This window comes from Phyllobates terribilis, unplaced genomic scaffold, assembly GCF_046119375.1.
Source record: "Phyllobates terribilis strain yellow unplaced genomic scaffold, ASM4611937v1 Scaffold_9__5_contigs__length_417890890, whole genome shotgun sequence".
NCBI classification, from domain to species: domain Eukaryota; kingdom Metazoa; phylum Chordata; class Amphibia; order Anura; family Dendrobatidae; genus Phyllobates; species Phyllobates terribilis.
In genome coordinates, this window is record NW_027362769.1 from 42,542,274 (window position 1) to 42,614,362 (window position 72,089).

Genomic DNA, 72,089 nt, shown 5'->3' on the forward strand with positions numbered 1-72,089 from the left:
TCTCCGAAATGACCACATCAGTCACAAGCTGAAAGCACTGCAGCACTGCCTCGGCCAAGCGGCAACAGGCTGTGCTGAAACTAATATGCTTAGGTGAAAAACCACACAATGCTGAAGAGTTGTGGACAGCTCTGAAAGAGCAGGCAGGTCTGTGGCTCACACCGCTGAACCTACAGCCAGGAATGGTCATGTGTGACAATGGCCGGAACCTGGTGGCGGCTCTGAGACGAGGCGAGCTCATACACGTACCATGCCTGGCCTATGTGCTTAACCTCGTGGTTCAGCGGTTTCTCAAATCCTACCCGGAGCTGCCGGATCTGCTTGTTAAAGTATGCCGCCTGTGAGCCCATTTTAGAAAGTCAGCTACAGCTTCCGCCGCCCTTGCAGTGTTTCAGCAGCGTTTGCAGCTTCCGGCTCACAGACTGTTGTGTGATGTCCCCACACATTGGAACTCTACACTGCAGATGTTGGGAAGGATTTGTGAGCAGAAGAGGGCAGTTGTTGAGTACCAGCATCAACAAGGCCATCGGTATTCAGTTCAGACTCCACACATAAGACCTCAGGAGTGGACATGGATGTCAGACATATGTACCATCCTCCAAAACTTTGAGGACTCCACCAAGATGGTGAGCGGCGATGACGCCATAATTAGCATCACCATCTTGCTTCTCTGTCTTCTGAAAAGCTCTCTGCTCACAATCAAAGAGGATGCATTGCAGGCAGAGCACGATGAGATGGAGCAAGGAACCATACCGGGTGATTACACACAGCCAAGCCTCATCTCATACCAGCGTGGATTGGGTGACAATGAGGAAGAGGAGGAGTAGGAGGAAGGACAGGAGCTAGTTTCATGCACTACAGACGGTACTACCTGCACAGCTGTCATACCGTCTGTTCAGCGTGGATGGCCAGAGGACAGAGAGGAGGAGGAGAGCATGGTCAATCATCCTCTTGGTGAGGACACGGAAGTCTTGCCTGTTAGTAGTCTGACCGAGTTTATGTTATGCTGCCTTTCCCATCACCCTCGCGTTCTCAAAATTTTGGGTGACAGTCATTACTGGTTGGTGACACTTCTAGACCCACGCTACAAGGAGAACTTTATATCTCTTATTCCTGAGGGGGACTGGTCTACAAAAATGGGGCTGTACCAGAAGGCCCTTGTTGCGGAACTATTAAAAAGATTCCCATCTGAAAACGCTGGCTTCAGAGGGCACACTTCGTTGGACAATCAAGGAGTACAGGCGAGAGAGACACAACTTCAATCTAGTAGAGGCAGAGGAACACTGTCAAAGTTCTGGGAGTGTTTTCTCAGACCCTCCCATCGGACAGGCCCTGAGGCGCGGGGTACTCTCACAAGTTTGGGAAGATGCTGAGGGAGTACCTTGCCGACCGTACCAATGTCCTCCCTAATTCTGCTGTGCCTTATAATTATTGGGTATTCAAGCTAGATACATGAAATGAACTGGCTCTCTATGCCTTGGAGGTCCTGGCCTGCCCTGCTGCCAGCGTTTTATCAGAGCGGGTTTTTAGTGCCGCTGGTGGAATAACAACTGATAAGCGCATCCGCCTGTCAACTGAAAATGCTGACAGGCTGACTCTTATAAAAATGAACAAGGGCTGGATTGGGCCAGACTTCTCAACACCACCGAATGATAGCAGCGTAAAATAAGCTCCAATCCAGTGTCTTTTCTGGGGAGATGTATTCCCATGCACCTTTTCACACCCACACATGGGTATACGCTTCCTGATTTTGGCTATTTGCTTTTGTCCTCCTCCTTCTCCTCATCCTCCACCACCATATCACCAGGGTGAGCGTGGTCCGTGATGCAACACCCACCTAATTTTTTTAAAGGGTGTTTATGATGCCCGGAAAAAATTTTTTTTATACAGTATGTTCATATATACCCCCAGGGGTAAATGTTTGTCAGCCCATACACTTAGTGCATGGGCATTACAAGTATAGGAGGCCCGCTCCTTTCTAATGGGAACATTTTTTTGTGAGGCCTTACTCCACGTCTCTTCCAAGGGGCATTGAAGTGCCTCCAAATTTTTGGCAGCCCTTGGATTCACGGCATAGGCCAACACTATGGGAGACTCTCTCCTTTCTATTGGGAATTTATCGGTACTATGGCCCTGCTCTGGGTGTCTTGAAATTCTTAGTGGGGTTTTTCCTAAAATTGTCAGCCGTTGGACTCACTGCATACCCTATAACTGTATAGCAGACCGTCTCCTTTCTAATGGGAACATGTCGTATCTTGTTACTGTGGCCTTGCTCTATGTGTCTTTAAATTCTTAGTGGGGTTTTTACTAAAATTGTCAGCCGTTGGACTCACTGCATACCATATAACTGTATAGCAGACTCTCTCCTTTCTAATGGGAACATGTCGTACCTTGTTACTGTGGCCCTGCTACATGTGTCTTTAAATTCTTAGTGGGATTTTCCCTAAAATTGTCAGTCGTTGGACTCACTTCATACCCTATGACTGTATAGAAGACTCTCTCCTTTCTAATGGGAACATGTCGTACTTGTTACTGTGGCCCTGCTCCATGTGTCTTTAAATTCTTATTGGGGTTTTTCCTAAAATTGTCAGTCGTTGGACTCACTGCATACCCTATAACTGTATAGCAGACCCTCTCCTTTCTAATGGGAACATGTTGTACCTTGTTACTGTGGCTCTGCTCTATGTGTCTTTAAATTCTTAGTGGGGTTTTTCCCAAATTTTGGCAGCCCTTGCAGTCACAGCATGGGCATTACCACTATAGGAGACCCGCTCCTTTATAATGGGAACATTTTTTTTTACTGAGACCCTCCTCTATGTCTCTTCAAAGGGGTATTGTGTTGCGTCAAAATTTTTGACAGCCCTTGCAGTCACTGGATACGCAATAACAGTATAGGAGACCCACTTGTTAATAATGGGAACAACAAAGCATAGCCGGCTGATGGCTCTCTAACAATAGCGAGGGCCGACTGCTGGCTTTTTAAGAATAGTAAGGGCTGTCTGATGGTCCTATAAAAAAAGGCTTTATGACTTTCAGAGACCCTCCATCATAAATAAAACAGGATGTGTCTGATGATTTGTCACACACCACATTGCCAGATAAGGTTGTAAAATGTTAAAATGACAATTCCCGGTGAATGCATTTGTCTTAAAAAATAAAGCAAAAAAACCCAAAACAATAGGATCTTTCTTTAGTATAAAAAACAGCTTCACCAATTTAACCTCAATGTAATCACATTGTTCAGCTCCTGCACCTCCTCCTCAATCTCCGAAATGACCACATCAGTCACAAGCTGACCGCACTGCAGTATTGCCTTGGCCAAGCGGCAACAGGCTGTGCTGAATATAATATGCTTAATTGACAAACTGCCCAGTGCTGCAGAGTTCTTGAAAGCTCTAACACAGCAGCCTGATCTGTGGCTCTCACAGCTGAACATACAGCCAGGCATGGTCGTGAATGACAATAGGCGGAACCTGGTGACGGAGAAATGACACTCAGAGTAGATACGGTTTCCCTCTCTGCCAGTCCTTTCACCAAGCTAAATACAACTCTCATCAAAAAAAGCTGTGGACTGGCTCCGTACCGTCCCTGGCCACATTCACCTGTCCACGTGTTTGTGGGTAGGCGGTCCTTCCCAGTAAGTGCACTGGATAGGGCACGGGTAATGTTGTGCGACCCGTGCTTGTGGAAGGCGGAGATGATACCGGGAAAAATAATGGCATCTGGGGACCAAGTATGGATACCCGGCCGCCGCTGGCATGAGGCTGTGAAAATCTTCTGCCTCCATGAGCCTAAAAGCCAACATTTGAAGTGAAAGCAGCTTTAGAGGACGTCCTGTGAGAAATGATGGCAGGGTAGATATGGTTTCCCAAGTCCTTTCACCAAGCTAAGGAATATGGCTGTGGTGAAATACAACTCAGCAAAAAAAGCTGTGGACTGGCTGCGTTCTGTCCCTGGCCACATTCACCTGTCCACGTCTTTGTGGTTAGCCAGTCCATCCCAGTAAGTGCACGGAGAGGGAGAGGATATGTAATGCAGCGGTTTGCTGCATGGCCAAAATGTCTAAGGGGGTGTGTTCTGGCTGACCACGTACTTCCCCTTCAGGTGACTGATCACATTACTGTAACATCATCACAGGTCCTGTGCGCACAGAAGAGATATATATCCGGGTGCTTTTGAAACACAGGGAGTTAAGAGACCTGATCCCTGTGCCTGGGACACCATTAGCCCTGGAAGGCACGAGGCCTGGAGACCACATCTGGTGAGCCTTAAACCACAGCTTTGACAGAACAGAGCTGATAGAAGCAGCTAGTCCTGGAAAAGGTAAAAGACGGTGCTTGATATGGACATTAATGTTGACACCTTGCTGAGGACTGTATCTGAAGTCAAGCGGGCATAGCTGCCACTGAAAGACTCTAGAATATTACATGTGTAACATTCCTGCAAGCCACTGACATGGACTATGTTATAAGTAGTGTTGAGCAACCCCCGTAGTGTTTGAGTTCGGTTCGGTTCGTCGAACACCCGTGTGTTCGCCGAACTGTTCGTCGAACTGTTCGTCGAACACTTTGAACACCGTTAAAAACACATAGAAAACACCTTCAAAGGTGTCCAAAAGCTGACAAACTGCTCAGAAGACATAACTAACACATGGAAAAGTGACAAGTACATATAGTCATGCGAAAAGAAAAGAGGTGGAGGAGTAAAAGGAGGGGGAGACACAGATATAGGCATGTCATGCCCTTCTAAACTCCAAAAAATGAGAAGCCGACACGGCAAGTCCGTTCCTGCCCGTGCCACCTCCGTGTCGCCGGGTTTGTGCCAGAGCCGCGGTGGACCCTGACGGCCAGCCCCCCTCTCCCAATACTGGTGCCTGTCCGCTGGTGGGTCGAGCGAGCCCCCCTGTGGTGGAGGCAGCTCTAAGCTTTTTAATTTAAATTGTCTCTCTAATTTGAATGAATACACTTTAAATCCTTTTACAAGGATCTATTGGAGGGCAAGTCTCATGCCAGCAGACGCGTAATTCCAGCTCCAGTAGCGTCCACTAAAGCTGCTGCAGTTAAAAAGCTTTTATAAGGATCGAGCTCGGCTGTCCACCGCAAGGTATCCTACCGCCAGTCCCAGCCCCTATGCCTTGGGGTGCCTCCTGATGCTCTTCACTGAGTATTCCGTGGTCCCGAAGCATTTCCTTTGAAAAAATTAAGTGTCCAAACTACAGGAGGTGTAGCTTGCTTAACAGCCGGGATAATCCACTGACTAGCAAACACTGCTACTAGGCACAATGTATTTCCTGGGCTAGATGCAGTTAAAAATTTGTAATTAGATACTCTCATTGGATGCTGAGAAAGCATTCCATAGAGTCTCCTGGAACGCCATATATTATTCTCTTAAAAAGCTTGGGGTAGGGGTCTAGGGGACCCTTTTATAGCCAAAATCACGGCCCTGTATCGCAATATGTCACCTAGGCTGAAGATAAATGGAACTGGAGCACCCTGAGGGCTCAGTTGCTACAGAGGTATTGCACCTCACGGAGAGGTGTGATATCTCACTCTCAGGTAAGGATGGAGTGTGGATCAGGACCCGACACCTGCATGCATTACACCACATTGCCATGGGGCAGGGCGACCAATATGCCCCTGAGATGGGCACGACAGTCCCTGTCCCTGGCTGGAGTGGGGGGAGGGAACACTGAGGAAGGGGAACCCTGTAGTGCAGGAGCAGGGATGAAGCAGTTCCTGGGTGCATTGAGAAGGGAGTGTAAAAGGTGGGCACCATCTTAGTTCAGTGCAGAGAAATCTGAGCAGAAGTGACAGGGAGCAGGGGCTCTGCATGAGCTCTGCTCCGGAGGTGGGCCTAGTAACAGAGGCCCAGGCCTGGAAGAGGGAGAAGGAAGGAAGAGGAGCGGTGAAGGCTCCAGGAACGAGGAACGAAGGGATCCCAGGGGTGCGGACGGGCGAGTCGCCACCGCACGCCTGAATCCACCTGCGTGGAGGGGTCAGGCCAAAGGGGGAGACAGGTCCCCGAAACTAGTGGAGGCGGGAAACGACTCTCAGCTAGAAACCGGAGGCTGTGACATTTTATGTGGCGCAGCCCCTCGCTACACCCGCTAGGAAGGCACCACATAGGGTCAGGGAAACTGGCGCCAAGTTTACCAAAAGGAGGCCCAAGGCAGCCGGACAGAAGGGTTGGTAAGAGACGCCAGACAAAGGACACACAAAGGGGGTCCTGTGAAGCGCTCCAAAGTTATCTGGGAGTTGTCTGAGCCCCTCACCTGGTGAGCACAGTACGACGTGGGCAGCCGTTACCTGCAGAAGTGGTCTGGATAATAAGAACTGTGAGTAAAGGCCCTGGACTGCATCACTGACTCCGTGTCGTTACTGCTGCTGCCCTGCACCATCACCCCCATCCTCCGCATACACTGCCCTGAGGCTATACTCCTCCCGTGGGGAGTTATGCTATGCTCTGCTGCACCCACAACACCAGTCTCAGCGGTCTGCCCTGCAGCAGCGGTTCACTCTGACAGCAATCCACGGGTGGCGTAGTCGGACGTTTAAACATCAAAACCAAATAAATAGTTCCGCCACTGGTTTGACCGCCCTGAGCCACGGAACCGGGTCGCCGCCACGGAGACTACAACCACCAGCATCCACCAAAAAGGGTCCGGCTCCGGGTGTCCCAAGGCCCAGGGCGCGCGTCAGAACATTTTCATCACCTTTCATAATCACCAATGGGATAAGGCAGGGATGTCCTCTGTCTCCTCTCTTATACATCCTAGTGACGGAGCACCTGCTCTCATCAATTCGCCATAACCCCAATATTAGGTAGATTGAGGTGGGAGGCACCGAGTACAAGTGCTCTCTATTTGCTGATGATGTCCTAGCATATATCACTCAATCACATATATCCATCCCTGCTGTTATGTCTGAAATAGATCACTTTGTTACATGGTCAAATTTTAAAATCAATGCAGCGAAGTCTGAGGCCCTCAATGTCTCCCTCCCCAAATCCATACAGGATTCCATCCAGTCCAACTTTCCCTTTGCCTGGCCCTCACAGGGTATCAAATACTTAGGAATTCCTATTCATAGAGTCCTCTCCCGTCTATGTTATCTTAATTTTGGGCCCTTTATTGAACAACTCCATACAGACCACGGTTGGCAAGTTAGAACTGTAAGATTCACTACGTGAACCACTGGTGTTTTGTGGAAAAGCACATGTACACTGTGTTCCAAATTATTATGCAAAAAGTGTTTAGGAGTGATAAGGGAAGAATTTGTTTGTTTGTCAGTTAAAATCATTGATGGTGATGTTTGTCAGGGCTCTTTATATCACTGTAAGCAATTGCAGACACCTGTGCTAATTAATTTGGCAGGTGTGTCCAATGAAAGGCAAGACTACTTAAGAAAGCTGTCCCACATTATTAAGCAGCCTACATTTTCTGCCAAAATGGGAAAGAAAAAGGATGTGTCGGCTGCTGAGAAGCAACAAATTGTGGAGTGTTCAGGTCAAGGCATGACTACAATCAACATTGTGCGATGATCAGGATGAAGTGTCTTGGCAATCAAGTATGTAGCTGATTCACAGTACACACGTGTGCGTGCTGATAAGGGCAAATTGAGGACTCTTTCCTACAGGCAATTACGTCAGGTTAAAAGAGCAGCGGCAAAAAAGCCTTGTCATAGCAGCAGGCAAGTTTTTGAAGCTGCTGGTGCCTCCAAGGTCCCCCGAACAACAAGATGCAGGGTCCTTCAGAGGTTTGCAGCTGTGCGTAAGCCATCCTGTCGACCTCCTCTATCCACTGCACACAAGCAGAAACGGCTGCAGTGGGCCAAACAATACATGAAGACTGATTTCAAAACTATTTTGTTCACGGATGAGTGCCATGCAACGCTCGATGGTCCAGATGGATGGAGTGGAGGATGGCTGGTTGATGGACACCCCACGCAAACACGGCTACAGCGCCAACAAGGAGGAGGTGGAGTAATGTTTTGGGCTGGAATCATGGGGAGAGAGATTGTCGGCCCCTTTAGGATCCCTGAAGGGGTAAAGATGAACTCCATAATGTATGTGGAGTTTCTCAAACAGCACTTCCTGTCATGGTTTAAATAGAAGAACCGTGTATTCCACAGCAAGATCATTTTCATGCATAATAATGCACCATCTCATGCTGCACATAACACATCTGCATCTCTGGCTGATATGGGCATAAAAGGGGACAAACTTAAGGTGTGACCCCCATGCTCCCCTGACCTCTACCCCATTCAGAACCTCTGGAGCATCATCAAAAGTGTCTATGATGGAGGGAAGCAGTTCACATCTAAGCAACAGCTCTGGGAGGGTATTCTGTCCTCATGCAAAACAAATGAAGCAGAAACCATCCAAAACCTGACAAATTCAATGGACGAGAGAGTTCAGAAGCTCCTTTCGAACAAGGGGTCTTATGTGCAAATGTAACATCACCTAGAATAAAGTTTTGAGTTGAAAACTGTTTGATTTCAGTTTCAAATAACCTGCTAATGCTTATAATTTCAAAAATGACCATTTTTTTGGTCTTTATTAAAATGAAAAGGTTGATCGAAGAGTGTGGGGGATCTAAGAGTGTGGCAACCCAGTAGTCAGGATTACTTCGAATTCTGACAATCTGAGGGTCATGTTGCAGGTAGTGCAGCAAGAAGGCACATATGTGTCCTGCGCATCTCGGAGCCCCAAAATTATTTTCCGGGCTAGATGCAGCTAAATATTATTATTAATTTTAAATCTAGTGGAGCTTAGTATAGATGGCCTAATAGAATCAGTACTGCACACTGCTACAAAGCCCAAATTATTTTCCAGCCAAGATACAGATAAACATGATTAGTAATTTTAAGTCTGGTGGAGCATAGTATAGATGGCCTAATAGAATCAGTGCTGCACACTGCTACAAAGCCCAAATTATTTTCCAGCCAAGATACAGATAAACATAATTACTAATTTTAAATCTGGTGGAGCTTAGTATAGATGGCCTATTAGAATCAGTACTGCACACTGCTACAAAGCCCAAATTATTTTCCAGCCAAGATACAGATAAACATGATTAGTAATTTGAAAGCTTAAAACGGTTGATGAGGTGATTTTAACCGATCATCAAGCTTTTACTCTCCCCAGGATGACACAGGGGTAGAAAAGTCATTTCTGATCCATGATTTGTTCATCTTTATGAACGTAAGTCTGTCTACATTATCAGTGGAGAGCCGCGTGCGCTTATCTGTCAGCACACCACCAGCAGAACTGAACACACGTTCAGACAGAACGCTGGCTGCGGGGCATGACAAGATCTCCAAGGCGTAAGTGGCTAGCTCCGGCCATTTATCCAGATTGGAAGCCCAAAAAGAGCAAGGGTCCAGTGACACAGTCTTGGCTTCAATGTTTACTTGGAGATACTCCTGTACCATCGTCTCTAGGCGTTGACTATGTGTCAGACTTCTTGTCTCCTGTTGCCTTGCGAAGGATGGGCTAAAAAAGTGTCAAATGATTCGGCAAAATTGATGTTACCAGCAGATACCGTATTTCTGTTATGGTTTGAGTGCTGAACACTCGACGGTCCCATGGTTGGCAAGTTGGAACTGTGAGATTCACTACGTGCACCACTGGTGTTTTGTGGAAAAGCACATGTAAGATTCTGCAACAGTCTCTGCTGATACTCCTACATGCGTGCATCCCTTTCTATGGCAGGAATAATTTCTGCAAATTTACTTTTGTGCCGGGGATCTAACAGTGTGGCAACCCAGTAGTCAGGATTATTTCTAATTCTCACAATTCGAGGGTCATGTTGCAGGTAGTGCAGCAAGAAGGCACTCATGTGTCTTGCACATCCAAGAGCACCAAGTCCCTGTTGTGTTGGTGGCGAGGTACCAATCATGCTTTCTTCCTCTGTCCTCTCCCCTCAACCTCGCACAACAGAAATGTGATCAAGGTCTCCCTCATCTGATGAGTCTTCCATCAGTTCGTCCTCCACTTCTTCCTTGGCTCCTGCACCTTCCTCACTAGTTTGGCTGCTACCATGCGCCCTGGTAAAACCATCTCCCCCACCCTCACATGTCTGCCGCCATGGTGCTGCCGACCGTCTGGACCTTGCAGATGTTAGCCCTTCCGCATACAACTCCTCCTCCTCTACTTCCTCCACCTCCTCTTGTGCCACCACCTGACTCCAAATTCTGTTTAACATGTGCTCCAGCATATAAATCACCGGAATAGTCATGCTGATGATGGCATCGTCAGCACTAAACATCTTCGTCGCCATTTCAAAACTGTGCAGAAGGGTGCATAGGTCCCTGATCTGAGACCACTCCTCCAGCGTGATTTGCCCCACCTCTGGATCTCGTTGGCCCAGGCTATACGTCAGAACGTATTGCACCAGGGCTTGTCGGTGCTGCCCCAGTTGCTGCAACATGTGCAGAGTTGAATTCCACCGGGTAGGCACATCGCATTTTAGCCGGTGAAGTGGCAGGCCCAACGACTTCTGTAGAGATGTAAGTCGCTGAGCTGCGGGAGGCGAACGGCGGAAGTGAGCACACAGCGACCGTGCCCTCTGCGGAAGGCCATCTAGTCCGGGATAGTGGGCTAAGAATTGCTGGACAACCAGGTTTAACACGTGAGCCATACAAGGCACGTGTGTGACATTGCCCCGGCGAAGGGCAACACCCAGGTTTGCAGCATTGTCGCACAGGGCCTTCCCTGGTTGCAGGTCCAGTGGAGACAACCATTCATGAAATTGGTTCTCCAGAGCTGACCACAACTCCTCAGCTGTGTGACTCACTTTTCCCAGACATTTCAAAGTAAAAACCGCCTGATGATGTTGAGCCCTACTGCCAGCATAGTAAGGAGGTGTGCAGGATCCCTTCTGCGCAGTTAGAAAGCTTGTGGCATGACCAGACAGGCTTTGGGTGAAGGTGGAGGACCGAGAGGAGGTTGAGGAGGCAGAAGCAGTGGAGGAACTTTGAGATAAAGAGGATTGACGCACAACTCATGGGGACGGCAAGACTTGGATAGCAGCCCCTTGTCCTGCTGTCACCAAAGTTACCCAGTGCCCAGTCAGCGACATGTAATGCCCCTGTCCATGCCTACTCGTCCAAGTGTCTGTGGTGAAATGCACCCTGTCACACACAGAGTTTCTCAAAGAAGCGGTGATGTTGTGTGCGACATGCTGGTGGAGCGCAGGCACACCTTTCTTTGAGAAGTAGTGCCGACTGGGCATCTGGTACTGGGGCACTGTGACGGACATAAGGTCTCGAAAACCTCTGTGTCCACCAGGCTGAAAGGCAGCATTTCTGTAGCCAAGAGCTTGCAGATGGTGAAATTCAACCTCTTAGCTTTCTCATGGCTAGGAGTAAATGGTCTTTTACTTGTCCACATCTGAGGGACCGAGGGCTGGCTATTATGCTTAGACGGGGTTTATAAGGGTGTCCCCGGCAAACTGCCGGTCTGTGAGGAAGATGCAGGCGGACATGTTAGGTTGTCTTGATCCAAAGGTGGTGCTATCGATGTCGGACAGCGCTCAACACCAGCTGGTGTTACCACATCCAAAGAAAATGATGACCTGCCAATCACGCTGGCTCTTGCGGGTAAAGAGGTGGCAGGTCTGCGTCCCAAAACAGGTGTGACTGCTGTCCCCCCAGTCCCAGAGGATGAAGAGGCCGCGGATGCACAAGATGTGGCAGACGGTGGTTGGCCCGGCCGGCTAGGCCGCATTGTAGCACAGTGAGCTTCCCACTGCAATTTATGCTTCATGTCCATGTGCCGGTTCATGCATGAAGTACTCAAGCTATGTATTTTTTGGCCTCTACTTAGCTTTTGCTGACAAATGTTACAGATAACACGAGTTGGGTCATCTTTATCGATCTGAAAAAATGCCCAGGCTATGCAAGGCTTAGCACCCATGCGACCTGAAGAGCCACCACGACTTGTGGTGAGAGACAGAGTTGTGTTTGAGGATGCAGTTGTTGACGTGCTTCCAGTACTACGTCTGTATCCAGGAAGGCGCAACCTGACCTCGTCGTCACTAGCATTCTCCTCCACCTCGTCTGCTGACCTTAACTCTTGGCTGACTGTGGGTTGACAATAAGTGGGATCTCCAACCTCATCATCATCACCCTGTGTGTTATCACACCCGTCGAACTCAGAGCCAACCTGTTCCTGCCCTGACAAAAAACTAAAGTTGTCGCTCCAATCAGGTATTTGAGTCTCATCATCGTCTTCCTCATTGTCTCCACCAACAGGAGTTACAGTTTGGGAATGAGGGTCTACATTATGGTCAGAACCTTCTGCGTCTGGTCCTGGATCCGATTCATAAAGATTCTGGGCATCAGTGCAGATCATTTCCTCATCTGGAGTCACAGAAGCGCTGGAGCCGACCTCTGATTCCCACGCTATAGTATGAGTAAACAGCTCTGCAGACTCAACCATCTGTTCTACCTCATACTCAGACGGGCAGCTGGAGATTTGGGAGCTGTGAGGAAGCAAGTGCGATTGGGGTGACACTTCTGAGGACTGGAATATTTGTGATGTTGAAGTTGATGTGGAGGAGAGCCCACTTAAAGGAGCACTTGATATCCGTTGAAGCACCTGCTGTTTTTGTGCCTCATCTGGAATTTGTAGCGATTGGCGTGGCCGTAAGAAAGGGATCTTATCACATTGTCCGCTAAAAGAAGTAGACATTTTAGTTAGGCTGGAAGATGGTCTTTCTTCTGCAGATGTTACTGTTGCTTTAACACCTACCCCATGGACACAACCTTTTTTCCCCTTCCCAACACGCCTATTCCCCTTTCCACCAGCAGCAGGCCTTTTTCCACTCATTTTGGTGGTTAACTAATTCACTACTCTGGAGTTGTTTGCACAAAAAAACAATGGATGGGAACCGAGCACAGCTGAGTGGCCAAACTGTGGTATTAGGCCAAAACTATTGGCTGGGTTAGATGCCGAAAAAATTATATTCAATTTGCAACCTGATGGAGGTCAGTATAGATGGACTAATAGACCAAGTCCCACACACTGCTAGAAGCCCAAATATTTTTTCAGAGCTAGATGCAGAAAAAAATTATATTCAATTTGCAACCTGATGGAGGTCAGTATAGATGGACTAATAGAACAAGTCCCACACACTGCTAGAAGCCCAAATATTTTTTCAGAGCTAGATGCAGATAAAAATTATTTTTAATTTGCAACCTGATGGAGGTCAGTATAGATGGACTAATAGACCAATTCCCACACACTGCTAGAAGCCCAAATATTTTTTCAGAGCTAGATGCAGAAAAAAAATATATTCAATTTGCAACCTGATGGAGGTCAGTTTAGATGGACAAATAGAACAAGTCCCACACACTGCTAGAAGCCCAAATATTTTTTCAGAGCTAGATGCAGAAAAAAATTATATTCAATTTGCAACCTGGTGGAGGTCAGTATAGATGGACTAATAGAACAAGTCCCACACACCGCTAGAAGCCCAAATATTTTTTCAGAGCTAGATGCAGAAAAAAATTATATTCAATTTGCAACCTGGTGGAGGTCAGTATAGATGGACTAATAGAACAAGTCCCACACACTGCTAGAAGCCCAAATATTTTTTCAGAGCTAGATGCAGAAAAAATTATATTCAATTTGCAACCTGGTGGAGGTCAGTATAGATGGACTAATAGAACAAGTCCCACACACTGCTAGAAGCCCAAATATTTTTTCAGAGCTAGATGCAGATAAAAATTATTTTTAATTTGCAACCTGATGGAGGTCAGTATAGATGGACTAATAGACCAAGTCCCACACACTGCTAGAAGCCCAAATATTTTTTCAGAGCTAGATGCAGATAAAAATTATTTTTAATTTGCAACCTGATGGAGGTCAGTATAGATGGACTAATAGACCAAGTCCCACACACTGCTAGAAGCCCAAATATTTTTTCAGAGCTAGATGCAGAAAAAAATTATATTCAATTTGCAACCTGATGGAGGTCAGTACAGATGAACTAATAGACCAAGTCCCACACACTGCTAGAAGCCCAAATATTTTTTCAGAGCTAGATGCAGAAAAAAATTATATTCAATTTGCAACCTGGTGGAGGTCTGTATAGATGGACTAATAGAACAAGTCCCACACACTGCTAGAAGCCCAAATATTTTTTCAGAGCTAGATGCAGAAAAAAATTATATTCAATTTGCAACCTGATGGAGGTCAATATAGATGGACTAAAAGAATGATTCTATGCCCAAAAGGTTTTACTTCACTAGGTGCAGTAAAAAAATTGGTATTCTATACACAGGTGGTGTAGCTTGCAACACAGATAGGCTACTCCACTGACTAACACACTCTGCAATAGGCCAAAAAGGATTAGCTTTACTAGATTTAGCCAAATGTTGTGAAAAAAACTTGCACAGCACTGGCACAGACCTGCCTGGCAAAAACTGATAGGAACTGATGTAACTTAGTCCTGAAAATGACTGCAATTACAATTAGTCTTTACTCCCAACCTATCTATTTAAGAGCACAGACCTGCCTGATAAAAGTTGTATGAAATGCTGTAACCTAGTCCTTAAAAGGACTGCAATCACAACTATTCCCTACTCCCAAGCTATCTGTAGATTTGTGCGAAAATTGGCTTGAAATTAACAAGGTATAGCGCACACAGCAACAGCGGTGCCGTCTAACACGCAGCTGCAGCAGTGAGAAAATGGTGGCAACGGGGAAAATGGCTGGATCTTATAGGGCAAGGACATGTGACATACACTGCCAATGACACATGCCCTTGCTTGTGTGAAAAAAAGCACTTCGCTCCGTGTGTGCGCTGCTGATAGGCTGACAGATTGCACCTCCCCACTGTAAATGCGGGAAAGAGAAAAAAAAGTGGAGATCTTCATTATTCCTGCAGAGATCCATCCCCTGCCCCTCCCCCCGCCCCGCTGTACACTTAAACTGCGTATTAACATTAATTTTCATCATTACTGAGAAAAAATCCAGTTATGATTTTGGTGCACGAATAGTTATCGAACATAACCTCGAACAGCCGAATTATTTTCAAATCGTTCGTGTTCGCCGAATGGCTCGAACACCGCCCAAAACAGCTCGATTTTGAGATTGGTGAACAGTTCGAGTCGAACAACGCTCATCTCTAGTTATAAGCAGTTTATGATGTGTAATAAACTGCTAGACTTTAGTTTACTGGAAAACGTTGCATATGTGCTTTAATTGACCCGGTGAAGAGAGTGCCCCTCCACGTGCTCAATAGCGCTACCTCAGAATATATATGTATATATATGTAGGATGTCATTATTATTTTTTTTTTCTGCCGTCTGCTCTGGTGTTTGTCATCAGTGTACATTTTTATCTTCCACCTATCTGTAATCATTTTAATTATAAAGTGTTGTTATATATTTATAAAAATGGAGTATGGTTTATCTTTCTTTGGCCTTTTGGCCTGTCCTTTCCCTTGTGTGTAATACGATAGACCAATTACATATTTAGTCCTAGGTGAGCAGTACTAGATATAGGTTATTATATCCCTTTAATTATATGGAGTATACTGCTTTTGTATGTAAGTTCCTACCATCTGAAACCGTGGTCATCAAACGTGATGCTATATTACTGTGGTAATAATACAGACATTTTTGGCAACGTGACAAATATTAAACTCTATTTAAAATGGCAAGGTGTAGCGTCGGCGTCCCTGCCTCCTGCTAGGCAGGGACGCTGTTCCCCTCACCTCTCCACTCCGTGCCCGGCGTCCTCCTCCCGCTCTGCTGGCAGCGTGCGCTGCTTCCCGGCCACTGTGCTTAGGGCGCGTGCGCGCGCGCTCCCCCTCTCTTAAAGGGGCCGTGCGCGCCGTCCTACGGAGTCCCCGGCCATTGGCCGGAGGACCTCACCATATATAAGGCACCTCCTCCAAAATGGAGGTGCCCGAGCAATGTTGTTGCAAAGCCTTCACTCTGATTCAGCCCTCAGGTTCCGTTACCAGTTACCTGCCAGATTCCTGCTTGATACCTGCCTGATATCCGTTTACCTGCTTGCAAGCCTGCGGTCCGACGGTCTGCCTTCCGACACCTGTCAGTCTGTCTATGGACCAGCCTGCCTGCTCACCTGGGAGCGCTCACCTGCTACCTGTCTGCTAGCCTACCTGGAGGCTCTGCCGTCACTTGCCGTGACCACCTGCCCGTCCAGAGACTCTTGCCCGCTCACCTGGGAGTGCTCACCTGCTACCTGCCTACTAGCCTACCTGGAGGCTCTGCCATCACTTGCCGTGACCACCTGCCTGTCCAGAGACTCTTGCCTGCTCACCTGGGAGCGCTCACCTGCTACCTGTCTGCTAGCCTACCTGGAGGCTCTGCCGTCACTTGCCGTGACCACCTGCCTGTCCAAAGACTCTCGCCTGCTCAAATGGGAGCGCTCACCAGCCACCTGCCTGCTGTCCTTCTACCCAGAGACTGTCCCTGTCACTTGCCGTGAGTACCCGTCCTTCTACTCAGAGACTGTCGCTGTCACTTGCTGTGACTACCTGCCCTTCTACCCAGAGACTATCCCTGTCACTTGCCGTGACTACCTGCCCTTCTACCCAGAGACTGTCCCTGTCACTTGCCGTGACTACCTGCCCGTCTTCCCTGGGAGCCACCCGCTTCCTTACAAGGACCGCCCCCTTGTATAGTTGCTCAGAGTTTCCGCCTCCCAGACCCGTTACAGTTTGCTCGGGCCATGGAACCCGGTGGCACCCAAGCTCCCTCGCTCTCGGACCTATGTCATGAATTGTCCCGTCAGAGGTCCCAACAGGAGTCCATCCTGAGTCATCTGCGGAATGTCAACTCTCGCCTGGACACTCTGACTGCTCCACCAGCAACCACTGCTAGTGTCATGACTCGCAGCCCGGCAGCGCCGCTGCCCACCAATACCATGGCATCCTGCCCCGGACCCCGGCTTTCTGCACCTCCACGCTTCGGAGGCGACCCCTCTCAAGCTCGGGGCTTCATAAACCAGTGCACCCTGCACTTTGAACTCCTGTCCCACCAGTTTATCTCCGACCGGGCCAAAGTAGTCTTCATCATGTCCCATCTCACGGGGGAGGCACTGGCTTGGCTAAATCCTCTATGGGAGAGAGGAGACCCCCTGGTGTCCAACCTGCCAGCCTTTCTCACGGCTTTCCGGAAAGTCTTCGACGAACCCGGACGGAAGACCTCATCCGCATCATCTCTGCTACGCCTCCATCAAGGAAATCTCACCGTGGGCCAATATGCCATACGATTCCGTACCCTTGCTTCGAAGCTGGCCTGGGATAACGATGCCCTGGTGTCTGTCTTTTGGGAGGGTCTGTCCGGCCGTATTAAAGATGAACTCGCCGGTCGGGACATACCTACCACTCTCGACGACTTAATAACTCTTGCCACCCGGATTGACATCCGGTTCCAGGAACGCGCCAAAGAGGTCACCCGTGAGAGGAGGTTTCCACGTCTAGCCTCTACCTTTCAGAAACCTGTCACTTCTCCCGCTACTCCTCAGGCGCACTCACCCGAGCCTATGCAGGTCGACCAGACCAAGATGGTCAAAACCCGTCAAGAGTTACGCCGTGCCGAGGGGAGCTGCTTCTACTGTGGCAGTAAGGAGCACCGGATCCTTTCCTGACGGGAGAGGTCGGGAAACGCCTGTGTCTAGGATCGCTCAGAGAGGTAGTCCTAGACAAGAGTAAACCCTCTCCATCTCTGTTGCTGTGGGTCTCTATCATCTGCGGGGAGAACCGTTATTTTGAACTAGCCCAACTTGACTCTGGAGCTGCCGGAAATCTCATTTCTCAGTCTCTGGTAGAGAAATACCGCAATCCCACCAAACCTCTAGCTGTACCCTTATCTGTTGCTGCCGTGGATGGGGGCCTCTTACCACATCCCATCCAACTCATCACCGAATCCATAACCCTGCAGGTGGGAATGCTGCACTCTGAGAGCATCTTCTTTCATGTTCTGCCTGGACTCTCTCACGCCCTCTTACTAGGCCTACCTTGGCTTCAGAGACATGCACCCGTGCTTGATTGGCAGACCGGAGAAGTCCTTCGCTGGGGACAGGACTGCCATAAGACTTGTTTAGTTCCCATCCATCCTGTCCGTCCTTCTCCTACTCCAGCCAATCTACCTGGTCTTCTGGCTCCTTATTGGTCGTATGCGGACGTCTTTAATAAAAAGGAGGCAGAGACATTACCCCCTCATAGACCATACGACTGCCCAATCGACCTGATGCCCGGCGCTACTCCTCCCCGAGGGCGCATTTACCCTTTGTCCGCTGCTGAGACCCGATCCATGTCAGAATATATTGAGGAGAATCTGGCCCGGGGATTCATCCGGAAATCTACTTCCCCGGCGGGAGCAGGCTTCTTCTTCATCAAGAAGAAGGATGGCTCACTCCGTCCCTGTATAGACTATAGAGGCCTTAACCAGATCACGGTGAAGAATAAATACCTCCTTCCGCTCATTCCGGAATTATTTGACCGTCTGAGGGGGGCTAGAATCTTCACTAAGCTGGACCTCCGTGGGGCGTATAACCTGGTCCGTATCCGTCAGGGGGATGAATGGAAGACGGCATTCAACACCCGGGACAGCCACTATGAATACCTGGTAATGCCCTTCGGTCTCTGTAACAGTCCCGCCGTCTTTCAAGAGTTGGTCAATGACATCTTCCGGGACCTTCTCTACTCCTGCGTAGAGGTGTACCTGGACGACATCTTGGTCTTCTCTCCGGATCTCCCCACACACCGGAGGGATGTTCGTCAGGTTCTGCTCAGGCTCAGGCAGAACCACCTCTACGCTAAATATGAGAAGTGCCTCTTTGAGCAGACCTCGCTTCTGTTTTTGGGCTACATAATTTCTCAGACCGGCCTACGAATGGATCCTGAGAAACTGTCTGCCATCGAGAAGTGGCCTCGACCAGAGGGGTTGAAGGCTATTCAGCGGTTCCTGGGCTTCGCCAACTACTACCGCCTCTTCATACCGCACTTCTCTTCCCGGACTGCCCCAATCTCTGCGCTCACCCGTAAGGGCACTAATCCCAGAGAATGGCCGCCCGAAGCTGAGGAAGCCTTTCTTTCCTTAAAACAGGCTTTCTCTTCTGCCCCGGTGCTGCATCGCCCGGACGGCAACAAGCAATTCTTCCTGGAAGTTGATGCCTCCTACTCTGGAGCCAGAGCGGTACTTACCCAAAAATCGTCTTCCGGGAGAATGGTAACTTGCGGCTTCTTCTCCAAACTCTTCTCCTCTTCCGAGCGCAACTATTCTATAGGAGACCGAGAGTTATTGGCCATTAAGCTGGCATTGGAGGAGTGGCGTTATCTGCTCGAGGGGGCTCTTCACCCGGTAATAATTTACACGGACCACAAGAACTTGGCTTACCTCCAGAGTGCCCAGAGACTTAACCCGCGCCAAGCCCGGTGGTCCTTGTTTTTTGCTCGCTTTGATTTTGTTGTTCATTTTTGCCCGGCTGACAAAAACATCAAAGCTGACGCCTTGTCCCGATCCTTCCTGGTGTCTGATCTTGAAGAGGAACCTAAACACATCATCGATCCTGCCAGAGTAATGCAGGTGGCCCCCGTGAGTCTAAATCGTCTCCCTCCCGGTAAGACGTTCGTAACGGTACCTGATCGGGAGAAGATCCTACACTGGGGTCACTCGTCTAAGCTTGCTGGCCATGCCGGTCAGAAAAAGACCCTCCAGCTTATCACCCGGCACTACTAGTGGCCTACCCTGCACAAGGACGTAATAGACTTTGTTTCTGCCTGTGTGTCCTGCGCCCGCAACAAGGTTCCGAGACACCTGCCAGCCGGTCGCCTCCTTCCTCTTCCAGTACCTTCTGCCCCCTGGCAGCATATAGCTATGGACTTCATAACAGATCTCCCTGTCTCTGCCGGTTGTACGGTCATTTGGGTGGTCGCTGACCGCTTTTCCAAAATGGCTTATTTCATTCCCCTGCCAGGCCTCCCGTCTGCACCCGAGCTGGCTAAAGACTTTATCCGCCACATCTTCCCTCTCCATGGCCTGCCCCTCCACATCGTGTTGGATCGTGGGGTTCAGTTCACCTCACGCTTCTGGAGAGCCACATGTAAGCTGCTAGATGTCACCCTGGACTTCTCCTCCGCATACCACCCACAGTCCAATGGTCAAGTGGAGCGGATCAATCAGATCCTGACCAGTTACCTCTGGCACTTTGTTAATGCCCACCATTCAGACTGGGTGGATCTCCTGCCATGGGCCGAATTCTCTTACAATAATCACGAGAGCGAATCTTCCTCCAAATCCCCGTTTTTTGTAGTCTTCGGTCAGCATCCTCGGATCCCATTTCCCGTCTCCACCTCGGTGGACAATCCGGCTGCGGAATCTCTCGTTAGCAAATTTTCCTCCATTTGGGAGAGTACCCGATCCGCACTCCTTCAGTCGTCCGAGCGGATGAAAAAACACGCTGACAAAAAACGCCTGGATCCTCCACAATTCCGTCCTGGAGATAAAGTCTGGCTCTCGTCCAAGTATGTCCGGCTCAAGATTCCTTCCTACAAGTTAGGGCCTCGGTTCATCGGCCCACTAGAAGTTATCAAACAAATCAACCCAGTGGCCTATAAATTGAAACTCCCGGCCAACTTGCGGATCCCTAACTCCTTCCATGTATCTCTCCTCAAACCCGTGGTACTTAACTCTTTTTCCAAGTCTACAGGTACGCCTCCTGCTCCGGTTTCCACTGAAAACGAGTTTGAGTTAGAGAACATTCTGGCCATCAAAAGGGTAAGAGGAAAAAACTTTTTTCTGGTAGATTGGAAGGGGTTTAGTCCTGAGGAGAGAACGTGGGAGCCCCGGGAGAACATCCATGCCCCTCTCATCCTTGATAAATTTCTGTCTGGCCTAAAAAAGGGGGGGCCTAAAGGGGGGGGTACTATAGCGTCGGCGTCCCTGCCTCCTGCTAGGCAGGGATGCTGTTCCCCTCACCTCTCCACTCCGTGCCCGGCGTCCTCCTCCCGCTCTGCTGGCAGCGCGCGCTGCTTCCTGGCCACTGTGCTTAGGGCGTGCGCGCGCTCCCCCTCTCTTAAAGGGGCCGCGCGCGCCGTCCTAAGGAGTCCCCGGCCAATGGCCGGAGGACCTCACCATATATAAGGCACCTCCTCCAAAATGGAGGTGCCCGAGCAATGTTGTTGCAAAGCCTTCACTCTGCTTCAGCCCTCAGGTTCCGTTACCAGTTACCTGCTAGTCACCTGCCAGATTCCTGCTTGATACCTGCCTGATATCCGTTTACCTGCTTGCAAGCCTGCGGTCCGACGGTCTGCCTTCCGACACCTGTCAGTCTGTCTATGAACCAGCCTGCCTGCTCACCTGGGAGCGCTCACCTGCTACCTGTCTGCTAGCCTACCTGGAGGCTCTGCCGTCACTTGCCGTGACCACCTGCCCGTCCAGAGACTCTTGCCCGCTCACCTGGGAGCGCTCACCTGCTACCTGCCTACTAGCCTACCTGGAGGCTCTGCCATCACTTGCCGTGACCACCTGCCTGTCCAGAGACTCTTGCCTGCTCACCTGGGAGCGCTCACCTGCTACCTGTCTGCTAGCCTACCTGGAGGCTCTGCCGTCACTTGCCGTGACCACCTGCCTGTCCAAAGACTCTCGCCCGCTCACCTGAGAGCGCTCACCAGCCACCTGCCTGCTGTCCTTCTACCCAGAGACTGTCCTTGTCACTTTCCGTGAGTACCCGTCCTTCTACTCAGAGACTGTCCCTGTCACTTGCTGTGACTACCTGCCCTTCTACCCAGAGACTGTCCCTGTCACTTGCCGTGACTACCTGCCTGTCTTCCCTGGGAGCCACCCGCTTCCTTACAAGGACCGCCCCCTTGTATAGTTGCTCAGAGGTTCCGCCTCCCAGACCCGTTACACAAGGCGCGTGGCAAGGAACGGGGAAGTGGCCATAATGGTGATGGTGCACGCAGAGGCAGAGGCCATGGGCAAGATGAAACTGTGCCCGCTGAGGGAGCACAACAAGCACCCACATCATGGTGACCTTTCTGTCCCACTTTCTATGGGGCCGCAAAATACCACTCTTGAACCCAGACCAGTGTCAAAAGGTTGCTGATTGGATAGCAGATAAATAGATAATGTTTCTAATGAGTTTGCAACCACCACCACCCTGTCTTCCACATGGTCCAATCTCAGTAGCCGTGAGTCTGGACCACATTATTATTATTATTTATTATTATAGGCACCTTACATGTGAAAAAGGGGTACACATAACAAAAACAATTACAATAATCTTGAACAAAAAAGTGATGGGGACTGGTACAGGAGGAGAGAGGACCCTGCTTGCGAGGGCTCACAGTCTACAAGGGATGGGTGAGGATCCAGTAGGTGAGGGTAGAGCTGGTCGTGCAGCAGTCTGGTGGAGCAGTGGTTACTGCATGCTGTAGGCTTGTCGGAAAAAGTAGGTTTTCAGGTTCCTTTTGAAGGTTTCCACAGTATGCGATTTTGGGAAGAGGAGATAAGAGGGGGGTAGAGAAGGAGATCTTGTGAGGATCGGAGGTTGCGTGCAGGTAAGTACCGGGAGACTAAGTCACAGATGTATGGAGGAGACAGGTTGTGGATGGCTTTGCATTTCAAGGTTAGGGTTTTGAACTGGAGTCTCTGGGAAATGGGGAGCCAGTGAAGGGATTGACAGAGAGGAGAGGCCAGAGAATAGCGGGGGGACAGGTGGATTAGTCTAGCAGCAGAGTTTAGCTTAGATTGGAGGGGTGCAAGAAGTGAGGCCACAGAGCAGGAGGTTGCAGTAGTCATGGTGGGAGATGATGAGGGCATGCACAATTGTTTTTGCAGATTCTTGTTTGAGGAATGTGCGGATCCGGGAGATTTTTTTTACTTGGAGTCGGCATATTCCTGTCACAGGTATGTCGGGTGTGACAGACAATCGTTCTGGATCCAGCTGTGGAAGGTCATTACGCTTAGCTCTGCAGGCACCTTTTTGATCTTTTCATCTCTGTAGTGTAGTGATATCCTTCTCCCTCTAGGACCTATCAGTGACCTATACCTTCTGCTGCTAATTGACACACCTTTGCTGGATGTTTAAATACCTTCAGTCTCTCCAGAGAGTAGCCGGTGATGGCTTTATTTTCCTCTGTCCAGGCTTGAAGTACTAGTATCACAATATAATCTTTATTAAACCAAGAAAAATATTATTTTAAAATCCAAAAAATACAAAGACACATGGACATTTAAAAATACACAATATGCAGATTAAAATGTATGTAGGAGCGGGATGGATATGTCCTAAATAAATACACTTAATTATCATATACGAAAAGAATCAATGCACTGGGCCTATAATTAATATCATCAAATTCATTCATAAAATTTCAATGCATTATTTTAGAATAACAATGTGTTAAATATGTATCATAATTAGTGTTGAGCGAGCACTAAAATGCTCGGGTGCTCGAAGCTCGGGCCGAGCTCGCCGTGATACTCGGGTGCTCGACCCGAGCAACGAGCCCAATGTTAGTCTATGGGAGACTCGAGCATTTTTGCGGTGGCACACCCGGCAGTCTTTTAAAAGCCTAACAAGTGCCCAAAACGATAGTAACAGTGCACAAATGACATGGGGACAGCATGGGGATCGCCCCAGGAAGCATTTCTGACCCCCAGGTCACTGCTGTCAACAACGTGGTCAGAGGTATTTAGCCACTTTTACGGGCTCACAATAAAACGTTCAAAAACGAAAGTGAAACTTTTTTGCTGTGAAATATGTTAAGGAACATCCTTTCCAGGGAAAAGACTTGTGTATAAGTTAAAATAAATGACCAAAAACAAAAATACTCCTCCACACTTTCGGCTATGTTCACAAGTAGCATTTTTTATGCGTTTTTGCACTTTTGTATTGCTTTCAACTATGACAAATGCATTCACCGGGAAATGTCATTTTAACATTTTACAACCTTTTCGGGCCATGTGCTGTGTGACACATGCATAAAGTGTTGAAAAGACAAGGGAACAGCATGGGGAAGACCTCTGGAAGCATCTCTGACTCCCAGGTCACTGTCTAAAAGTGTGCCCATCATAAGTGATCCTTGCCGCATCAGAAGATGCAGACTTGCAACTATCCCCATGCAAGTTCTAGTCCCAGGGCAGTGTTCAATTGTACCTCCCCCATTCCTTGCAATGCAAGCGCAAGTATGCAGCCTGCCACCCACTCACCCCCAGGCTGCAATACCATACTGCTTGCTTGCTTGAACTTGAAATTGGGCCTTTTAGGCATGTGGAGGCGGAATCTGGCCACCACGTCATGGCTGTGTTGGCGGCCTGGAATCCATACTCAGTCCCCAGCTGCCCGGCGGCCGGGTGTCCATACTCGGTCCCCAGCCGCCCCGCAGCCGGGTGTCCATAAACGGTCCCCAGCCGCCCCTATTTCTCCTTGGAACATCCCCCCACACACTTTTCTTAGCCCGGCCTGCTTTAGGCAGCATTGGATGAGCCCACGAGAGAACCAGACTCCTCCGGTGGGCCCTGACTTCTCCATCGGTGGAGTTGAGAGTGCCAAGGTGAGGAGCATGATGATGATGACAGAAGTTAGCATCTGCTATGTTTTCTTTTAATGCAAGTGTAAGTGTGCAGCCTGCCACCCACCCACCCCCAGACTGCAATTCCATACTGCTAGCTTGCACTTGGGACTTTTAGTTTGGAGGAGGCCGAAGCTGGCCACTACCTCTTGGCTGCTTCGGCAGTGAGGTATCCATACTCAGTCCCCAGCCGCCCCTATTTGTCCTGGTGTGCCTTATACATAAGATTAAGCGCGTATAACAAAACATTACCTGTGCCCTCCCCAGTGCATTTAGTGGGAAGGAGAGCCTATTCCACTGTAGTGTGTGCATGCCAAACCCCTGTTCATGGTACATGCGAAGATGCCTCCCACCTTGCACCTGTCGTTGCAGACTTGCAACTATCCCCATTCAAGTCCTTGTCCCAGGGCAGTGTTCAATTGTACCTCTCCCATTCCTTGCAATGCAGCCTGCCACCCACCCACCCCCAGGCTGCAATACCATACTGCTTGCTTGCTTGCACTTTAAATTGAGCCTTTTAGGCATGTGGAGGTGGAATCTGGCCACCACGCCATGGCTGTGTCGGCGGCCTGGTATCCATACTCAGTCCCCAGCCGCCTGGTGGCCGGGTGTCCCTGCTTGCTCCCCAGCCTCCAGGGGGTGGCCGTGTGTCCATACTCGGTCCCCAGCCACCCCTATTTGTCCCGGTAACCTTTCCCACACTTTTCTTAGCCTGGCCTGCTTTAGGGCAGCATTGGCCGAGCCCACCGGACTATCAGACTCCTCCGGTGGGCCCTGGCTTCTCCATCAGGGGAGTTGAGAGTGCCAAGGTGAGGAGCATGATGAGGATGATAGAAGTTAGCATCTGCTTTGTTTTGTTGTAATGCAAGCGCATGTATGTAGTAGCGGCTAGGCCTGAGGTGGTCAGCGTTTTGGCGCATTTCCTACCTCCTCCGAGGATTGCTGGATGTTTTCCTGCTACTATCCAAGTTCTATGACTCCTGTTAAAACAAAGCTTCAGGTGATAAATGATGGATGAGGTAGTGGCAAAGGAGAAAGAGCAGGAGGAACAGGGACCATTCACATCAATATCAGGCCAGTCAACCAGATATGTCTTGTAGGATATTTTTCTGTAACAAAAGGAGTGGTTCAGCTACACAGCTATAGGGCATACAGTGAGTGCAATGCCTACCAAAAATTTCGAGGCACTCCAATGCCCCTTGGATATGACATGGAGGTCAGAGGGCGTTAACTAAACCTTTTTTTCCATTTATAGCAACTGGGTCTCCTGTGCACTGTTGGCCTAAGCAGTGAATGGAAGGCTTTCCAAAAATTATGAGGAACTGCAATGCCCCTTACAAGAGCCATGTGTGGCACCCCAGGGGTCTGGTCACCACAGTAATAGAGATATTACGTCGGAGAGCAAGTGGGAGGTTTCCTGGTCAGGATCCCTTAAACATGCAACATCCTCCTGCCCCAGTCCTGGGAGGGGAGAATTCTGCCCTTATAAACTGGATCTGGGGCGGGGTTGAGTGAGTCAGAGAACAGAGAACAGTCAGAGTCAGAGTGAGAGCAAGGGAAAGTAACAGCAAGGAACTCTGTAGGAGCTAGGAGCTAAAGACCAGGGGCTGGAAGCTGAGCAGAGCTCGCCCTGGCAGAAGACAATAGGAACCAGACACAGGAGTCCGAGGCTGTGAGGACTTATCTATCCAGCTGCAGAAACCAGCCGGCAGGGGATTTCAGGTCCTCTGGCCATAGAAGCCCGGAGGCTCAGTCACAAGCAAGGGACCAGCACCGCCGTCGTGGAGCGGAGGCTAACAGAAGGCCCCAAGTCACCAGCCATACGGGTGAGCACTACACGGTACACTCAGGGACGTGGGCTACTTCTACCCGCTTACAGCAAGGTAGCCAGGAAGAGTGCAGACAGACTGGGAGGCCTACAACTCCACCTGGCCAGGGGAACTCATGCTTGCTCACAGATTGACCAGGCCTCTTATGCTAGCCAGTACTCCCGGGAGGGTCTACCTTATAATCATCAGTTAAGACCCTGAACTGCACTGCAAAGACTCTGAGTCGTTCCTGCTATGCTCGTGCAGCATCACCCCCATCATCCACACTCACTGCCCTGAGGCTATACTCCTCCCGTGGGGAGTTATCCCATTCTCTGCTGCGCACACAATACCAGCCTCAGCGGTCTGCCTCGCAGCGGTGGTACTCCCTTACCGCAATCCACGGGTGGAGCAGTCAGACAATTAACCTCAAAACCTAAGAAAGACTGCCACTGGTTTGACCAGCCTGAGCCACGGGACCGGGTCACCGCCAAGGAGACTACAGACCCCAGAGACCCGGCACCGGGTATCCCACACACGTTTACACACGGCCCAGGGGGCGCGTCACATGCAGTACAGCATATTACAAACATAAGTCCCATTATTGGGGAGTGGGTCTCCCATAGTATTTGCTTATGCTTTCCAAGAAAAAGCTGCCAAAAATTAGGACAGAGCAACTTGCAATGCCCCTTACAAGAGCCATGCAGTACAGCATATTACAAACATAAGTCCCATTAATGGGGAGTGGGTGTCCCATGGTATTTGCTTATGCTTTCCAAGCAAAAGCTGCCAAAAATTAGGACGGAGCAACTTGCAATGCCCCTTACAAGAGCCATGCAGTACAGCATATTACAAACATAAGTCCCATTATTGGGGAGTGGGTGTCCCATAGTATTTGCTTATGCCTTGCACGCAAAAGCTGCCAAAAATTAGGACGGAGCAACTTGCAATGCCCCTTACAAGAGCCATGCAGCACAGCATATTACAAACATAAGTCCCATTATTGGGGAGTGGGTCTCCCATAATATTTGCTTATGCCTTGCAAGCAAAAGCTGCCAAAAATTAGGATGGAGCAACTTGCAATGCCCCTTACAAGAGCCATGCAGTACAGCATATTACAAACATAAGTCCCATTATTGGGGAGTGGGTCTCCCATGGTATTTGCTTATGCTTTCCAAGCAAAAGCTGCCAAAAATTAGGACGGAGCAACTTGCAATGCCCCTTACGAGAGCCATGCAGTACAGCATATTGCAAACATAAGTCCCATTATTGGGGAGTGGGTGTCCCATGGTATTTGCTTATGCTTTCCAAGCAAAAGCTGCCAAAAATTAGGACGGAGCAACTTGCAATGCCCCTTACAAGAGCCATGTGACTCACCCCCTGGGCCAGTGCTGTAGTGCGGCGCGCGTGCGCGCGGGGAATACCCGGAGCCGGATCCGATGGGGGTAGTAGTCTTCGTGTGGCGGTGACCCGGTCCATGCCCAGGGTGGTCAAACGAAGTGGCAGTTATTGGTATGATGGTATTAGTGTCCGACTATGCCACCCGTTGAATGCGGCTATGAAGCCGCCGCTGCAGGGCAGTCCGCTGAGGCCGGTGGTACGGATGTGCAGCGTGGATGGTATAACCCCCAACGGGAGGGGTATGGCCTCAGGGCAGAGGATGAGGTTGATGTTGGGAGTGATGGTGTGGATGTCCGAGCACTAATGGTGCGACAAGGAAGCACGGAGACGCGAGGGTACAGTTCAGGGTCTTTACTGATGGTACAAGGCAAATTCCCCCGGGAGTACTGGCTAGTAGTTGGGGCCTGGTTAGTCTGCGAGTAAGCCGGAGTTCCCCTGGCCAGGTGGAGTTGTAGGCCTTCCCGTTAGTCTGTACCCTTCCTGGCTACCCTGCTTTCGGCGGTTACAAGTAGCCCACGTCCCTGGGTATACCGTGTGGTGCTCACCCGTTTGGCTGGTGACCTGGGGCCTCCTGTTAGCCTCCGCTCCGGGATGGCGGTGCTGGTCCCTTGGTTGTGACTGAGCCTCCGGGCTTTTATGGCCAGAAGACCTGGAATCCCCTGCCGGATGGATTCTGCTGCTGGGTATATCTTAGTCCCCACAGCCTCGGACTCCTGTGTCCGGTTTTAGTACCTTCTCCCAGGGCGAGCTCTGCACAGCTCCAGCCCCTGGCGCTTCTCCTTGGCTCCTACAGAGCTCCTGATGTCTATCTGTCCCTGTTTCTGCGTGTCCAGACCAGACTCCGTCTCTGTCTGGAACTCCTCTCTCTTAACCCTGCCTCAGCCCCAGTTTATGTAGGGGAAGTTCTTCCCCTCCCAGGACTGGGCAGGAGGTGAGGCATGCTTAGGATTCCTGCCCAGGAGACCTCCCACCTGCTCACAGACGTAATATTGCTATTACTGTGGGAACCAGACCCCTGGGGTGCCACACATGCAGTACAGCATATTACAAACATAAGTCCCATTATTGGGGAGTGGGTCTCCCATAGTATTTGTTTATGCCTTGCAAGCAAAAGCTGCCAAAAATAAGGACGGAGGAACTTGCAATGCTGGCACCCTGGTGCTATAGTGGTGGTGGAGGCTGACGATAAGGAGAAGAAGATAAAACAGCCGAAACGAGGAAGTGTATACCCATGTGTGGGTGTGAAGCGGTGCATGTGAATACACCTCCCGAAATAACACAGTGGATTTGACTTTATTTTACACTGCTGTCATTTGGTGGTGATGAGAAGTCTGGCCCAATCCAGTCCTTGTTCATTTTGATAAGGATCAGCTTGTCAGCATTGTCAGTTGACAGGCGAGTGCGCTTATCAGTTATAATTCCCCCAGCGGCACTAAAAACACGCTCCGATAACACGCTAGCGGCAGGGCAGGCCAGGACCTCCAAGGCGTACAGAGCGAGTTCATTCCAAGTGTCCAGCTTGGATACCCAATAATTAAAAGGCACAGAGGAATCACGGAGGATGCTGGTACGATCGGCAAGGTACTCCCTCACCATCTTTTGAAACTTTCCACTCCTTGTGAGAGTACCCCGCGCCTCAGGGCCTGTAAGCTGGGCGGGTGTCATAAAACTGTCCCAGAACGTTGACAGTGTTCCCCTGCCTCTGCTGGATTGGAGTTGCATCTCTCTCACCTGTACGCCTTGGTTGGGCAACGAACTGTGACCTCTGCCGCTAGAGTGTTCAGATGGGAATTTTTTTAAAAGTTCGGCAGCAAGGGCCTTCTGGTACTGCACCATTTTTGTAGACCTCTCCACCTCAGGAATAAGAGAGTGAAAGTTCTCCTTGTAGTGGGGGTCTACAAGTGTCACCAACCAGTAATGACTGTAACCCAACATTTTGACAACGCGAGGGTCATGGTTAAGGCAGCGTAACATAAACTCAGCCATGCGTGCCAGACTGGTAAGGGGCAAGATTTCCGTGTCCTCACCAAGATGACGACTGACCATGCTCTCCTCCTCCTCCTCTTCCTCCTCCCCCCTGTCCTCAGGCCACCCACGCTGAACCGACGGTATGACACTTGTACAGGTACTACCGTCTACAACGCATGATAGCAGCTCCTGTTCTTCCTCCTCCTCCTCCTCTCCCTCATTGTCCCCCAATGCACGTTGGGATGAGATGAGGCTGGGCTGTGTGTAATCGCCCGCTACGGCTTCTTGATCCATCTCATCATACTCTGGCTGCAATGCCTCCTCTTTAATTCTCTGCAGAGAGCATTGCAAAAGACAGACAAGTGGGATGCTGACACTAATGATGGCGTCATCGACACTCACCATCTTGGTGGCCTCCTCAAAGTTTGTCAGGATGGTACATATGTCAGACATCCAGGTCCACTCCTGAGGTCTTATGTGTGGAGTCTGACCTGAATATCGAAGGCCTTGTTGCAGCTGGTACTCCACAACTGCTCTCTTCTGCTCTCAAATCTTTTGCAACATGTGGAGGGTAGAGTTCCAAAGTGTGGGAACATCACACACTAGTCGGTGTGCCGGAAGCTGCAAACGCTGCTGCAACACAGCAAGGGCGGCGGAAGCTGTAGCCGACTTGCGAAAATGAGCTGACAGGTGGCGTACTTTCACGAGCAGATCTGGCAACTCGGGGTACGATTTAAGAAACCGCTGAACCACGAGGTTAAGCACATGAGCCAGGCATGGTACGTGTGTGATCTCTCCTCGCCTCAGAGCCGCCACCAGGTTACGGCCATTGTCACACACGACCATGCCGGGATGTAGGTTCAGCGGTCTCAGCCACAAATCTCTCTGCTCTTTCACAGCTGTCCACAACTCACAAGCAGTGTGAGGTTTATCACCTAAGCTTATCAGTTTCAGCACAGCCTGTTGCCGCTTGGCGGAGGCAGTACTGCAATGCTTCCAGCTTGTTACTGATGTGGTGATATCTGAGATGGAGGCTGAACATGAGGAGGAGGAGGAGGATGATGCAAAGAAGCTGTACACTGTGGGGGCAACTCTGACTGACATAGGGCCCGCAATCCTCGGTGTGGGGAGGATGTGTTCCGTCCCAAGGTCCGACTGGGTACCGGCTTCCACTATGTTTACCCAATGTGCCGTCAGAGAGATGTACCGTCCCTGGCCACAAGCACTTGTCTATGTGTCCGTTGTCAGGTGGACTCTCCCAGTAACTGAGTTGTTGAGGGCACGGCAGATGCTTTGGGACACGTGCTTGTGTAGTGCGGGGATGGCATACCGGGCAAAATAGTGTCGGCTGGGGACCGAGTACCGAGGGACGGCCACCGCCATAAGATTGCGGAAGGATTCCGTCTCCACCAGCCTAAAAGGCAGCATTTCCAACGCAAGCAGTCGTGAAATGTGCGAATTTAGGACTGTGGCCTGTGGGGCGTTAGCTGCGAATTTGCGCTTTCGTTCAAAGGTCTGGGATATGGACAATTGAACGCTGCGGTGGGACGTGGACGTTGATGTTGTTTCTTGAGAAACTGCCATAACAAGTGAAGACTGAGAGGAGGGGGCATCTTTACTTGCAGTATGGACAGGGGATTGCCTTGCACACACAACAGGGGGTTCTATTGCACGCACAACAGTGGATAAAGCAGTGGTGACACCCGCTGACACTGGTCGTGGACCCTGGGTTTCGCCCCACAAAGTCGGGTGCTTTGCTGCCATGTGCCTGATCATGCTGGTGGTGGTCAGGCTGGTAGTTTTGTCACCCCTGCTGATGCTGGCATGGCAGGTGGAACATATGACTTTTTTGGGGTTATCAGCAGAGTCTTTAAAAAAATTCCAGACTCTGGAAGACCTACCGCTTGTACTGGCAACGTTCCTCGTGTTGGTGTTACGGGGAACGGTTGCCTGCCTTCTGTCTGCGGCCACCACACTGCTTCTTCCTGCCTCTTGGGGTACTCTGCCTCCCTCCCCCTGTGTGCTGCTGGCCTCACTCTGCATGTCCTCCTTCCACATTGGGTCAGTTACTAGATCATCCACCGCCTCCTCCTCTTCCACTTGCTCACCATGATCCTCCTCCTCACTTCCTGGCAATTGTGTCTCGTCATCGTCCAACTCTTGTAACAGATTGCCAACGTCGACTTCCTGTGGCTGTGGCTGTTCAAATATTTGGGCATCGCAACATGGGATCTCCTCTTCCACCACTTCAAGCGTATCAGGCGAGGGGCCCAAATATGGAAATGGACCAGTGAACAGCACTTCAGAGTGTCCAAGTGTGGGATCAGTTGCTGTCTGATGACACTCGGCATGGTGGGAGGAAGGAGCATCAGGGTGAGGAGGAGTATGCGGTCGAGACTCACGGCTACTAAGAGTTGACCGTGTGGAAGACAGACCGGAGGTGGAAGTATTATCTGCTATCCAATTAATAACCTGTTCACACTGATCAGTTCTCAATACTGGTGTTGTTCTGTGCTTCCCTAGTAATTCGGTCAAGAAGTGGGAGCGAGAAGATGTGGCTGTTGGTTGTAGAACATTTTCACCTTGGCCACGGCCCCGTCCTCTGCACGAACCATCACCAGAACGTCCACTTCCACGTCCCTTGCCATGCGCCTTGCCCATTGTAAATGAAGTAAAGTAGCTTACACTTGCACTATCAATGGAAAAAGGGTAATAAAGAGTAGATTAGAACCGTGGAAGAAGAAAACCACAGTTATTGTTTACTGGGGTATACCACACTTTTTAAAATAGAGATATTTGCGGCTGAACAGTGAGCGACACACTCAAACTGCTTTTTTTATAGATACCAAAGGCCCAAAACTGGATAGTACAGCGATTTGACCCGTGGAACTGCGAAACCACACTGGGATGTCGGGCCTACACAAGACTATTTTCAACAGATATATTTTTGTGTCACAACAGTCAGGAGACACTACTGTTTTTCTTTACGGAAAAAACTACCAAAAGCTGAATAATAGAGATTTTTTACCGTGGGATGGCAAAACCACAGTTATTGTTTACTGGGGTATACCACACTTTTTTAAATAGAGATATTTGCGGCTGAACAGTTAGCGACACACTCAAACTGCTTTTTTTTAGATACCAAAGGCCCAAAACTGGACAGTACAGCGATTTGACCCGTGGAACTGCGAAACCACACTGGGATGTCGGGCCTACACAAGACTAATTTTCAACAGATATATTTTTGTGTCACAACAGTCAGGAGACACTACTGTTTTTCTTTACGGAAAAAACTACCAAAAGCTGAATAATAGAGATTTTTTACCGTGGGATGGCAAAACCACAGTTATTGTTTACTGGGGTATACCACACTTTTTTAAATAGAGATATTTGCGGCTGAACAGTGAGTGACACACTCAAACTGCTTTTTTTTTAGATACCAAAGGCCCAAAACTGGATAGTACAGCGATTTGACCCGTGGAACTGCGAAACCACACTGGGATGTCGGGCCTACACAAGACTATTTTCAACAGATATATTTTTGTGTCACAACAGTCAGGAGACACTACTGTTTTTCTTTACGGGAAAAACTACCAAAAGCTGAATAATAGAGATTTTTTACCGTGGGATGGCAAAACCACAGTTATTGTTTACTGGGGTATACCACACTTTTTTAAATAGAGATATTTGCGGCTGAACAGTGAGCGACACACTCAAACTGCTTTTTTTTTAGATACCAAAGGCCCAAAACTGGATAGTACAGCGATTTGACCCGTGGAACTGCGAAACCACACTGGGATGTCGGGCCTACACAAGACTATTTTCAACAGAGATATTTTTGTGTCACAACAGTCAGGAGACACTATTGTTTTTCTTTATAGAAAAAACTACCAAAAGCTGAATAATAGAGATTTTTTACCGTGGGATGGCAAAACCACAGTTATTGTTTACTGGGGTATACCACACTTTTTTAAATAGAGATTTTTGCGGCTGAACAGTGAGCGACACACTCAAACTGTTTTTTTTTTTTAGATACAAATGGCCCAAAATGGATAATACAGAGGTTTGAACCATGGAAGTGCAAAACAACACTTCTGTTTCTCTAGCCTACACCAGACTATTTTCAACAGTTATATTTGTGTCTGAAAAATCAGAGACACGCTTTTTTTTGGGGGGAGGGACACACCAAAAGGTTAAAAAGACGGGTATTTGTACAGTGTGAAGGAGGAAAAAAAAGGAGGATTTAGATGAAAAAAAAAGGATTTTTCCTGGCCCCCGACACCTGGTGCTAAGTCCAGAAATTTCAGCAACAGGAGCACACAGGACTGTAATGCAGCGTTTGCTGGTATAACCACTGTGTCTCCTATACAGCCTGCCTGCCTGGTATCTGGGATGGATATTAGTCCTGAAAAGTACTGTTTGTTTGTTCTGGCAGCCTTTACAGACCCTAAACTAACTATTCCGCAGTTTATATCTCTCCCAAAATCAGCAGCGCTGTCCCTACACTGTCTAATCCGGAGCGACTGTGTCCAAGATGGCGGCGCCCCCGGTTTTAAATACTCGAGGTGACGCTGTGCGGCCAGCCAATCACTGTAATGCCCACAACCAACATGGCTGCAGCATTACAGTGACTGGCTGGCAATCCCTGCATGTTCATTGGCTCTGTAAAGAGCGCCAAACATGCAGGGCGGAGACCCGATCTCCCGCCCGAGTAACCCGGAAATGCTCGGTGCTCGCCGAACATCCCGAGTAGCGTGATGCTCGGGCGAGTACCGAGCAGTGTCGAGCATGTTCACTCAACACTAATCATAATATAACTACCAATTCAAAATTAATTTGCACTGAGCACCGTTATTTCTCATGGTCATGAAATTAATAGCAATATTAGCAGGTGATCCTCTAATGAGGTTACTCCGTAGGTCCAAAATACAGTCCTTTAAGAATAAAGTGCAGTGCAAAATATAAGAAAGTGCTATGTGTGATCTACAGCACCAGGGGTCACTGTTCTCAAAGTAAATAAGGTGAATTTGTTCATATAAAATCCTCAAGTGAGGTTGCTCAGGCCTTAGGGAACAGTGTGCATTTAGATGGCATATAAAGATGAAAATATATGGCAAGACAGTGCAATCATAAGCAATATATTAATGAAGAGGACATACCACAAACCCCTCACACCACTCCAACACCGTTTCTCCCCTGCCTCATCAGGGAGTATGGTGTGAGGGGATGTGGGAGGTTTATACCAAGTAAATTACCAAGTGGGTAACGCCATGTTACCAGGCGCCGCCATACACACATGCGAATGACAACTGCAGCCCGAGTTGAGGAGACGGACATGCGTCACAGAAGGACACGCCTCCTAGATGACGCGTGGACCGAACCAGCCAGTTGCCGGTGAGGTGCACGCACAGAGCGGCGCACAGCGCACCCCGAAGCCATCTTCACAGAGGGCATAACTACATACTGTGATAGTAATCAATCTGTACTCGTGGGCTAGCTAGCTGTGAATCAGTATCCTAATCTTGAATACGGATAGCTCCCAATTTACACAATTGCAGGTAAGTAAAATGCTTGCTCGAGTTGAGCAAATTGGAATGCTCGAATGCTCAGTCCGAGTAATAGCCGAATGTAAGTCTATGGGAAACCCGGAGGTCTGCAGAGGGCCTAAAAATTGCCCAAATCGATGGAAACAGTGCTCAAATGACATGGGAATAGCATGGGGAAGACCACTGGAAGCATCACTGACTCCCAGGTCACTGCTGTCAACAACTTTGTCAGAGGTATTAAGCCACTTTTATAGACTCACAATAAAACATACAAAAACGAAACCAAAATGGATTTTCCTGGGAAAAATGTTAAGGAACATCCTTTCCAGGGTAATGACTTGTATGTAAGGCAAAATAAATAACCCAAAACAAAAATGCTCCTCCACGCCTTGGGCTATGTTCACACGTAGCGTTTTTGATGCTTTTTTGCACTTTTGCATTGCTTTCAACGGTGAAAAATTCATTCACCAGGAAATGTCATTTTAACATTTTACTACCTTATCTGGCCATGCTGTGTGTGAGACATAATCAGACACATCCTGTTTCATTTATGAAGGAGGGACTCTGAAAGTCACAAACACTATTTTTATAGGGCCATAAGGCAGCCCTTACCATTCTTAAAGGGCCAGCAGTCGGCTATGCTTTGTTGTTCCCATTATTAAAGAGTAGGTCTCCGATACTGTTATTGCATATGCAGTGACTGCAAGGGCTGCCAAAAATTTGGATGCACCCCAATACTCCTTTGAAGAGACATAGAGGAGGGTATCAGTAAAAAAAAAATTCCCATTATAAAGAGTGGGTCTCCTATAGTGGTAATGTGCATGCAGTGACTGCAAGGGCTGCCAAAATTTGGGAAAAACCCCAATACCAATTTAAAGACACATAGAGCTGGGCCACAGTAACGATATGTTCCCATTAGAAAGGAGTGGGTCTCCCATACTGTTTGCCTATGCAGTGAATGCAACAGCTGCCAAAAAATTGGAGGAACTCCAATGTCTCTTGGAAGAGACATAGAGGTCGGAGGGCCTCCTGAAAACAATGTCCCATTTTTATGAAGTGGGTCTCCCATACTGTTTGCCTTTGCAGTGAATGAAATGGCGGCCAAAAATTTGGAGGAACTCCAATGTCCCTTGCAAGAGATGTAGAGGTCGGAGGGTCTCATGAAAACAATGTTCCCAATTTTAGGAAGTGGGACTCCCATACTGTTTGCGTATGCAGTGAATGCAACGGCTTCCAAAAATTTGGAGGAACTCCAATGTCACTTGCAAGAGATGTAGAGGTCAGAGGGCCTCCTGAAAACAATGTTCCCATTTTTAGGAAGTGGGTCTCCCATACTGTTTGCCTATGCAGTGAATGCAACGGCTGCCAAAAATTTGGAATGACTCCAATGTTCCTTGCAAGAGACGTAGATATGATAATATGGTAGATATTGTGGTGATATGGTGGTGGAGGATGAGGATGAGGAGATGGAGGAGGACAAGAGCAAATAGACAAAGTCAGGAAGCTTATTCCCATGTCTGGGTGTGAAGACAGAGGTGCATTGGAATAGAGTTAGACCTCACAAAAAGAAAAGACACTGTATTTGAGTTTATGCTACGCTGCTATCATTCGGTGGTGATGAGAAGACTGGCCCAATACAGCCCTTGTTCATTTTTATAAGAGTCAGTCTGTCAGCATTTTCAGTTGACAGGCGGATGCGCCTATCAGTTATAATTCCACCAGCGGCACTAAAAACCCACTCTGACAAAATGCTAGTGGCAGGGTAAGCCAGGACCTCCAAGGTGTAGAGAGTCAGTTCATGCCATGTGTCCAGCTTGGATACCCAATAATTATAAGGCACAAAGGAATCACGGAGGACGTTGGTACGGTCGGCAAGGTACTCCTTCAGCATTTTTCAAAACTTTTCCCTCCTTGGGAGAGTACCCCGTGCCTCAGGGCCTTTGCAATGGGAGAGTCTGAGAAAACTGTCCCAGGACTTTCACAGTTTTGCTCTGCCTCTGCTGGATTGCATTTGTGTCTCTCTCGCCTGTACTCCTTGGTTGTCCAACGAACTGTGACCTCTGCCGCCAGCGTTTTCAGATGGGAATTTTTTTAATAATTATGCAACAAGGGCATTCTGGTACTGCCCCATTTTTTTAGGCCTGTCCGGCAAAGGAATAAGAGACAGAAAGTTCTCCTTGTAGCATGGGTCTAGAAGTGTCACCAACCAGAAGTGACTGTCTCCCAAAATTTGGACAATGAAAGGGTCACAGGAAAGGCAGCGTAACATAAATTCAGCCATGTTTGCCATGCTGCAAAGAGGCAAGACTTCCGTGTCTTCACCAAGAGGTTGACTGACCATGCTCTCCTCCTCATCCTCCGCCTCCTTTTCCTTCTCCTCCCTGTCCTCAGGCCATCCACGCTGAACTGACGGTATGACAGTTGAGAAGGTGTTACCGTCTATAACGCAGGAAACTAGCTCCTGTTCTTCCTCCTCCTCCTCTTCCTCATTGAAACCTAATCCACGTTGGGATGAGATGAGGCTGGGCTGTGTGTAATCACCTTGTATGGTTCCTTGCTTCATCTCATCATGCTCCGCCTGCAATGCATCCTCTTAAATTGTGAGCAGAGAGCATTTCAGAAGACAGAGAAGCAGTATTGTGATGTTAATTATGGCTTCTGCGCCGCTCACCATCTTAATGGACTCCTCAAAGTTTTGGAGTATGGTACAGATGTCTGACCTCCATGTCCACTCCTGAGGTCTTTTGTGTGGAGTCTGACCTGAATACCGACAGCCATGTTGATGTTGGTAGTCAACAACTGCCCTCTTCTGCTCACAAATCCTTCCCAACATCTGCAAGGTAAAGTTCCAACGCGTGGGAACATCGCACACCAGTCGGTAAGCTGGAAGCTGCAAATGCTGCTGAAGCACGGCAAGGGCGGCGGAACCTGTAGCTGACTTTCTAAAATGGGTACACAGAAGGCGTACTTTGACAAGCATATGCAACAGATTTGGGTAGGTTTTGAGAAATCGCTGAACCACGAGGTTAAGCACATGGACAAGGCATGGTTCGTGTGTGAGCTCGCCTCGCTTCAGAGCCGCCACCAGGTTCCGGCCATTGTCTCATACGACCATGCCTGGCTGTAGTTTCAGCGGTGTCAGCCACAGATCTGCCTGCTCTTTCAGAACTGTCCACAACTCTTCAGTGGTGTGTGGTTTGTCACCTAAGCATATTAGCTTCAGCACAGCCTGTTGCCGCTTGGCCGAGGAAGGCTGCAGTGCTTCTAGCTTCTGACTGATGTGCTCATTTCAGAGATGGAGGCTGAAGAGGAGGAGGAGGTACAGGAGCTGTAGAATGTGGGGGCTCACAATCCTCGGCGTCGGGGGGGACATGTTCCGACCCAAGGTCCGACTGGGTCCTGGCTTACACTATATTAACGCAGTGTGCTTTCAGCCAGATTTATCGTCCCTGCCCACAAGCCCTTGTACACATGTTCATGGTTATTTGAACTTTCCCAGTAACTGCATAGATGAGAGCACGGGTAATGTTATGGGATAGGCGCTCGTGTAATGCGGAGATGGCACACTGGGAGAAATAGTGGCGGTTGGGGACCGAGTATTGAGGGACGGCCGCCACCATCAGATTGCGGAAAGCTTCCATCTCCACGAGCCTAAAAGGCAACATTTCAAGTGCAAGCAGTCGCGAAATGTGTGAATTTATTAGTGATGCCAGTGAGGCGTTGGCTGCGTATTTGTTCTTGCATTCCAAGGACTGGGGTAGGGACAACTGAGCACTGCGCTGGGACAAGGAAGTGGACGTGCTTGCTGATGGTGCTACTTGAGAGTGTGCACCAACACGTGCAGGGCGGGAGGCATCTTCGCATGCACCATGGACAGGGGATTGGCGTGCACGCACAACAGCAGAAGAAGCAGTGGTGTCACCCACAGACACTGTTTCTGGACCCTGGGGTTCTGCCCACTTAGTAGACTTTGCTGCCATGTGCCTGATCATGCTGGTGGTGGTTGTTAGGCTGCTAGTTTTGCTACCCCTGCTGATGCTGGCCTGGCAGGTGGTGCAAATGGCCTTTTTGGGGTTATCTGCAGAGTCTTTAAAAAACAACCAGACTTGGTAAGACCTAACAGTTGTACTGGCAACTTCCATCGTGTTAGTGTTACGGGGATCGCTTTCACGCCTTGTGTCTGCAGGCACCACACTGCTTTTTCCTGCCTGTTGTGGTGCTGCGCCTCCCTCCCCCTGTGTGCTGCTGTCCTCGTTCTGCATGTCCCCCTGCCAGGTTGGGTAAGTTACTATATCATCCACCACCTTGTCTTCCACTTCCGCTCCCTGGTCCTCCTCATGAATTTCTGACAATTGTGTCTCATCATCATCATCATCCACCTCTTGCGTCAGTAATTGCACTTTCCCACTGTTACCTTCATGTGACCGTGGCTGCTCAAATATTTGGGCATTGCTGCATGCTTGACGCTTGCCAGGTGAGAGGCCCTAATCTACAAATGAAAAAGTTAACAGCTCTTCTGAGTGTCCAAGTGTGGGATCAGTTGTCTCCGGGCACTTGGCATGGTGGGAGGAAGGAGGATCAGGGTGAGGAATATGCGGTCCAGACTCACGGCTATTGAGACTTGACAGTGTGGAAGACAGGGGGTAGTGGTGGTGGCAAAGTGACTGGAAGCATTACCATCAAACTTTTGACATTGCTCTGGGTTCAATAGTGGTGTACTGTGGTCCCCTAGCAATTGGGACTGGAGGGTCAGGCGACAAGATGTGGGTGTTTGTTGTGGCACAATTTCAGCTTGCCCACGGCCTTGGCCTCGGCCTCTGCATGCACAATCACTATCACGTCCACTTCCCCATCCCTTGCCACGCGCCTTGCCCATTTTAAATGGAGGACAATGGTTTTAAATAGCAGGCCTGTAATTTGCTAATATTATTCTTCACAGAGATCTAGTGTGAATAGCTTGACCAACACACTGCAACGAAATGGAAGGCAGAAATGGCTGATTTTGGAACACTGTTATATGTGATATGTCTGACAGAGAACCACGGTTTTAAATACTGTAGCAGGTCTATAATTTACTAATATTATTCTATACAGAGACTTAGTGTGAATAGCTTGACCGACACACTGCAACAGAATGGAAAAAGAGGCCTATATTTTCCAGGTTCAGTTAAAATTTCTGGATTTTTATCGCTGAAATATGGAACAGATCTGGCTGTATTCTATGTGCTAACAAGTAAATGGAGTAGAAAAATGGTGTACTCTGGTTTGCTTTTTTAGTAAATAACCAGGATTAAGATTAAAAAAAATTGCCCTGGCCCCTGATACCTGGGGGTATGTCTTCAAATATCTGTAAGAACAGCAGCAGCAGGAACATGGACCCTCTTGCACTATATGCACTGCAGTCTGCCACATACACTGCCTGCCTGCCTAACTCCTGCTATCACCTACACCACTAAATACTATATACCTATACTAACTCTAAACAAGCAAATCTCTCCCTGACTCAGCAGCAGCTCTCCCTAGTCTGCCTGATTCCGGGTTAGACTGTGACGAGCATAGTGGCGCCAGGTCTTATATAGACCTGATGACGCTGTGCAGCCAGCCAATCACTGTAATGCCCACAACCAACATGGCTACGGCATTACAGTGTGTGACAAGCAATCCCTGCATGTTCATTGGCTTTCTAAAGAGCGCCAAACATGCAGGGCGGGGACCCGAGTTCCATCCCAAGCAACACGGAAATACTCACCGAGTGCCGAGCTTGTCAAGCACCGTGATACTCGGGCGAGTACCGAGCAGTGGCGATTACGTTTGCTCATCACTAATTGCTATTACTTTCATGACCATGTGAAATAACACTGCTCAGTGCACATTAATTTTGAATTGGTTATTTTATTATACATTGTTGTTCTATAGTAGTGCATTGAAACTTTATGAATGAATTTGATGATATTAATTATGGACCCAGTGCATTGATTCTTTTCGTATATGATAATTAATTAAGTGTATTTATTTGTGACATACCCATCCCCCTCCTACATCAATTTTTATTCTGTATATTGTGTATTTTTAAATGTACATGTGTTTTTGCATTTTAAAATAATATTTTTTTTGCTTTAATAAAGATTATATTGTGATATAAGGCATGTTGTGGATACTCTTTTGTTGGTTCTCTGTCTTTTTTGGTATTCCAGTGCATAGGATTGTCTAAAATATTTTATATCTCCTTCTTTGATAGGATTTCTTGAAGTACTAGTAGTCGGCTAGTGTCTTCTTGGAGTCCCCTTGGAGGATAGATGGCGTGATCACTCTGGTGCCTTCTCAAGCTAAATGTATTCCCTAGTCTGTTTACCTGTTTGTCTTTAGTTGCAGGGGGGGCTAACTATGCTCACCCAGTCCCCTCCCTATATAGGGGTAGTCAGGGATTAGGTTTCCTGCTCGGCGATATGTGCGGAACCTATTTAGGGATGTTTGGGGAGTCAGGGAGTTGTCAGATCTGCCTAGGGGTCTCCACTCCCCTTTTCCCTAGTGTTTAGGCTTCCCCCCCTCTCCCGTCTTTGTGCACTTAATCTATCCCTCACCTGGCGTGACAATTCCTCAGTTGTCCCTCGGCGTTCAGTTGTCCCCAGCCCAGTCCTTGGAACGCAAGTGCAAATACGCAGCCACCCACACAGGCCACAATACTAAACAGCCACATTTCTCGACTGCTTGCACTAGAAATTTTGCCTTTTAAGTTCGTGGAGGTGCAAGCTTTCCTCAACCTCATGGCGGCGACTGTCCCTCGGTACTCTGTCCCCGGCCGATACTATTACTCCCGGTGTGCCGTGCCTGCCTTATACAAGCATGGGTCCCAGAACATTACCCGTACCCTCATCAAGCGTTTATTGGGAAGGACCACCTAACCACAGACACGTGGACAAGTGCTTGTGGCCAGTGATGGTACATCTCACTGATGGCACACTGGGTTAATATTGTGGAAGCCGGGACCCAGTCAGACCCTGGGACGGAACACGTCCTCCCAATGCAGAGGATTGTGGGCCCTGGGTCAATCAAGCTTTAACACAATGTTCACAAGGTAGACAGCAGCGGTGGTCGGTCTCCTAGACAATGAGTAAACTCCTTCCTGATGATAGAGGCCACCATCTCCTTAGCTTGCTGGTTGTCACAAATAATTTCGAGATTTGTGGCAGCTCTGGTTATGCTGTAATTTAAATGTAGTTTTTTTTTCTTTTGGTCCTGCAAGGGTTAATGTTAATCTCTTGCTGGCAGCCTTTTGTTAATGGTCAGCTGATGTTGGTTGGTGCCACTCCCACCTTAGCCACATGATCCATAAGCTGACCATTGGTTATAGTTCATTCTATGCTGACCTCTTTAAAGGAGCCAGTCTCTGGAGAAGCTGTGGTGTTCATTGCTAATGCAGCTGTGAAGTTTTCTGTTGGGGAGATAAGTGTATTTTATGTAGTTATCTTCCCATTGTTTGTCTTACCTTCCTTATGTTGTCCTATTGTAGTGGTGAGACTAGTGTCTCGCTGGCCAGAGCACTAGCCAAGTTAAGTCCAGGGCCTGCAAGGCTAAGGCACTTGATCGCGCATGGGTAGAAGGAACCTTCTAGGGACGATAGGGGAGCTTAGGGACTGACACAGGTTGGTGTCAAGAGTTGTCCCTTCTCATGTTCCCTACCACTAGGCCCTTTCTTCTCCCTCTATCTTCCTTTGCATCCATGTGTTGTGCTATCCGCCGGACATCCCCTTGTCATTCCATGACACTGGTACTTTTCTGTGGGAACGAGCTTGTCTCCAACCAGCCAGGAATATCCAGTGAATGGCACGCAATGGTTTTGTATTAGCATCCAGTACCAGAAGCAAATCCATCCACAATTTCAATATGTCAGGAATTTTATTTAGTAGACTGGCTGCCAAAACCATTAGTTTCTCACAAAGTAGCTGAAGACACTGAGTGGCAGTAGGTGCAAGTTTCTCCAGCATGACCTGTTTGCTAAATATCAGATGGAGAACAGAATTGGGGTTTGCCAATGTGTCAGATTGCTCTTAAGTCTTATAGATTGCTGGAGCCAGTCCACAGTAAAAAAAAAAGCAGCCATAGAGTGTCCTGGAACCTTCACACAGACTTTTCTTAGCCAGGTCTGCTTCTCGTGAGAGTTGTATTTCACCACAGCCATATTCTTCTGGTCGGTGAAAGGACTGGCATAGAGGGAAACCGTATCTACTCCGGCTGTCATTTCTCCCAGGAAGTCCTCTAATGCAGCTTGTTCCATAAGCAATGGCAGCCTGTCCAAAATCAGCTCACACATCTCGGTGCTTATACCAACAAAAATCTTTACGCCTTGCAATGCAAGACTACAGAGTTGGGCAATGGCCTCATCTGCAATGTGTTTTGAGAAATAACGTGCATAAGCAAAGCTACAATTTAGGCCACTGAAAGTCATCATTAAGCGCAACTCATACAGCTTTCCCACTGACTGAAAGAGGGGTATCAAGACTTCCAAGACAGCCAAGACTTCCCTGTCCTCACCAAGAGGATGACAGTCCATGTTCTCCTCCTCCTCAATATCACCCAATCTGCGTTGAGATGAGATGAGGCTGGGCTGAGTAGCATCACCCTGTATAGTTCCTTGCTCTGCCTGCAATGCCTCCTTTTTAATTGTGAGCAGAGAGCATTTCAGTAGACAGAGAAGTGGGATGGTGATGCTAATTATGGCATCTTCGCCGCTCACCATCTTGGTGGAGTCCTCAAAGTTTTGGAGGACAGAACAGATGTCAGACATCCATGCCCACTCATCAGATCTTATGTGCAGAGGCTGACTTGAATTCCGACGGCCGTTTTGAAGCTGGTACTCAACAACTGCCCTCTGCTGCTCACAAATCCTTCCCAACATCTGCAACATTGATTTCCATTGTGTGGTCACAACGCACACCAGTCAGTGATCTGGAAGATGCAAATGCTGTTGAAGCACTTCCAAGGTGGCATAGCTAGCTTTCTGAAATGGGCACAAGGTAGACAGCAGCGGTGGTCGGTCTCCTAGACAATCAGAAAACTCTTTCATGATGATAGAGACCACCATCTCCTTAGCTTGCTGGTACTTTTCTGTGGGAATGAGCTTGTCTCCAGACAAGTATATCCAGTGAATGGCACGCCATGGTTTGATATTAGCACCCGGTACCAGAAATGAAGCCATCCACAATTTCCATATGTCAGGAATTTTCTTTTGTAGACTAGCTGCCCAAACATTAGTTTCTCACATAGGAGCTGAAGACACTGAATGGCAGTAGGAGCAAGTTTCTCCAGCATGACCTGATTATTAGATATCAGAGGGAGAACAGAATTGGGCTTTGCCAATGTGCTAGATTGCTCTTAAGTCTTATAGATTGCTGGAGCCAGTCCACAGTAAAAAAAAGCAGCAATAGAGTGTCTTGGAACCTTCATACCAACTTTTCTTAGCCAGGGTTGCTTCTCGTGAGAGTTGTATTTCACCACAGTAATGTTCTTTAGGTCGGTGAAAGGACTGGCATAGTGGGAAACCACATCTACTCCAGCTGTCATTTCTTCCAGGAAATCCTCTAATGCAGCTTGTTCCATAAGCAATGGCAGACTGTCCAATATCAGCTCAAACTTCTCGGTGCTTAGACACACAAAAATCTTTATGCCTTGCATTGCAAGACTACAGAGTTGGGCAATGGCCTGATCTGCAATGTGTTTTGAAAAATAATGTGCAAAAGCGAAGCCACAGTTTCTTGGTGGAGTCCTCAAAGTTTTGGAGGATGGATCAGATGTCAGACATCCATTCCCACTCATCAGCTCTTATGTGCGGAGGCTGGCCTGAATTCCATCGGGCGAGTTGAAGCTGGTACTCAACAACTGCCCTCTTCTGCTCACAAATCCTTCCCAACATCTGCAATGTTGATTTCCAACGTGTGGTCATAACGCACACCAGTCGGTGACTTGGAAGCTGAAAATGCTGCTGAAGCACTGCCAGGGTGGCGTAGCTGACTTTCTGAAATGGGCACAAGGCAGACAGCAGTGGTGGTCTGTCTCCGAGACAACGAGAAACTCTTTCATGATGAAAGAGGCCACCATTTTCTTAGCTTTCTGATAGTTTTCTGTGAGAATGAGCTTGTCTCCAACCAAGAATATCCATTGAATGGCACGCCATTGTTTGGTATTAGCATTCAGTACCAGAAGCGAAGCCATCCACAATTTCCATATCTCATGAATTTTATTTTGTAGACTGGAAGCCCAAACATTAGTTTCTCACAAAGGAGCTGAAGACACTGAGTGGCAGTAGGTGCAAGTTTCTCCGGCATGACCTGTTTGTTAGATATCAGAGGGAGAACAGAATTGGGCTTTGCCCGTGTGCCAGATTGCTCTTAACTTAAGTCTTATAGATTGCTGGAGAAAGTCCACAGTAAAAAAGCAGCCATAGAGTGTCCTGGAACCTTCACACAGACTTTTCTTAGCCGTGGCTGTTTCTCTGTGAGATTTGTATTTCACCACAGCCATTTTCTGTAGGTCGGTGAAAGGACTGGAATAGAGGGAAACCATATGTACTCTGGCTGTTATTTCTCCGCCACCAGATACTGGATATTGACACACATGACTATGCCTGGCTGTATGTTCAGCGGTAAGAGCCACAGATCTGCCTGCTCTGTTACAGCTTTCAACAACTCTGCAGCGGTGTGTGGTTTGTCTCCTAAGCATATTATCTTCAGCACAGCCTGTTGCTGCTTGGCCGAGGCAGTGCTGCAGTGCTTTCAGCTTGCGACTGATGTTGTCATTTTGGAGATGGAGGCCGAAGAGGAGGAGGATGTGCAGTAGCTGTAGAATGTGATTACATTGAGGTTACATTGGCAAGTCTAGTTTTTATAATAAAGATCTTTCTGTGTTGGCATAGTTTTTTTTTTTTTTTACATCTCTTCTAGAGCTGAGCAAGCACTAAAAGGCTCGGGTGCTCGAAGCTCGGGCCAAGCTCACCGTGAAACTCGGGTGCTCGACACGAGCAACGAGCCCAATGTTAGTCTATGGGAGACCCGAGCATTTTTGCGGCGGCACCCCCGACAGTCTGTAGAAAGCCTAAAAAGTGCCCAAAACGATAGTGACAGTGCTCAAATGACATGGGGACAGCATGGGGATCACCCCAGGAAGCACTTCTGACCCCCAGGTCACTGCTGTCAACAACGTGGTCAGAGGTATTAAGCCACTTTTACGGGCTCACAATAAAATGTTCAAAAACGAAACAAACTGCTTTCCTGTGAAATATGTTAAGGAACATCCTTTCCAGGGTAAAGACTTGTGCATAAGGTAAAATAAATAATCAAAAACAGAAATACTCCTCCACACCTTGGGCTATGTTCACAAGTAGCATTTTTTATGCGTTTTTGCACTTTTGTATTGCTTTCAACCGTGACAAATGTATTGTAATGCAGCAGCTTGAGGCATTACTGTAATGGTCCAGGGTGTGTTTTGGCCGACCATGTACCTCCCCCAGGTGACTGGTCACATGACTGTGACATCGCACAGGTCCTGTGCACACAGAAGGTCTGATCACATGACTGTGACATCAGCACAGGTCCTGTGTGTGCACTAGAGGATATATAAACCCTGGTGCTTTTGAGACAGGGTGAAAGGCGTGAGGCCTGCTCCCGTGTGTGGGACACCGTTAGCCTGGAGAGGCCTGGAGAGGCCTGGTGAAGCCTGGTGAAGCCTGAAAGGCAGAGGCTGGATGTTAGCTGTGTAAACATACCAGTAGCCTTTGAAGGTACGAGGGCTGGAGACCCCATCTGGGAAGCCGTAAAGCCACAGTGGTGGCAGAACAAACCTGAAGCAGCTAAAACCCAGCAAAGGTAAAAACACTGATTGATGTGGACATTTATGTTGTTGCCTTGCTGAGGGCTGTATCTGGAGCCAAGTGGACATGTCTGTCGCTGGAAAGGCTCTTGGACATTATGTGTGTGATATGTCGGCGAACCACTGAGATGGACTCAGTTAGAAGCAGTTATGAAGTATAATAAACTGCTGGATTGTGACATACCGGAAAGCTGTTGCCTGGTGTGCTTTAATTGACCCGGTGCAGCGAGTATCCCCCAGCATGATGACTAGCGCTGCCTTACATGTGGTTGGAGAATGCGGGCAACTGCAGCCCGGTTGCTAGGGGCAACTGCAGCCCGGTTTCTAGGGACAACTGCAGCCCGGTTGCTAGGGGCAACTGCAGCCCGGTTGCTAGGGGCAACGGCACAGGATGACGAGTGTGGATACAAGCATCTTGCTGTGGCTCGGCGGGGTCACGAAAATTAAAGCATCAGGCTGTAACTCGGCGGGGTTACGAAAATTGTCCTCGCACTCAAACCTGGTTTGCTGTAACTCGGCGGGGTTACGAAAATTGTCCTCGCACTCAAACCTGGTTTGCTCTGGCTCAACGGGGCCACAAAAATTTTTCAGGGAGAGCGGTGTGAAGGGTCTAGTGTGAATAGTGTACCACGATGGCTGTGAACGGAGTAGCAAAAGAAAATGAAGCTATTGAGTGATTAAAGTGCGATTTAAAACCGCAGCAGGTATTTGAGAAACGTCTAAAGGACATGGTGCAGGAACGGCAGGAGCTGTGGGCACCGTATAGAATAGCGGCAGTGGACCATTCTGTGAACTCTCCAGGGGCGCCAGTATTGTCCCAGAGTGCCCGGGGAGGTGGTAAGAGATGTTGTGAACTGGGTCCTAAGACTATTGTTGATTTTTTTTGTAAAATTCCCCCTACAGGTGTGGGTGTCCAGAAGAGGGCGGAGTCTCAAAAGGGGGCGGATTTTCAAAAGAGCGTGGAGTAGAGAAAACCAAAATTTGTTACTGGTTGTGGGTTGGTACCGCCTAAAAATGACAATTTGACCGTTGATAACGGAGTAGCTCCAGTAAAAGGGGTTGACGTCAAAGTGGGAGGTGACCTGTTAGTCCACAAGACCATGGGGAGTGACACAGACCCCGTAGCTGATGGTGACACTACGAAAGTAGAAGGAGAGTTCAGTCAGGAGAAGCTAGACGAGGAGAGAAAGTCCCCCTCTCGTCGTCGACGGCACAAGGGCCACAAAAAGGTTGCTCCTGTAGTCTTTGCTGCAAATGAAACTAAAGAAAATGTAGTACTGTGTGCCTTTGTTTCAAGTGTGGATCCTCCTTTAGATGCAGAAGAGGAGGTGACGTTGCTAGTAGCAACCTCCGGTACAGTACTGAGACAGAAGGATCAGGATCTGACAGCCCTGAAAGAGGAGGTGGCCAGTCATGACCAAGAGCTGGAGCCTGCCAGGCAGCAGTGTCAGAGTGACGTGCAGCAACTATGGGAAAACCTGGAGGATGTGTCCTCAAACCAGTGGAACCTGGAGTCTGAACGGCAGAAAATAAACCAGGCTGTGAGGAACTTACAGCGAGACCTGGAGGGAAGCAATGAGGAAATTAACCAATGGAAGGAAATGTTCCAGGAAATTAAGGAGGACCGCCGCAAAACCAAGGAGGAGGTTTTGCAGTTGAAGCTTGAGAAGGAGGCACTGCAGGATGAAGTTTCTGGGCATGAACAAAACCTAGAACGACTGCGCGAACAGTTCAACCGGGAGCTGTGTGAATCCAAGAAGGAATATAGTGAACGCAGTGGGGAACCGCAACAAATTAAGAGAGACTATGAGGCTCTCCTCAGGGTTAAAGAACAACTAGAGGATGATAAGGCGGATGCAGAGCACATGCGCCAAGTGGTTGAGACCACTCTGCAGGACACCCGTGATGAAAATGATGATCTCCGCAGAAAGACCCTAGGTCTTGAAGCTCAGGTTAAGGAGCTGCAGACGTTCTGTGATAATCTCCAGAGGGCAGAGACTTGCCTTAAGGAAAGAATCAGCAAGATGGAAGCTGAGCGGAAAAAGATGGAGGAGTCTATCGGAGAAGCCACAGACCAGGCCAGGAGTTGGCCACTGGAGGTGGGAGATGTGAAGCAAATACCTCCTTGAATAATACGAGCTCGGATGATTCGGTGGATGTAAGTGCCGAGATCAAGGAGCTCAAGGAGTCGCTACAAGCCCATTTGAAGCAAGAGAAGCTTGAGAGACTGGCTGTTGAGAGCCGAGTGGGCACATTGGAGACAGAGAAGTCTGAGAGAACCCTACTGTTAAAGGAGCAGTTCAAGCAGGAAGAGCTTCAGAGATGGGCTGCTGAGAGGTGAGTAGCGGAGCTAAAGGAAGAAGTTTTCAAGCTCAAAGGTCGCCTGGCAAAGTATCACTCAGTGAACGAGGCCTCCTTGGAAAAGGAAAAGGGCAAACAAGTTGCACTCACTCCCTTATACCATGAGAAGGTGGACCTGAGGAGAGCTAAGAGAGTGTTAACAGAAGATGAATATGAAATGGAAGTGGTCAAGATGAAAATTTGTGAATTTGTAGCTGTGAGTCAGCTCAGGGGAAGCATACAGGGCGAAGAAGCTGAAAGTCAGTTGCTCCTGAAACCTGAGCTAGATGATCTTTTGGAACCACTGGTGAGACAGAAACCTCTTGGTACAAGTGCCTCATAGATGTACCCGAGGATTTGAGAGAAGAATGGACCAGTGAGTCCGTGCATGAAGAATTTAAGAAGGGCGTGGGAGCCTGTTATGTGTACTCGACCTCAGAAGCTAAACAGCTGGTGGTCCTGTCCACGACCGAAGTCACAGTGAAGAGGGTGGTGATCCTAAGTGACATGCACTGGCGATGTATTCACACGAAGCGGTTTCTCCGGTTGAAGACGGAACAAGCCGTTAGACAACTGGAGCTTATGAGAAAAGCTCACAGTCTGCGGGAAGAGGTCATCCGGGTGCCTCATGTTTTGGTGAGAAAGCTCATTGGGAGAAATGGCCGAGCCATGCAGATGATGGAAAAGAAGTCTGGCGTGATGAGAGTAAGCAGTCCACGTGATCGTCAGGACTGGATACCAGATGAAGACGGCATGGTGTCATTCTCTGCTGTAGGAAAGGAAGAAAATCTTGCATATATACGCATGCTGATGGAGTACCGAGTGACCTACCTGCGAGAGGTAGAACAGTTGAATCTCGCTAGACTGCGAGTGGAAAGACAGCATCATCTGAGCAGCAGAAGATGGCCATCGTCTAGAAATTGTGAGACCAGACAGAGAAAGGGCCCCCTAAATAACAGAACAGCTACAGCTGAAGTTAGGGACCCTTCAAGATGTCCTGAGACTTGTGGGCGTGGGTTTAGAGGTAGTGAAACCTCCAGTAACTCAGGTTTGAGAGGCCCATATAAACGACCCAATAGAGTACGGGACAGTACGGAGTCTAACCGGACCTTAGATACAAGGGCATGTGCGTCACACTGCTGCATTGACCGCTGGGAGCGGCGGAGGTCTGACAAGGTTACAACTGATCGCTGGGAGCGGGGGAGGTCTGTCAAGGTTACGACCAGGAAATGTGACTTGACGAAGTCAGTGACAATGACAAATGGTAGGTCCCTAAGGAATTGGCTAATGTCGATGACTAATGTTCCAGGGGCTGAGCAGCGCAATTGTCAAGTACTTGGTCTCGGTGTGAACTGTGGGTTATAAGGTGATTGTGTATATTATGTGTTCAACCCCACAAGTTTGAACAGAGGGGGGGATATGTAATGCAGCGGCTTGAGGCACTACTGTAACGGTCCAGGGTGTGTTTTGGCCGACCATGTACCTCCCCCAGGTGACTGGTCACATGACAGTGACATCGCACAGGTCCTGTGTGTGCACTGGAGGATATATAAACCCTGGTGCTTTTGAGACAGGGTGAAAGGCGTGAGGCCTGTTCCCGTGTGTGGGACACCATTAACCTGGAGAGTCCTGGTGAAGCCTGGTGAAGCCTGAAAGACAGAGGCAGGATGTTAGCTGTGTAAACATACCAGTAGCCTTTGAAGGTACAAGGGCTGGAGACCCCATCTGGGAAGCCGTAAAACCACAGCGGTGGCAGAACAAACCTGAAGCAGCTAAAACCCGGCAAAGGTAAAAACACTGATTGATGTGGACATTTATGTTGTTGCCTTGCTGAGGGCTGTATCTGGAGCCAAGTGGACGTGTCTGTCGCTGGAAAGGCTCTTGGACGTTATGTGTGTGATATGTCGGCGAGCCACTGAGATGGACTCAGTTAGAAGCAGCTATGAAGTATAATAAACTGCTGGATTGGGAAATACCGGAAAGGTGTTGCCTGCTGTGCTTTAATTGACCCGGTGCAGCGAGTATCCCCCAGCATGATGACTAGCGCTGCCTTACAGTTTTCACCGGGAAATGTCATTTTAACATTTTACAACCTTATCTTGCCATGTGCTGTGTGACACATGCATACAGTGCTGAAAAGACATGGGAACAGCATGGGGAAGACCCCTGGAAGCAACTCTGACACCCAGGTCACTGCCTAAAAGTGTGCCCATCAGAAGTGATCCTTGCCGCGTCAGAAGATGCAGGCTTGCAGCTATCCCCGTGCAAGTCTTTGTCCCTGGGCAGTGTTCAATTGTACCTCCCCAATTCCTTGCAATGCAAGCGCAAGTATGCAGCCTACCACCCACCCTCCCCCAGGCTGCAATACCATACTGCTTGATTGCTTGCACTTGAAATTGGGCCTTTTAGGCATGTGGAGGCAGAATCTGGCCACCACGTCATGGCTGCGTTGGCGTCCTGGTATCCATACTCAGTCCCAGCCGTCCGGCGGCCGGGTGTCCACACTTGATCCCCAGCCGCCAGGGGGCGGCTGGGTGTCCATACTCGGTCCCCAGCCGCCCCGCGACCAGGTGCCCAAACACGGTCCCAAGTTGCCTGGGGGGCGGCCGGGTGTCCATAAACGGTCCCCAACCGCCCCTATTTGTCCCGGTGAGCGTTATACACAAGCACGCATACCAAAACATTACCTGTGCCCTCCCCAGTGCATTTAGTGGGAAGGACAGCCTGACCACAAACACGTGGACAAGTGAATGTGGCCAGGGATGGTCCATCTCACTGACGCCTTCACACTGGGTTAATATTGTGGAAACCGGGACACAGTTGGACACTGGGGTGCAAAATGTCCTCCAGACATAGAGGATTGCGGGTCCTGGGTCAATCCGGATTCAACACAAAGTTCAGAAGGTAGACAGCAGCAGTGGTCGGCCTCCTACACAACGAGTAAATTATTCATGATCATGAGGCCATCCATCTCCTTAGCTTTCTGTTCCTTGGAATGCAAGCGCATGTTAGTAATAGAGGCTAGGCCTGAGGTGGTCAGCGTTTTGGCGCATATCCTACCTACTCCGAGGATTGCTGGATGTTTTCCTGCTACTATCCCAGTTCTATGACTCCCGTTAAAACAAAGCTTCAGGTGATGAATGATGGATGAGTTAGTGGCAAAGGAGAAAGAGCAGGAGGAACAGGGACCATTCACATCAATATCAGGCCAGTCAACCACACATGTCTTGTAGGATATGTTTCTGTACCAAAAGGAGCGGTTTGGCTACACAGTTATAGGGCATACAGTGAGAGCAATGCCTACCAAAAATTTTGAGGCACTCCAATGCCCCTTGGAAGAGACATGGAGGTCAGAGGGCCTTAACTAAACCGTTTTTTCCATTTATAGCAACTGGGTCTCCTGTACACTGTTGGCCTAAGCAGTGAATGGAAGGCTTTCCAAAAATTATGAGGAACTGCAATTCCACTTGAAACAGACATGGATTACAGCGTACTAAAAACCTTCTGCCCATTATTGGGGAGTGGGTCTCCCTTAGTGTTTGCCTATGCAATGAAAAGCAAAAGCTGACTAAAATTAGGAGGAAATGCAATGCCCGTTGGAAGAGTCGTAGAGATTAGAGTTAATTAAAAACAACATATCATTGCCCCTTGGAAGAGCTGTGGAGTTCAGAGTGGTTTAGCAAGACGGTTTTAATGCCCCTTGGAAGAGACGTGGAGGTCACAGAAGCTTAACAAGATGGTTTTAATGCCCCTTGGAAGAGACATAGAGGTCAGAGTGGATTAACAAGATGGTTTTAATGCTCCTTGGAGGAGACTTGGAGGTCACAGTAGCTTAACAAGATGGTTTTAATGCCCCTTGGAAAAGACGTGGAGGTCACAGTAGCTTAACAAGACGGTTTTAATGCCCCTTGGAAGAGACGTGGAGGTCACAGTAGCTTACAAGACGGTTTTAATGCCCCTTGAAAGAGACGTGGAGTTCAGAGTGGTTTAACAAGACGGTTTTAATGCCCCTTGGAAGAGACGTGGAGGTCAGAGTGGTTTAACAAGACTGTTTTAATGTCCCATGGAAGAGACGTGGAGGTCAGAGTGGTTTAACAAGACGGTTTTAATGCCCCTTGGAAGAGTCGTGGAGTTCAGAGTGGTTAACAAGACGGTTTTAATGCCCCTTGGAAGAGACATGGAGGTCACAGTTAGTGTTGAGCCACCCCCGTAGTGTTCGAGTTCGGTTCGGTTCGTCGAACACCCATGTGTTCGCCGAACTGTTCGTCGAACTATTCGTCGAACACCTTCGAACACCGTTAAAACCAATGGCAGGCAAACAAAAACACATGGAAACACATAGAAAACACCTTCAAAGGTGTCCAAAAGCTGACAAACTGCTCTGAAGACACAACTAACACATGGAAAAGTGACAAGTACATATAGTCATGCGAAAAGAAAAGAGGTGGAGGAGTAAAAGGAGGGGGAGACACAGATATAGGCATGTCATGCCCTTCTAAAATCCAAAAAGTGAGAAGCCGACACGCTCAGTCCGCTCCTGCCCGTGCCACCTCCGTGTCGCCGGGTTTGTGCCAGAGCCGCGGTGAACCCTGACGGCCAGCCCCCCTCTCCCAATACTGGTGCCTGTCCACTGGTGGGTCGAGCGAGCCCCCCTGTGGTGGAGGCAGCTCTAAGCTTTTTAATTTAAAATGTCTCTCTAATTTGAATGAATACACTTTAAATCCATTTACAAGGATCTATTGGAGGGCAAGTCTCATGCCAGCAGCCGCGTAATTCCAGCTCCAGTAGCGTCCACTAAAGCTGCTGCAGTTAAAAAGCTTTTATAAGGATCGAGCTCGGCTGTCCACCGCAAGGCATCCTACTGCCAGTCCCAGCCCCTATGCCTTGGGGTGCCTCCTGATGCTGTTCACTGAGTATCCCGTGGTCCCGAAGCATTTTCTTTGAAAAAATTAAGTGTCAAAACTACAGGTGGTGTAGCTTGCTTAACAGCCGGGATAATCCACTGACTAGCAGACACTGCTACTAGGCACAAAGTATTTCCTGGGCTAGATGCAGTTAAAAATTTGTAATTAGATACTCTCGTTGGATGCTGAGAAAGCATTCCATAGAGTCTCCTGGCACGCCATATATGATTCTCTTAAAAAGCTTGGGGCAGGGGTCTAGGGGACCCTTTTATAGCCAAAATCACGGCCCTGTATCGCAATACGTCACCTAGGCTGAAGATAAATGGAACTGTATTACCCTGAGGGCTCGGTTGCTACAGAGGTATTGCACCTCACCCAGAGGTGTGATATCTCACTCTCAGGTAAGGATGGAGTGTGGATCAGGACCCGACACCTGCATGTATTACACCACATTGCCGTGGTGCAGGGCGACCAATATGCCCCTGAGATGGGCACGACAGTCCCTGTCCCTGGCTGGAGTGGGGGGAGGGTACACTGAGGAAGGGGAACCCTGTAGTGCAGGAGCAGGGAGGAAGCAGTTCCTGGGTGCATTGAGAAGGGAGTATAAAAGGTGGGCACCATCTTAGTTCAGTGCAGAGAAGTCTGAGCAGAAGTGGCAGGGAGCAGGGGCTCTGCATGAGCTCTGCTCCGGAGGCGGGCCTAGTAACAGAGGCCCAGGCCTGAAAGAGGGAAAACGAAGGAAGAGGAGCGGAGAAGGCTCCAGGAACGAGGAATGAAGGGATCCCAGGGGTGCGGACGGGCGAGTCACCACCGCACGCCCGAATCCACCTGCGTGGAGGGGTCAGGCCAAAGGGGGAGACCGGTCCCCGAAACTAGTGGAGGCAGGAAACGACCCTCAGCTAGAAACCGGAGGCTGTGACATTTTATGTGGCGCAGCCCCTCGCTACACCCGCTAGGAAGGCACCACATAGGGTCAGGGAAACTGGCGCCAAGTTTACCAAGAGGAGGCCCGAGGCAGCCGGACAGAAGGGTTGGTAAGAAAGGCCAGACAAAGGACACACAAAGGGGGTCCTGTGAAGCGCTCCAAAGTTATCTGGGAGTTGTCTGAGCCCCTCACCTGGTGAGCACAGTACGACGTGGGCAGCCGTTACCTGCAGGCGTGGTCTGGATAATAAGAACTGTGAGTAAAGGCCCTGGACTGCATCACTGACTCCGTGTCATTACTGCTGCTGCCCTGCACCATCACCCCCATCCTCCGCATACACTGCACTGAGGCTATACTCCTCCCGTGGGGAGTTATGCAACGCTCTGCTGCACCCACAACACTTGCCTCAGCGGCCTGCCCTGGAGCGGCGGTTCACTCTGACCACAATCAACGGGTGGCGTAGTCGGACATTTAAACATCAAAACCATATAAATAGTTCCGCCACTGGTTTGACCGCCCTGAGCCACGGAACCGGGTCGCCGCCACGGAGACTACAACCACCAGCATCCACCAAAAAGGGTCCGGCTCTGGGTGTCCCAAGGCCCAGGGGGCGCGTCAGAACATTTTCATCACCTTTCACAATCACCAATGGGACAAGGCAGGGATGTTCTCTGTCCCCTCTCTTATACATCCTAGTGACGGAGCACCTGCTCTCATCAATTCGCCATAACCCCAATATTAGGTGGATTGAGGTGGGAGGCACCGAGTACAAGTGCTCTCTATTTGCTGATGATGTCCTAGTATATATCACTCAATCACATATATCCATCCATGCTGTTATGGCTGAAATAGATCACTTTGTTACATGGTCAAATTTTAAAATCAATGCAGCGAAGTCTGAGGCCCTCGATGTCTCCCTCCCCAAATCCATATAGGATTCCATCCAGTCCAACTTTCCCTTTGCCTGGCCCTCACAGGGTATCAAATACTTAGGAATTCCTATTCATAGAGACCTCTCTCATCTATGTTATCTTAATTTTGGGCCCTTTATTGAACAACTCCATACAGACCACGGTTGGCAAGTTAGAACTGTAAGATTCACTACGTGAACCACTGGTGTTTTGTGGAAAAGCATATGTACACTGTGTTCCAAATTATTATGCAAAAAGTGTTTAGGAGTGATAAGGGAAGAATTTGTTTGTTTGTCAGTTAAACTCATTGATGGTGATGTGTGTCAGGGCTCTTTATATCACTGTAAGCAATTGCAGACACCTGTGCTAATTAGTTTGGCAGGTGTGTCCAATGAAAGGCAAGACTACTTAAGAAGGCTGTCTCACATTATTAAGCAGCCTACATTTTCTGCCAAAATGGGAAAGAAAAAGGATGTGTCGGCTGCTGAGAAGCAACAAATTGTGGAGTGTTTAGGTCAAGGCATGACTACAATCAACATTGTGCGATGATCAGGATGAAGTGTCTTGGCAATCAAGAAGTATGTAGCTGATTCACAGTACACACGTGTGCGTGCTGATAAGGGCAAATTGAGGACTCTTTCCTACAAGCAATTACGTCAGGTTAAAAGAGCAGCGGCAAAAAAGCCTTGTCATAGCAGCAGACAAGTTTTTGAAGCTGCTGGTCCCTCCAACGTCCCCTGAACAACAAGATGCAGGGTCCTTCAGAGGTTTGCAGCTGTGCATACGCCATCCTGTCGACCTCCTCTATCCACTTCACACAAGCAGAAACGGCTCCAGTGGGCCAAACATTACATGAAGACTGATTTCAAAACTGTTTTGTTCACGGATGAGTGCCGTGCAGCGCTCGATGGTACAGATGGATGGAGTGGAGGATGGCTGGTTGATGGACACCCCACGCAAACACGGCTACAGTGCCAACAAGGAGGAGGTGGAGTAATGTTTTGGGCTGGAATCATGGGGAGAGAGATTGTCGGCCCCTTTAGGATCCCTGAAGGCGCTAAAGATGAACTCCATAATGTATGTGGATTTTCTCAAACAGCACTTCCTGCCATGGTTCAAGAAGAAGAACCGTGTATTTCACAGCAAGATCATTTTTTTGCATGATAATGCACCATCTCATGCTGCACATAAAACATCTGCATCTCTGGCTGATATGGGCATAAAAGGGGACAAACTTATGGTGTGACCCCCATGCTCCCCTGACCTCTACCCCATTCAGAACCTCTGGAGCATCATCAAAAGGAGTGTCTATGATGGCGGGAGGCAGTTCACATCTAAGCAACAGCTCTGGGAGGGTATTCTGTCCTCATGCAAAACAATTGAAGCAGAAACCATCCAAAACCTGACAAATTCAATGGACGAGAGAGTTCAGAAGCTCCTTTCGAACAAGGGGTCCTATGTGAAAATTTAACATCACCTAGAATAAAGTTTTGAGTTGAAAACTGTTTGATTTCAGTTTCTAATAACCTGCTAATGCTTATAATTTCAAAAATGACCATTTTTTTGGTCTTTATTAAAATGAAAAGGTTGATGGAAAAGTTTGGCGGATCTAAGAGTGTGGCAACCCAGTAGTCATGATTACTTCGAATTCTGACAATATGAGGGTCATGTTGCAGGTAGTGCAGCAAGAAGGCACTTATGTGTCTTGCGCATCTCGGAGCCCCAAAATTATTTTCCGGGCTAGATGCAGCTAAAAATTATTATTAATTTTAAATCTGGTGGAGCTTAGTATAGATGGCCTAATAGGATCAGTGCTGCACACTGCTACAAAGCCCAAATTATTTTCCAGCCAAGATACAGATAAACATGATTAGTAATTTTAAATCTGGTGGAGCTTATTATAGATGGCCTAATAGAATCAGTGCTGCACACTGCTACATAGCCCAAATTATTTTCCAGCCAAGATACAGATAAACATGATTAGTAATTTGAAAGCTTAAAACGGTTGGTAGGGTGATTTTAACCAATCATCCATCTTTTACTTTCCCCAGGATGACACAGGGGTAGAAAAGTTGTTTCGGATCCATGATTTGTTCATCTTTATGAACGTGAGTCTGTCTACATTATCAGTGGAGATCCGCGTGCGCTTATCTGTCAGCACACCACCAGCAGCGCTGAACACACGTTCAGACAGAACGCTGGCTGCGGGGCATGACAAGATCTCCAAGGCGTAAGTGGCCAGCTCCGGCCATTTATCCAGATTGGAAGCCCAAAAAGAGCAAGGGTCCAGTGACACAGTCATGGCTTCAATGTTTACTTGGAGATACTCCTGTACCATCTTCTCTAGGCGTTGACTATGTGTCAGACTTCTTGTCTCCTGTGGCCTTGCAAAGGATGGGCTAAAAAAGTGGTGAAATGATTGCGCAAAATTGATGTTACCAGCAGATACTTTGGTTCTGTTATGGTTTGAGTGCTGAACACTTGACGATCCCACGGTTGGCAAGTTGGAACTGTGAGATTCACTACGTGCACCACTGGTGTTTTGTGGAAAAGCACATGTAAGATTCTGCAACAGTCTCTGCTGATACTCCTGCATGCGTGCATCCCTTTCTATGGCAGGAATAATTTCTGCAAATTTACTTTTGTACCGGGGATCTAACAGTGTGGCAACCCAGTAGTCAGGATTATTTCTAATTCTCCCAATTCGAGGGTCATGTTGCAGGTAGTGCAGCAAGAAGGCACTCATGTGTGTTGCGCATCCAGGAGCACCAAGTCCCTGTTGTGTTGGTGGCGAGGTAACAATCATGCTTCCTTCCTCTGTCCTCTCCCCCCAACCTCGCACAACAGAAATGTGATCAAGGTCTCCCTCATCTGATGAGTCTTCCATCAGTTCGTCCTCCACTTTTTCCTGGGCTCCTGCACCTTCCTCACTAGTTTGGCTGCTACCATGCGCCCTGGTAAAACCATCTCCCCCACCCTCACATGCCTGCCGCCTTGGTGCTGCCGACCGTCTGGACCTTGCAGATGTTAGCCCTTCCGCATACAACTCCTCCTCCTCTACTTCCTCCACCTCCTCTTGTGCCACCACCTGACTCCGAATTCTGTTTAACATGTGCTCCAGCATGTAAATCACCGGAATAGTCATGCTGATAATGGCATCGTCAGCACTAAACATCTTCGTCGCCATTTCAAAACTGTGCAGAAGGGTGCATAGGTCCCTGATCTGAGACCACTCCTCCAGCGTGATTTGCCCCACGTCTGGATCTCGTTGGCCCAGGCTATACTTCAGAACGTATTGCACCAGGGCTTGTCGGTGCTGCCACAGTCGCTGCAACTTGTGCAGAGTTGAATTCCACCGGGTAGGCACATCGCATTTTAGCCGGTGAAGTGGCAGGCTCAACGACTTCTGTAGAGATGTAAGTTGCTGAGCTGCGGGATGCGAATGGCGGAAGTGAGCACACAGCGACCGTGCCCTCTGCAGAAGGCCATCTAGTCTGGGATAGTGGGCTAAAAATTGCTGGACAACCAGGTTCAACATGTGAGCCATACAAGGCACGTGTGTGACATTGCCCCGGCGAAGGGCCGCACCCAGGTTTGCAGCATTGTCGCACACGGCCTTCCCTGGTTTCAGGTCCAGTGGAGACAACCATTCATGAAATTGGTTCTCCAGAGCTGACCACAACTCCTCAGCTGTGTGACTCACATTTCCCAGACATTTCAAAGTAAAAACCGCCTGATGACGTTGAGCCCTACTGCCAGCATAGTAAGGAGGTGTGCAGGATCCCTTCTGCGCAGTTAGAAAGCTTGAGGCATGACCAGACAGGCTTTGGGTGCAGGTGTAAGACCGAGAGGAGGCTGAGGAGGCAGAAGCAGTGGAGGAACTTTGACATAAAGAGGATTGACGCACAACTCGTGGGGACGGCAAGACTTGGACAGCAGCCCCTTGTCCTGCTGTCACCATAGTTACCCAGTGCCCAGTCAGCGACATGTAACGCCCCTGTCCATGCCTACTCGTCCAAGTGTCTGTGGTGAAATGCACCCTGTCCCACACAGAGTTTCTCAAAGAAGCAGTGATGTTGTGTGCGACATGCTGGTGGAGCGCAGGCACACCTTTCTTTGAGAAGTAGTGCCGACTGGGCATCTGGTACTGGGGCACTGCGACGGACATAAGGTCTCGAAAATCCTCTGTGTCCACCAGGCGGAAAGGCAGCATTTCTGTAGCCAAGAGCTTGCAGATGGTGAAATTCAACCTCTTAGCTTTCTCATGGCTAGGAGGAAATGGTCTTTTACTTGTCCACATCTGAGGGACCGAGGGCTGGCTATTGTGCTTAGACGGGGTTGATAAGGGTGTCCCCGGCAGACTGCCGGTCTTTGAGGAAGATGCAGGCGGACATGTTAGGTTGCCTTGATCCAAAGGTGGTGCTATCGATGTCGAACTGCGCTCAACACCAGCTGGTGTTACCACCTCCAAAGAAAATGATGACCTGCCAATCACGCTGGCTGTTGCGGGTAAAGAGGTGGCAGGTCTGCGCCCCAAAACAGGTGTGACTGCTGTCCCCCCAGTCACAGAGGATGAAGAGGCCGCGGATGCACAAGATTTGGCAGACGGTGGTTGGCCCGGCCGGCTAGGCCGCATTGTAGCACACTGAGCTTCCCACTGCAACTTATGCTTCATGTCCATGTGCCGGTTCATGCATGAAGTACTCAAACTATGTATTTTTTGGCCTCTACTTAGCTTTTGCTGACAAATGTTACAGATAACACGAGTTGGGTCATCTTTATCGATCTGAAAAAATGCCCAGGCTATGCAAGGCTTAGCACCCATGCGACCTGACGAGCCACCACGACTTGTGGTGAGAGGCAGAGTTGTGTTTGAGGATGCAGTTGTTGACGTGCTTCCAGTACTACGTCTCTGTCCAGGAAGGCGCAACCTGACCTCGTCGTCACTAGCATCTTCCTCCACCTCCTCTGCTGACCTCATCTCTTGGCTGACTGTGGGTTGACAGTAAGTGGGATCTCCAACCTCATCATCATCACCCTGTGCATTATCACACCCGTCGTCCTCAGAGCCAACCTGTTCCTGCCCTGACAAAAAACTTAAGTTGTCGCTCCAATCAGGTATTTGAGTCTCATCATCGTCTTCCTCATTGTCTCCACCAACAGGAGTTACAGTTTGGGAATGAGGGTCTACATTATGGTCAGAACCTTCTGCGTCTGGTCCTGGATCCGACTCATAAAGATTCTGGGCATCAGTGCTGATCATTTCCTCGTCTGGATTCACAGAAGCGCTGGAGTCGACCTCTGATTCCCAGGCTATAGTATGAGTAAACAGCTCTGCAGACTCAACCATCTGTTCTACCTCATACTCAGACGGGCAGCTGGAGATTTGGGAGCTGTGAGGAAGCAAGTGCGATTGGGGTGACACCTTTGAGGACTGGAGTATTTGTGATGTTGAAGTTGATGTGGAGGAGAGCCCACTAAAAGGAGCACTTGACATCCGTTGAAGCACCTGCTGTTTTTGTGCCTCATCTGGAATTTGTAGCGATTGGCGTGGCCGTAAGAAAGGGATCTTATCACATTGTCCGCTAAAAGAAGTAGACATTTTAGTTTGGCTGGAAGATGGTCTTTCTTCTGCAGATGTTACTGTTGCTTTAACACCTACCCCACGGACACAACCTTTTTTCCCCTTCCCAACACGCCTATTCCCCTTTCCACCAGCAGCAGGCCTTTTTCCACTCATTTTGGTGGTTAACTAATTCACAACTCTGGAGTTGTTTGCACAAAAAAACAATGGATGGGAACCGAGCAGAGCTGAGTGGCCAAACTGTGGTATTAGGCCAAAACTACTGGCTGGGTTAGATGCAGAAAAAAATTATATTCAATTTGCAACCTGATTGAGGTCAGTATAGATGGACTAATAGAGAAAGTCCCACACACTGCTAGAAGGCCAAATATTTTTTCAGAGCTAGATGCAGAAAAAAATTATATTCAGTTTGCAACCTGATGGAGGTCAGTATAGATGGACTAATAGAGAAAGTCCCACACACTGCTAGAAGGCCAAATATTTTTTCAGAGCTAGATGCAGAAAAAAATTATATTCAGTTTGCAACCTGATGGAGGTCTGTATAGATGGATTAATAGAACAAGTCCCACACACAGCTAGAAGCCTAATATTTTTTCAGAGGTAGATGCAGAAAAAAATATATTCAGTTTGCAACCTGATGGAGGTCAGTATAGATGTACTAATACAACAAGTCCCACACACAGCTAGAAGCCCAATATTTTTTCAGAGCTAGATGCAGAAAAAAATTATATTCAGTTTGCAACCTGATGGAGGTCAGTATAGATGGAATAATAGAGAAAGTCCCACACACTGCTAGAAGGCCAAATATTTTTTCAGAGCTAGATGCAGAAAAAAATTATATTCAGTTTGCAACCTGATGGAGGTCAGTATAGATGGACTAATAGAGAAAGTCCCACACACTGCTAGAAGGCCAAATATTTTTTCAGAGCTAGATGCAGAAAAAAATTATATTCAGTTTGCAACCTGATGGAGGTCTGTATAGATGGATTAATAGAACAAGTCCCACACACAGCTAGAAGCCCAATATTTTTTCAGAGGTAGATGCAGAAAAAAATATATTCAGTTTGCAACCTGATGGAGGTCAGTATAGATGGACTAATACAACAAGTCCCACACACAGCTAGAAGCCCAATATTTTTTCAGAGCTAGATGCAGAAAAAAATTATATTCAATTTGCAACCTGATGGAGGTCAGTATAGATGGAGTAATAGAACAAGTCCCACACACAGCTAGAAGCCCAAATATTTTTTCAGAGGTAGATGCAGAAAAAAATTATATTCAGTTTGCAACCTGATGGAGGTCTGTATAGATGGATTAATAGAACAAGTCCCACACACAGCTAGAAGCCCAATATTTTTTCAGAGGTAGATGCAGAAAAAAATATATTCAGTTTGCAACCTGATGGAGGTCAGTATAGATGGACTAATACAACAAGTCCCACACACAGCTAGAAGCCCAATATTTTTTCAGAGCTAGATGCAGAAAAAAATTATATTCAATTTGCAACCTGATGGAGGTCAGTATAGATGGAGTAATAGAACAAGTCCCACACACAGCTAGAAGCCCAAATATTTTTTCAGAGGTAGATGCAGAAAAAAATTATATTCAGTTTGCAACCTGATGGAGGTCTGTATAGATGGATTAATAGAACAGGTCCCACACACAGCTACAAGCCCAATATTTTTTCAGAGGTAGATGCAGAAAAAAATATATTCAGTTTGCAACCTGATGGAGGTCAGTATAGATGGACTAATAGAGAAAGTCCCACACACTGCTAGAAGGCCAAATATTTTTTCAGAGCTAGATGCAGAAAAAAATTATATTCAATTTGCAACCTGATGGAGGTCAGTATAGATGGACTAATAGAATGATGTTATGCCCAAAAGATTTTGCTTCACTAGGTGCAGTAAAAAAATTGGTATTCTATACACAGGTGGTATATCTTGCAACACAGATAGGCTACTCCACTGACTAACACACTCTGCAATAGGCCAAAAAGGATTAGCTTTGCTAGATTCAGCCAAATGCTGTGAAAAAAACTTGCACAGCACTGGCACAGACCTGCCTGGCAAACACTGATAGGAACTGATGTAACCTAGTCCTGAAAAGGACTCCAATTACAATTAGTCTTTACTCCCACAACCTATCTATTTAAGAGCACAGACCTGCCTGATAAAATTCATAGGAAATGCTGTAACCTAGTCCTTAAAAGGACTGCAATCACAACTATTCCCTACTCCCAAGCTATCTGTAGATTAGTGCGAAAATTGGCTTGAAATTAACAAGGTATAGCGCACACAGCAACAGCGGTGCCGTCTAACACGCAGCTGCAGCAGTGAGAAAATGGTGGCGACGGGGAAAATGGCTTGGTCTTATAGGGCAAGGACATGTGACATACACTTCCAATGACACATGCCCTTGCTTGTGTGAAAAAAAGCACTTCGCTCCGTGTGTGCGCTGCTGATAGGCTGACAGATTGCACCTCCCCACTGTAAATTCGGGAAAGAGAAAAAAAAATGGAGATCTTCATTATTCCTGCAGAGATCCATCCCCTGCCCCTCCCCTCACCCAGCTGTACACTCAAACTGCGTATTAACATTAATTTTCATCATTACTGAGAAAAAATCCAGTTATAATTTTGGTGCACGAACAGTTATCGAACATAACCTCGAATAGCCGAATTTTTCTCAAATCGTTCGTGTTCGCCGAACGGCTCGAACACCGCCCAAAACAGCTCGAATTTGAGATTGGCGAACAGTTCGAGTAGAACAACGCTCATCTCTAGTCACAGTAGCTTAACAAGATGATTTTAATGCCCCTTCCAAGAGCCATGCAGTACAGCATATTAAAAACATTATTCCCATTATTGGGGAGTGGGTCTCCCACAGTCTTTGCCTATGCCTTCCAAGCAAAATCTGCCAAAAATTAGGATGGAGGAACTTGCAATGCTGGCAACACGGACCACTGTAACCCTGGTGGTATAGTGGTGGTAGAGGCTGAGGATAAGGAGAATAGCAAAAAACAGCCAAAATGAGGAAGCGTATACCCATGTGTGGATGTGAAGCGGTGCATGGGAATACACCTCCCAAAATAACACAGTGGATTTGACTTTATGTTACTCTGCTGTCATTTGGTGGTGATGAGAAATCTGGCCCAATCCAGCCCTTGTTCATTTTGATAAGGGTCAGCTTGTCAGCATTGTCAGTTGACAGGCGAATGCGCTTATCAGTTATAATTCCCCAGCGGCACTAAAAACACGCTCCGATAACACACTAGCGGCAGGGCAGGCCAGGACCTCCAAGGTGTACAGAGCGATTTCATTCCAAGCGTCCAGCTTGGATACCCAATAATTAAAAGGCACAGAGTAATCACGGAGGACGCTGGTACCGTCGGCAAGGTACTCCCTCACCATCTTTTGAAACTTTCCACTCCTTGTGAGAGTACATCGCGCCTCAGGGCCTGTAAGCTGGGCGGGTGTCAGAAAACTGTCCCAGAACGTTGACAGTGTTCCCCTGCCTCTGCTGGATTGGAGTTGTGTCTCTCTCGCCTGTACGCCTTTGTTGTGCAATGAACTGTGACCTCTGCAGCTAGCGTCTTCAGATGGGAATTTTTTTTAACAGTTCTGCAGCAAAAGCCTACTGGTACTGCCCCATTTTTGTAGACCTCTCCACCTCAGGAAAAAGAGAGTGAAAGTTCTCCTTGCAGCAGGGGTTTAAAAGTGTCACCAACCAGTAATGACTGTCACCCAACATTTTGACAACGCGAGGGTCACGGTTAAGGCAGTGTAACATAAAGTCAGCCATGCATGCCAGACTGATAACGGACAAGACTTCCGTGTCCTCACCAAGATGACGACTGACCATGCTCTCCTCCTCCTCTTCCTCCCCCCTGTCCACATGACACCCATGCTAAACCGATGGTATGACAGTTGTACAGGTACTACCGTCTACAGCGCATGATACTAGCTCCTGTTCTTCCTCCTCCTCCTCCTCTCCCTCATTGTCCCCCAATGTACGTTGGGATGAGATGAGCCTGGGCTGTGTGTAATCGTCCTCTACGGCTTCTTGATCCATCTCATCTTACTCTGGCTGCAATGCCTCCTCTTTATTTCTCTGCAGAGAGCGTTGCAAAAGACAGACAAGTGGGATGCTGACGCTAATGATGGCACCATCGCCACTCACCATCTTGGTGTCCTCCTCAAAGTTTGTCAGGATGGTACATATGTCAGACATCCAAGTCCACTCCTGAGGTCTTATGTGTGGAGTCTGACCTGAATATCGAAGGCCTTGTTGCAGCTGGTACTCCACAACTGCTCTCTTCTGCTCACAAATCCTTTGCAACATGTGGAGCGTAGAGTTCCAACATGTGGGGATATCACACACCAGTCGGTGTGCCGGAAGCTGCAAACGCTGCTGCAACACAGCAAGGGCAGCGGAAGCTGTAGCCACCTTGTGAAAATGAGCTGACAGGCGGCGTACATTAACGAACAGATCTGGCAACTCGGGGTACGATTTAAGAAACCGCTGAACCACGAGGTTAAGCACATGAGCCAGGCATGGTACGTGTGTGATCTTGCCTCGCCTCAGAGCCGCCACCAGGTTACGGCCATTGTCACACACGACCATGCTTGGATGTAGGTTCAGCGGTCTCAGCCACAGATCTGCCTGCTCTTTCACAGCTGTCCACAACTCACAAGCAGTGTGAGGTTTATCACCTAAGCTTATGAGTTTCAGCACAGCCTGTTGCAGCTTGGCGGAGGAAGTACTGCAGTGCTTCCAGCTTGTAACTGATGTGGTGATATCTTAGATGGAGGCTGAACATGAGGTGGAGGAGGAGGATGATGCGCAGGAGCTGTACACTGTGGGGGCAACTCTGACTGACATAGGGCCCACAATCCTCGGTGTGGGGAGGTTGTGTTCGGTCCCAAGTCCGACAGGGTCCCGGCATCCACTATGTTTACCCAGTGTGCAGTCAGGGAGATGTAACATCCCTGGCCACAAGCACTTGTCCACGTGTCCGTTGTCAGGTGGACTCCCCCAGTAACTGAGTTGTTGAGGGCACGGCAGATGTTTTGGGACACGTGTTTATGTAGTGCGGGGATGGCACACCGGGCAAAATAGTGTTGGCTGGGGACCGAGAACCGAGCAATGGCCACCGCCATAAGGTTGCGGAAGGGATCCGTCTCCACCAGCCTAAAAGGCAGCATTTCCAAGGCAAACAGTCGTGAAATATGCGAATTTAGGACTGTGGCCTGTGGGGCGTTAGCTGTGAATTTAGCTTTCGTTCAAAGGTATGTGATATGGACGGTGGGACGTGGACGTAGACGTTGATGCTGTTTCTTGAGAAACTGCCATAACAAGTGAAGACTGAGAGGAGGGGGCATCTTTGCATGCAGTATGGACAGGGGATTGCCTTGCACGTACAACAGGGGGTTCTCTTACACGCATAACAGTGGAAGAAGCAGTGGTGACACCCGCTGACACTAGTCGTGGACCCTGGGTTTCGCCCCACAAAGTCGGGTGCTTTGCTGACATGTGCCTGATCATGCTGGTGGTGGTCAGGCTGGTAGTTTAGTCACCCCTGCTGATGCTCGCCTGGCAGGTGGTACAAATGGCATTTTTGGGGTTATCAGCAGAGTCTTTAAAAAAATTCCAGACTCTGGAAGACCTACTGGTTGTGCTGGCAACGTCCCTCGTGTTGGTGTTACAGGGAACGGTTGCCCACCTTCTGTCTGCGGCCACCACACTGCTTCCTCCTGCCTGTTGGGGTACTCTGCCTCCCTCCCCCTGTGTGCTGCTGGCCTCGCTCTGCGTGTCCTCTTGCCACGTTGGGTTAGTTACTAGATCATCCACCACCTCCTCCTCTTCCACTTCCGCACCACGGTCTTCCTCCTCACGTCATGGCAATTGTGTCTCGTCATTGTCCACCTCTTGTGACAAATTGCCAGCGTCGCCTTCCTGTGGCCGTGGCTGTTCAAATATTTGGCCATCGCTACATGGGATCTCCTCTTCCACCACTTCAAGCAGAGCAGGCGCCTAAATATGGAAATGGACCAGTGAACAGCTCTTCAGAGTGTCCAACTGTGGGATCAGTTGCTGTCTGACGACACTTGGCATGGTGGGAGGAAAGAGCATCAGGGTGAGGAGGAGTATGCAGTCGAGACTCACGGCTACTAACACTTGACCATGTGGAAGACAGACCGGAGGTGGTGGTGCCCAGGTAACTGGAAGTATTATCTGCTATCCAATTAATAACCTGTTCACACTGATCAGTTCGCAATAGTGGTGCTGTTGTATGCTTCCCTAGTAATTCGGTCAAGACCTGGGAGCGAGAAGATGTGGCTGTTGGTTGTGGCACATTTTCACATTGGCCACGGCCCCGTCCTCTGCACGCACCATCACCAGAACGTCCAGTTCCATTTCCCTTGCCACGCGCCTTGCCCATTGTAAATGAAGTAAAATAGCTTACACGTGCACTATCATTGACAAAAGTGTAATATAAAGGAGATTTGAACCGTGGAAGAGAAAAACCACAGTTCTAGTTATCTGGCATACACCAGAATCTTTTAAACAGATATATTTGTGTCTGAACAGTCAGCGAGACACTCAAAATGGGTTTTTTTTATTGAAAAAAGGCAAAAAAGTGGATAATACAGGGATTTGAACCGTGGAAGAGGAAAACCACAGTTCTAGTTATCTGGCCTACACTAGAATTTTTTAATCAGATATATTTGTGTCTGAACAGTCAGCGAGACACTCAAAATGTTTTTTTATTGAAAAAAGGCAAACACAGAGATTTGAATCGTGGAACTGCGAAACCACAGTTCTAGTTCCCTGGCCTACACCAGACTCTCTTTAAACAGATATATTTGTGTCTGAACAGTAATTGAGACACTCAAAATGTGTCTTTTTATGCAAAAAGGTCAATTACACCCAGATTTGAACCGTGGAAGAGGAAAACCACAGTTCTAGTTATCTGGCCTACACCAGAATCTTTTAAACAGATATATTTGTGTCTGAACAGTCAGCGAGACACTCAAAATGTTTTTTTTTTATTGAAAAAAGGCAAAAAAGTGGATAATACAGAGATTTGAACCATGGAGCTGCAAAACCACAGTTCTAGTTATCTGGCCTACACAAGAATCTTTTAAACAGATATATTTGTGTCTGAACAGTCAGCGAGACACTCAAAATGTTTTTTTTATTGAAAAAACGTAAAAAAGTGGATAATACAAAGATTTGAACCGTGGAACAGCAAAACCACAGTTCTAGTTCTCTGGCCTACACCAGACTCTCTTTAAACAGATATGTTTGTGTCTGAACAGTCAGCGAGACTCTCAAAATGTTTTTTTTATTGAAAAAAGGCAAACAAGTGGATAATACAGAGATTTGAACCGTGGAACTGCAAAACCACACTTCTAGTTATCGGGCCTACACCAGACTCTTTTAAACAGATATATTTGTGTCTGAACACTCACAGACACACTCAATTTTTTTTTTGGGGGGGATACCGAAAGGTTAATAAGATGGGTATTTGTATAGTCTGAATGAGGGAAAAAAAAGGATTTAGATGAAAAAAAATGGATTTTTCCTGGCCCCTGAGACCTGGGGCCAAGTCTAGCAATCAGAAAAGCAGCACACAGGACTGTAATGCAGTGTTTGTTGGTATAACCACTGCGTCTCCTATACAGCCTGCCTGCCTGCCTGATTTCTGGGATGGATATTAGTCCTGATAAGGACTGTTTGTTTGATTTTGCAGGCTTTAGAGACCCTACACTACCTATTTCGCAGTATAAATCTCTCCCTAGCTCAGCAGCGCTCTCCCTACACCGTCTGATCTGGAGCGACTGTGTCCAAGATGGCGGCATCCGGTTTTAAATACTCGAGGTGATGCTGTGCGGCCAGCCAATCACTGTAATGCCCACAACCAACATGGCTGCAGCATTACAGTGACTTGCTGGCAATCCCTGCATGTTCAATGGCTCTGTAAAGAGCGCCAAACATGCAGGGCGGAGACCCGAGCTCCCACCCGAGTAACCCGGAAATGCTCGGTGCTCGCCGAACATCCCGAGTAGTGAGATGCTCGGGCGAGTACCGAGCAGAGTCGAGCATGCTCGCTCAACACTAATCTCTTCAAATATGTATTGGAGTGCTTCCTAATTTTTGTCAGCCCTTGAAATTGCTGCATACGCAATAACAATATAGGAGACCCACTCCTTATTAATGGGAAAGACAATTCAAATAGATTCTATATTCTAGAATATTACCTGGCTTATCTGAAATTCATTTACGGGTGAGCTATCGCAGTATGGATAGCGTATTACACCAATCCAGCCAGGTTTTGTTGCCTTATACTTTGTGCTGCTGGTGATGCAGAAAAAAAATACAAATCTATTCTATTCCTTATCGCTTACCGCTGTTAGATGTATTTATAATAGGGACAGGTGCTACTAGGTGGTATCATCAGCTCGAGATGAGTGTTCATTCTGGTGGCATAAATCTGTTCTACAGTCCATAACTTTTTTTTTTGTTATTTTTTTGGCCTTATATACAAGTCATGACCCTGTAAAAAAAATTCTTAACATTTCTTCCAGTAAAATCCATTTTAGCTTTGTTTTTGCATGTTTTATTGTCAGTCCGTAAAAGTGGCGTAATATTCTGACAACATTTTTCACAGAAATGCTATTGGTCAACGACCAACTGTAAACAGGTTTGAAATACACACAACTGGCTGACTTTAAATGGAGTGTAATATACGGCACGGTCGCAAAATATTCTGAATTATTAGCGCAGTAATATCTGATCCCGTCTGATGACCACAATTTTAGGCAGTGGCGTTAGAGATATGGTGTTAGTCAGTGACTAAGTATGAATAGGTTGAACAAAACACAACTGGTAGACTTTAAATGGAGTGTAATATTTGGCGCGCTCCACAAAAATGTCACGATAATTATTGCAGTAATATGGGATCACGTCTGATGGCCATGGTTTTAGGCAGTGACGTTACAGATATGCTATTGGTCACTGACTAAGTGTGAATAGGTTGAACAACACACAACTGGCAGACTTTAACTGGAGTGTAATATTTGGCACGCACCAAACAATGTCATGATTATTACCGCAGTAATATGGGATCACGTCTTATGACCACGGTTTTAGGCAGTGGCTTTAGAGATATGGTATTGGTTATTCTGCCTGATTCTGGGATAGACTGTGATGAGCATAGGGTCAGCAGTAGTGATGAACGAACGTGCTTGTCACTACTCGGTACTCGCCCGAGCATCACTGTGCTCGACAAGCTTAATGCTCAGCGAGTATTTCTGGGTTGCTCAGGCAGGAGCTCGGGACCCTGCCTTGCATGTTTGGCACTCTTTAGAGAGCCAATGAACTTACAGGGATTGCTTGCCATGCACTGTAATGCCGAAGCCATGTTGGTTGTGGCTTTACAGTGATTGGCTGGCCGCATAGCGTCATCAGGTCTATTTAAGACCCGGTGACGCTAGCCTCATCACAGTCTACCCTGGAAACAGGCAGAGTAGAGAGAGATGCTGCTGAGTCAGGGAGAGATTTGCTTTTATATAGTTAGTAAAAGTATGCCACAGCATATCGATATATCCATCTGAACTAACAGTCCTTCTGAGGACTAATCTATCTGAATAGTGGTGATACAAGGAGTTAGGCAGGCAGGCAGGCAGGGTTTGTGGTAGACTGCAGTGCATACAACACTAGAGGGTCCATTGCACGTTCTGACTGATCCTGCTGTGACAGATATTTGTAAACATAGCCCCAGATATCAGGGGCCATGGTTAATTTTTTTTTATCTTAATCCTGGTTATTTGCTTAAAAAGCAAGGCAGGCAGGGTATGTGGCTGACTGCATTGAATACAGCACAAGAGGGTTCATTGCACATTCAAATTGATCCTGTTGTTACAGATATTTCAAGACATAGCCCCAGGCATCAGGGGCCAGGGCTATATTTTTTTTATCTTAATCCTGATTATTTGTTTAAAAAGCAATCCAGAGTACACAATTTTTCTGCTCCATTGGCTTGTTAGCACTGTAGAATACAGCCAGATCTTTTCCATATTACACCGATAAAAATCCAGAAATTTGTAGTGAACGTGAAAAATATTGGCCTCCATTAACAGTTTGTTGCAGTGAGTCAGTGAAGCTATTCACACGAGGTCGCTGTGAAGAATAGTATTAGTAAACTACAGGTCCGCTATTTAAAACCGTGGTTGTCCATCAAACTTATCACATATAACTGCGGTCCAAATTCAGC